At 40.4% G+C, this 71,859-nt stretch overlaps 4 protein-coding genes and 1 pseudogene across 7 annotated transcripts in view; all 5 read left to right on the forward strand.

The window, feature by feature from the left end:
- The first annotated feature begins 3,491 nt into the window (after positions 1-3,491).
- kif1ab (kinesin family member 1Ab) lies at positions 3,492-28,836 on the forward strand. 4 transcript variants are annotated; one of them, XM_068340052.1, is made up of 48 exons: positions 3,492-3,798; positions 5,175-5,352; positions 7,401-7,474; positions 7,654-7,833; positions 8,473-8,541; positions 8,851-9,029; positions 9,189-9,300; positions 9,443-9,520; positions 9,642-9,707; positions 9,809-9,826; positions 9,913-9,991; positions 10,086-10,164; positions 10,496-10,638; positions 14,837-15,036; positions 15,192-15,271; positions 15,386-15,461; positions 15,546-15,625; positions 15,710-15,816; positions 15,899-15,982; positions 16,076-16,256; positions 16,346-16,418; positions 16,501-16,591; positions 16,676-16,824; positions 17,413-17,591; positions 17,694-17,831; positions 17,946-18,064; positions 18,187-18,272; positions 18,400-18,535; positions 18,753-18,936; positions 19,205-19,295; positions 19,378-19,496; positions 19,583-19,638; positions 19,731-19,839; positions 19,931-19,997; positions 20,090-20,174; positions 20,264-20,369; positions 20,576-20,599; positions 20,735-20,849; positions 21,006-21,139; positions 21,261-21,322; positions 21,430-21,575; positions 22,093-22,269; positions 22,384-22,455; positions 23,063-23,172; positions 24,125-24,244; positions 24,555-24,747; positions 24,833-24,951; positions 25,195-28,836. In XM_068340052.1, exons 2-48 carry the CDS (start codon positions 5,247-5,249, stop codon positions 25,250-25,252), a joined length of 5,109 nt encoding a protein of 1,702 aa, XP_068196153.1. In that variant the 5' UTR covers positions 3,492-3,798; positions 5,175-5,246; the 3' UTR covers positions 25,253-28,836. The 4 variants fall into 4 exon arrangements, with proteins under 4 accessions (XP_068196153.1, XP_068196155.1, XP_068196154.1 ...); XM_068340054.1 differs by having other exon boundaries at positions 14,906-15,036; XM_068340053.1 differs by lacking the exon at positions 20,576-20,599.
- Positions 28,837-33,824: 4,988 nt separating this feature from the next.
- Positions 33,825-37,475, forward strand: LOC137612433 (espin-like protein; annotated as a pseudogene).
- An 816-nt stretch (positions 37,476-38,291) lies between these two features.
- Positions 38,292-44,476, forward strand: LOC137612340 (ras-related protein Rab-6B-like). Its single transcript, XM_068340822.1, has 8 exons — positions 38,292-38,442; positions 40,605-40,663; positions 41,182-41,235; positions 41,648-41,753; positions 41,843-41,954; positions 42,088-42,181; positions 42,788-42,854; positions 43,532-44,476. Exons 1-8 carry the CDS (start codon positions 38,373-38,375, stop codon positions 43,594-43,596), a joined length of 627 nt encoding a protein of 208 aa, XP_068196923.1. The 5' UTR covers positions 38,292-38,372; the 3' UTR covers positions 43,597-44,476.
- Positions 44,477-45,591: 1,115 nt separating this feature from the next.
- Positions 45,592-52,733, forward strand: aire (autoimmune regulator). Its single transcript, XM_068340967.1, has 14 exons — positions 45,592-45,651; positions 45,709-45,861; positions 46,060-46,234; positions 48,686-48,832; positions 48,919-48,984; positions 49,074-49,223; positions 49,318-49,436; positions 49,503-49,624; positions 49,716-49,785; positions 50,012-50,116; positions 50,258-50,379; positions 50,808-50,886; positions 51,016-51,114; positions 52,569-52,733. The coding sequence occupies exons 1-14, from the start codon at positions 45,592-45,594 to the stop codon at positions 52,650-52,652; spliced, it is 1,551 nt and encodes a 516-aa protein (XP_068197068.1). The 3' UTR covers positions 52,653-52,733.
- A 17,805-nt stretch (positions 52,734-70,538) lies between these two features.
- Positions 70,539-71,859, forward strand: part of LOC137612671 (angiomotin-like 2a) — a 7,336-nt gene continuing 6,015 nt past the window's right edge. The window contains exons 1-2 of the mRNA XM_068341313.1: positions 70,539-70,697; positions 71,187-71,859. The exon at positions 71,187-71,859 is cut by the window's right edge and continues 135 nt beyond it. Coding sequence (XP_068197414.1) covers positions 71,282-71,859 — 578 coding nt within the window. The 5' untranslated portion in view covers positions 70,539-70,697; positions 71,187-71,281. The remainder of the gene's footprint in view (positions 70,698-71,186) is intronic.

Consider the following 71,859-nt stretch of genomic DNA (forward strand, 5'->3'; position numbering starts at 1 on the left):
GTATGCCCACCAAATATCTTCGCTACCGTTGCAGATAGAAAGATGAAAAGAAAAGCACATTACATGAGCGGCAAAGGGGATGAAAATGTGATGATGACCTATTGATGATGACCTATATATTGAGAAAACTAAGTCAAGGTCAAATTTCAAATTTTGTACACTCAGGAACTGGATAAGTTACAAAGACGTGGGAGGAGGCCAGTGTGAGTAAGACCATAGATCAAAGCTAGTGCTCTGATCTACCTATGCACTAGCTTTGATCTATGGAGCATAGCCTGAAAGATCAGCTATGCACTTGTCAGGTACTACTTTCAGGATACCCTGACCTACCCTGAAAGTACCCATTTTATGTGGTACTTTCAGAGTGTCTAAAAGTAAATAGGTCAAAAGTGTGCTTTAACCAAAACTACATTTCCCACAGTGCAGTAAATAAGCCCATTTTAACTTTGACAAAAACGTTTTGAACAAAGTTAATGTCTTAACTTGTGTTTGATGTTATTTTTCTTTATTCACTTGTATAGTTTGATCCTTGATTAACGGAGTTATGTGGGTTTAAAAAACGGACACATTAAAAGGATTTATGTTATAACAGAGCAACAAGCAAACTTTTTTTTTTTTGTGCAACTGTAATGTTTGTAGCTTGAAAAAGTAATAAATTCAGAGGTTTTTAACATCAAGGAGTAGTTACATTTATGTTACATTACACTGAGTTACTGAGTTACATTTAGTTATATCTGGCTCTTTGAGGACAGCCATTATGCTGATGTGGCCCTCGGTGAAAATGAGATTGATACCCCTGGTGTAAATGATTTTCACGCAACTTTGACCATTTCCTAACCTTTAGATTACCTAAAATCAAAGTAATCTTTTATTTCTACAAACCTAGCTTAATAATGTTTGTGTTTATGGAAGATTTTTGTTCAGTAATCAACCTTAACTTTCAACATGTAACATTTAAAGGTTTCAGAACTTTAAAATACTTGTCATTTTAACCCAAAATTGACAGCTTAGGACCAGTTCAGGTTAGTTTGCAGGTGGTTTGTTTGTTTAGTCGTCTCCTCCAGTCACACAAGAGTACTGCTTTCGTAAAGGGGAGGCTTGTCTGAAAGGACCAATCTGCTCGCTCAAACAAGAGCGAGCAGCTCGCCTCATATCCACCTATAGCAGCACACACACACACACACACACACACACACACACACACACACACACACACACTCACACACACACACACACACACACACACACACACACACACACACACACACACACACACACACACACACACACACACACACACACACACACACACACACACACACACACACAGTGTGTGTTTTGGGAACCAGTTGAGACAGGTGGCACTTCTCCTAGTTAGTCATTTTTATCAGTGGACAGTGTTGTGCATACAAGGCTAATGAAATATAATATTTTTTTATTTTAAAATAAAGTGAAAGATTGGGCTGTTGACTAGATTTATTGGAAAACGGAAATAGAGTTTTTGTAGCGCCACTTCTCCAAACAGTTCTGCTAGAGTTGAGCATTGCTTTTGGTTGGTAGGTGTTACAAAAACAGCTATTTATGATGAAATAAACATTGACATGGCTTTCTGACCAGAAAATGAGAACATGATTATTTTTCTGATTGTTAATCTGTTCTATATTTGTACATGCCAGTCCCTCTCTGTCATCCTGATGCCTTTTGTCAGCATAGCATCTGAAATGAGGCTACAGTAAAACATGTCCTGAAAATATGTTAAACAACACATTTGAATTTTTGTACATCTATTTTTGTACATCTTTTTCCTCTGGGATTAATAAAGCATCTATCTATCTATCTATCTATCTATCTATCTATCTATCTATCTATCTATCTATCTATCTATCTATCTATCTATCTATCTATCTATCTATCTATCTATCTATCTATCTATCTATCTATCTATCTATCTATCTATCTATCTCAACTACTATTCTTTCTGAGGTCACATTGGTCTCTCACAGAGGGGGAAGAAGCCTCAGTCCATCCTCAAACTCCAATGTGGCTGCTTTGTGCATCAATATTGTGAAAACAGTGACAAATACAGCATGTTAGTCTACCTTATCTGGATCACATTAAATAAGTTGTCTTTGAACTTTTAACATGTTGTTATGTTATTTGTATTGTATTGGTAGCAATGATATTTTGTTTCACTAACTAGCTGAACATAACTTCTTCCATGAAAAAGTGAAGAAAATTTCTTTTTCTATCTATTTTTCTATCACCAGTAATTAGGCAGAAGTTCATATTGTTAACTAAATTCTGAAGTGTTTTTGTGTCCCTTAGGCAATTTAGGTAAATAATTAAACCTTTGGTAAATAAATAGGATTGCCCCTCACTGGCCTTTGCACCAGACTGAACACTCAAAATCTACCCAAACAGAGCAGGAGGAGGGGCCACAGCGGAATGCACAGAGGGATGAATCGGGATCAGAAGAGAGGTGTAGTCCATCCATAGGGTGTCACAGCAGCTTCTCCCAGTTGAGATGACATAGATGTCAAATTAAAAGATTTAAACGGAATTGATAATGGGACAAACCCAAAAAGCGTGTCTTTATAATATTTTATGACAGGTCAGATGTAGTTTGACCTGATTTCTGCTTCTTTAACTGTGTCTCTCATTTACACAGATTTTTATGGAACACAAAAGATCAAATATGAAGATTAAGTTAATAAAGTTAATATAGTTAATGTCTTCTTCTTCTCCTTCTTCTTGTTATTCTTCTTCTTCTTCTTCTCTTCTTTGTTTGTGTCATATAGATAAAAACTGTGTTATATTCACCTTTAATGGTGATCTTGATGTAATCGATAACAAAAGCCAGAGAGACAGAGCCTCTGAAACATACTAAAGTACCGTACACTCCTCAGGTTCACAATCAGTGATCAGTGTACACAGGTCCTGCTAGGTCCTCCTGTCACCGTAACATCACTGTAAGGTTTGGGTTAAAAGTCCACCATATCTCACAACACTTGCTGTTTTGACACGTCTACACTGATTATCAGTGTGAATCATCTCTGCAGGTTATGGTGGCTGGTTGAAACCAGTTTCTTAGGTGCAACAGGAGGATATGGTGATTCTGGAGTTGTCACACATGATTGGTCAGGGTGTGGGTGTTCTTTGTTGTTGCTCCATTGGCTACACACCTTTGGAACACGTGCGTAAATAGATGCTGGACAGAGGTGGACGCTACAAAATTACAGATATTTACCAGGAAATGTTCTGCTGTCAGTATCAGCCCCAAGAAATGTCGTACAGTTTCATCTTTGCACACTTGAATCCTACAGATATTTATCTAAAGCCTGTTTCTGTCCATCCATGGTCATTCCTCTCCCTCTCCCCTCCGCTCTGATGCATCTTTCGGCTACTGATGATGCTGATGCTGACATCACTGCCTCCCAGCATCCTTGGCACAGTAGCACCGCCATTTCCCCTCCGTTCAGACCAAACGACGGACAGACAATCGGTAGGCCTGTTTATCCATCTGGCCCTCGCCTCTCCCTCACCCCTGCCTCCCCCGCCGACTGACGCACCGCTGCGTTCAAGAATCCAGCCCATCCCTCACTCTGCCTCTCCCTTCTCCGCATTCTCCATGTATGGATGAGCCGAGAAAGGGATGCTGTAGGCTGCTTTTGAAGGAGGAGACCCAAAAGTCCAGGAGAACCAAGAAGGAGGGACCGGGAAGGGGAGGGGGGGGATCCTGGCGCTTGTGAATGGGTAGAGGATTCGTCCCTCCGCGGTCGTCGAGTCTGAATTGCTGAGGTAAGCTGCGGCTTTTTCAGGTACAGCATCGCTGCTCATGGGTGTCGCGCCTTAGAGAGGGCGGTGGACGTCTGACTGTGATCGGAGGGCCTTTAGGACACAGACGGACTCTGCGTCACGATGTTTGACGTGTGACGCCGCTGTCAACAATTGCGGCATATACAAGGAAACTGGAGTAAAATGACATCCCTAAATTATCCTGAGAAAACATTTGGGTTCATGGATGTGGAAAATGCAGAACTTGTCACTGACGCTGTGATGGATGATTTGGAGTCGGTGCCGTTTGTGTTTACGCGGCCTGTGAGGCGCGGCAGGCAGAGAAAGATTGGGGGGGGGGGTCCATATTTACATGGCTGATATTTACAGTTTCTATTAAATATGATTTAAAATTTAAAAAAAAACCCCACCACATTGTCTTGAGGTTCAGATAGGATCATATTTTCATCGGTTGAGACGCGATGTGCGTCGCGTTGTGCGAAGCAAATAAAAGGAACCCTAGAATATTATCATTAATATGAAACAGACACAAGCGCAGCAGCTATTTCCAGGCATGAATGAATGGATGTTGTGTCCGGTGGTGTGAGGCAGTGAGGAGTTACCGGCCTCCACAAAATGATGGATGAGACCAGGGGATGATGCCCCCCCCCCCCCCCAAAAAAAGAAAAACAAGCAGCCATTTTATTGTAGAGAAGTAGGAATGCGGATGATCTTCCTGCCAAATGACGCCATTTAGTCAGCACATCTCTGATAGAAGCTTAAAAAGTGATCCAGGGCAGGAAGCTAGATAATGTGTCGTGGGTGAACGATGGTGTGTTTTCTCAGCTGTGTGGTGAGAATGGTGCAACCCTGTCCTCAAGATTGAATCAGAATAGGAGACACAGCAGCTCATTCAGGAGTGACAGGTGAAGCAAGTGAAGATACTTGGTTTTTTCAGAATGTATTAGACTGTTAAGAAAGATTGTGAGGGATAGTTGTCCTGAGCAGCAGAATTATATAAATCATGGAGACCAGACAGCGGTGGTGACGGTGGTTGATGACTCTGCTTAGACTAATTGGTTCTTGTGGAGGTGGAGGGATTTTTATAACTGGAGGGTAGAAGAACTTGATGTACAGCATCATATTTGCAACACTCCCAGTAGCATTATAGGTGGACTATGATGGAGTTATCCTTCACAGACAACAACAGGACATTAATACTGTGAATGAGAGATGTGAATAAAAGGACAGCATGACACAAAGTCTAAGGATGCAAAGTGTGTCTAGAGCTTCATATGAACAATATAAACGATCAAACAACAATGTCAAGAAACAAATCATTTCTTTTGATGGATTCATCTGTGACAGATGTGGTTTTAAAGAACTCTTGTCATCTACAGGTAACGGGTGTGTGTCTGTGTAGCTACATACATCCCCAGCTTTTCTACTTAGTCGTGCACCCCACCTGCAACATGGCGGGAGCTTCAGTGAAGGTGGCGGTGAGGGTCCGACCCTTCAACTCCAGAGAGATTGGGAAGGAGAGCAAGTGCATAATTCAGATGTCAGGAAACACAACAAGTGAGTAGAAACTGAATGTATTTGTCCTGGAGTTGAACCAACTCCAGTGTGTGTGAGATAGATAGATACTGGAATAAGGGTTTCTGGAGGTGGACTTTGAACTGCTACTCCACATTATGTAAATACGGAATAGAAGAAATCCACATTAACCAGCATTCAGTCCCCCAGTTGCTTTCCACTCAATGCACTACGGTTGTGTCTTCACTTGGTTATGCTCTGTGTAATCCAGTTTGACCACGTGATTAAAGGGAAAGTATTCTTATGTAGTCACCTTTAATTTAATTTGAAATCGATTGCATTCTTATTTATACAACAACAACAACAACAACAACAACAACAACAACAACAACAAAAACAGTGTACAAAGTTGTGAAATAGCAACACTAATTTTACATTTTCTCTACATTACATGTTACAAATCCTCACATTTTATCTTGAACATTCAGTTATTTTACATTGCCCTTGAATATTAGTTAATGCCATATATAACTCCTTAGTTTATTTTCTGTAGTTAAACAATGTCAAACACAAAAAATGATTCAAAGCAGAGTTTCGTAGGCCACTAAGATAAAACTGAATAAGTGCTTATGATTTTTCTGGTTCATGAAGCGGCAGAAGATGAATGAATGAATGAATGAATGAATGAATGTTTACCAGTAAAGTCTCACATTCAAGCTTGAATAGCCTCCTATGTTTGGAAGTGAATTCATTTAATAACATCTGTCTTTTCATAATAACATGAAAAGACAGATCTTTCTTATATGTAATATCAATGCATTGCAGCTCTACCCAAAGTACAATCTGTAAGGAGCATGCCTTGTGATTCAGAACATCACAGCATACACATTCATGCACTAGAATCTGCACGTCATGTTCGCTGCTCTGCTGTGCACATTCAGCAAACCATGAGTCAGTATGACACACGAAGTAGGACTGACATGTAATAACAGCATTGTCTTTAACCCAAGTGCTGCACAAATACTGAACCTACTCAGCTCTGGCTTTGAGTTTTACATTACAATGATGCCAATTTTGCATTTACCAGGTTTTGTGTTATCTCTGTCTTTTAATATAAAATTAATAATCGCTGTGAAGGTTTACTAATACCATATCTGTTGAGGATAAAAACAGGTTGTATACTTTTAATGTCTGATATATAGTTAGACTTTGTTTGAAACTATTTAGTTAAATTCTGAAATGATTGCCTTAAATGTTATTATTATTATTATTATTATTATTATTATTATTATTATTATTATTATTATTATTATTATTATTATTATTATTATTATTATTATTATGTTCTTCTTAGAAAATTTTATATTATTATTATTAGTATTATTATTATTTATTATTATTATATTATTAATATGTGGGCAGCTTTGCCCTCCAGTGATGATGGGGGGTATGCTGCATCTTCTAGACACAGAAACAAAAGCTTCAGTCATACAGGAATCAAAAAGACTGGCTTGTTCTGGATGCAGGATCAGCAAATGAATGCAAGTGTGTGTGTGTGTGTTAATGTGGACAGTATGAGTGTTTGTGTGTGTGTGTGTGTGTGTGTGTGTTGGCCTGTTGTGCCTGTCAGTGATGCCATTAGGGCCAAGTTACATTGGTTGACTTATTAACGTGACCAATGTCATAACACTTCAGCGGTTCTCCCACATATTATTTTTCATCATCACAATCCCACTGCTAATAGTTGGAGATGTTGAGGCAGTGTTGTTCGGCCTGCCGTCCAGAAGCAGGGGTTCATGTTACGGCCCAAAGGAAATCTTCTCCTGCTGAGATCTTCTTTCATGATCCATGTTGTCCATTCTCTTCTTCTCTTTAAAGGAGAGTGGTGGAACGATGTATTTAAAAATATTTACTCGGTGATGAATGTGCAAACCCACACATGATGTTGTCTGGTAAAAAGTAGTTTACTAATCAGTATGAACTGATTGTCTTCAAAGCTTGCACAGTGAAGCTGAAGCTGACGTGAAACTGGAAGAATTAGCAGGTTTTTAGAGTGAATCTAATGCCTGATTTGTTTTCCTCTACTTTAGCAATCTTGAATCCCAAGCAGCCAAAGGAAAACAAGAGTTTCAACTTTGACTACTCTTACTGGTCACACACTACAGTAAGTTTTACTGCATTACTAGTTACATAGGACAATGCATTACTTGATCCTAAACAAAACAAAGGCAAAAAATCTATTGATTTAAAAAAAAAAAACTTCTTCATAGAACATATTAATAGTGTGAAAACACCACTTTGCTGTCCATCTAATAATTTTCCCTCTGTTCTGTCTGTCTGCAGCCTGAGGACATTAACTATGCATCTCAGATGCAGGTGTACAAGGACATTGGAGAAGAGATGCTGCTTCATGCCTTTGAAGGCTACAACGTGTGCATATTTGCATACGGGCAGACGGGAGCAGGCAAAAGTTACACCATGATGGGACGGCAGGAGAAGGACCAACAAGGAATTATTCCTCTGGTAACTGTCAGGGAAATTCTTCCTACTAAAATGACAGTGGGTTTGAAGAATTATGAATTATGAAACATGGTGCGATAAATCATTTCTCTTAATGCATACTAGTATGGGACGGCAAGGTGGCGCAGTGGGTAGTGCTGTTGCCGCACAGTAAGGCGGTTCTGGGTTCAAGTCCCGCTCTCTGCGTAGTTTGCATTTTCTCTGCTAGGGTTCTCTCTGGGTTCTCTGGCTTTGTCCCACCTTTTAAAACCACGTATGAAGATGAATGAATGCATACCGGTATGGAGAGCAGTACTTCAAGAGTGCTACTCTGACAATTGTAACAGCATTTTTTTTGTCTTTTATAGCTGTTCAAGCTCATTCCAACAACAGATTTACATTTTACAACTCTCAAATGTTTATCCTCTGGCTATCAAGCCTCCTGTAAATTACATTTTTTTGGGTCAGTGATTTAACCCTTACTGAATGAACAACCCTCCTGCTCAAACCATTGTAAATACCACGTCAACCCCCACAAGTCTATAATTCAAGCATTGTCTCCCAGTAACACTAAATATACTTTTGACCGAAAAAAAAATCAAACCAAATACAAAACTCTCTACTGACAAACCAAATTTCTTCTCTTCACTCATATGTTTTTAGCTGTGTGAAGATCTTTTCACCAAGATCAGCGAGGGCAACAATGACAACAGCATGTCTTATTCAGTGGAGGTGAGTGACATCACTTCCTGCATGCTACTTTTCCAGATTTTCCAGTTTCTCATAATTTGCCTCAGTCAAATAAATCTGAACACCTAACACTATCAAAGTCATTCATTGAGTTATTTTATAGTAGAAGAAAGGAAATATAACAAGAAGGAAGCTGGCATTACAACCGCATTATTCATTTGTATATATTATGGGCTATTTGGAAGATAGCTCACAATATTTATAATCCTATATTGCCCTTGGGCCAACTGCCTACTATTAATGATTGTTTAATAATTCACTGAAACATTACGGGCCCTTTGCTTTCTTCAGGTGAGCTACATGGAGATTTATTGTGAGCGTGTGCGAGATCTACTTAATCCCAAGAACAAAGGAAACCTACGTGTTAGAGAGCACCCTCTGATGGGACCCTATGTTGAAGATCTGTCTAAGCTAGCTGTCACTTCATACAACGACATTCAGGACTTGATGGACTCTGGAAACAAAGCTAGGTAACAGATCAGTGCTGCATGACTGAGATGAACTCCTTAGATCACTGAAAGCATGAGAGAATGGACTGAATCAATCAGTGAACAAGTGACTGGAACAAATAATGGATGCATGAAAAGACAGTGACATACACCTAACACAGCATTTATCACTTTCTACAGGACTGTAGCAGCGACCAACATGAACGAGACCAGCAGCCGTTCCCACGCCGTCTTCAACATCATCTTCACGCAGAAGAAATACGACATGGAGACGGACAACACTTCAGAAAAGGTTTTGACAACATGCTCGGCTCGCGGCAGCCTCAGACAAGACAACTTTAATGGAGAGGAGGCCATCTGTGATTCTGTGAACATTTGATGTATTAATTTTACCTTTTATAATTTCATTGGGGAAATATTTTGCTTGGTCACAGGTCAGCAAGATCAGTCTTGTGGACTTGGCTGGCAGCGAGAGGGCTGACTCAACCGGAGCTAAAGGAACCAGACTGAAGGTGAGAGGAATCTGTAGTGTCATTATAAACACATTCATTAAAGATTGTTTTAAAGCACTTCTTTAAATTTAAATTGGACTCATGCTTATTTGACAACCACTTTTCTTCTTTGCCTCTGCAGGAAGGAGCAAATATCAATAAATCTCTCACTACACTTGGAAAAGTAATTTCAGCTCTTGCTGAAGTGGTACGTTCATTTTTATACTTCTAAACATTGGCTACTGATTCATAATCTTGTTTGGTTTTGGTCAAAACAATAAATGGAGCAATTTCTATTCCAATTCTCAGGACTCAGCACCTAACAAGGTCAGTGCATCCAACTACACAATAAATTCAATTTTTTTTTCATTCTGTTGGAATTAGAAAATAAATTGTGTTAATTTTGTGCGCAGAATAAGAAAAAGAAGAAGGTGGAGAGTTTTATCCCCTACAGAGATTCAGTCTTGACTTGGCTGCTAAGGGAGAACTTGGGTATGAACACCTTATAATGAACCCTAGCATTTATCATAACAAAATCATTGTCTGTCTTGATTGTCATTCATTTTCTTGCTTTCTTGTCTCAAAGGAGGAAATTCTCGAACAGCCATGGTGGCTGCCCTCAGCCCTGCTGATATTAACTATGATGAGACCCTCAGCACTCTCCGGTGAGGAAAATATCATTAAAAATCATAATAAAATCAGACTTTCAAGAGATTTGGAAGATCTTTTTTTTTTAACATACAAGTTAGATTATAATTTTGAAAGGTACGTTTGAATATACTTCAGGAGAAGTGACTTCATGTGTCTCAGTTGCATTCCTCGTAGTTCAGTATTGCTTTGTGCCTTGACAAATGCATGCAGCATAATGTCCTCAGCTGACGTTCAGCTGCGTCCTTCTCATTGCCATGAGATGATCATTGCTATGCAGCGTGTGGAGGCTGATGAATCACTTTATGGCATAATGGCTCTTGACCTTGATTGCCTCCCTCCATCCAGGTATGCTGATCGTGCTAAACAGATCCGTTGCAACGCTGTGATCAATGAGGATCCCAACAACCGTCTGGTCCGTGAGCTGAAAGAGGAGGTGGCTCGCCTCAAAGACCTGCTTTATGCCCAGGGACTTGGCGACATTATAGAGAGTGAGTGTCGCAGAGAATATTCACATGAGCCTCTGTCTATATAACCCTAATCTAGACATTTTGTGCATTCATTTTCTGACGGTACCTTTAAGACAGAGAATGAAGGTTTAACTTGAAGTGTGAGTTTCTCTCACACTTGTTCTTCCCGCTGTACTTTCAGCGAAACTCTGATAGGACAGCTGGTTTGAAATTATGTATAACTCCAGCAAGCTTACACTTTGAAACTAATAGAAATTAATTCCACAGCGGCCTTCTTGCTCCATCACACCAGAGAGTAGAATAGAAACCCCCTAAATCTATTGAATCTACACGCAATCCTTTGTAGCGATCCAAAATAAATTGGAAACCTATTACTTTGTGAATGAGAAAGGCTTTTCTTAGGTTTCTGTAAAATGGCTTCCTTTTGTCTTTCCTCATCATCTGTTGTGGTTTCTATACAAAGACTATTTTTCTTGCTTGTTTAATCTTGAAAGCCCATTTTTTTGGCCATTTTTATGTTTTTATTCAATTTTTAATTTTAACAAACAACCTCTGCCAATAAGAGCCACTACAAGAACAACAATAAAAGAGGGAGAGACAAAAAACAAACAAACACAAAAACAACAACAACAACAACAACAAAAAACAGGGGGAGTTTCCCTTGGGGGTCTTCAGCAGTCCTTCATACACATACCTACAAATTGGAAGAGGTAGTTGATCAGGCCACAGTGTACAGGAACATTCAGGTGAAGTCAGATCTTACAGGTTTCGTATATTCTGTCCATTTGGACCAAACCTGATAAAACTGATCTTTTTGTACTTTGAGAGTAAATAACAATTTTCCCATAATGTTAATACCATATATAATGTCCAACCATTCAACAACAGTGGATGGTTCAACCCTTAACCATTTACATGTAACAGTTTTTTTTACTTTCTGCAAGCAGTATACTAAGCAACTTCTTATCATTATTAAAGGGGTTATAAGAGATACATTTCCCAAATATATATTTTCACACTTTAAAGAAGTGTTTGCACCAAATATATTATTTATGTGTTTATGGATCTTTTTCCAGTAAGGTTTTATAATGGTACACTTCCAGAAGATGTGAGAGTAATTAGCATCATTTATTCCACAAAGTCTCCAACAGGCGTCTCCACTGCCCTGATACCGTTTCTGAGTTGGCGTAACAAAAAATCTCATAACATTCTTCCAACAAAATTCACACCAAGTTTTGATCTTGTTGCGGTCTACTGCAAACTGCATATTTTGTCCCAAATCCCCTCAGAGATCTCTATAATTAATTCTTTTTCCCATTTCTTTTTTAAGTAGTCTGTACTCTCTGTTTTGGACTGTTGGATACCATTTTATAGCTTAGCAATTATTTTCTTACAAGTTTGGGGCTGAGTTAATGCTAAAAAATGTCTGTAGGAATCCTGTAACGAGTTTCCCCAGGTCTCTTCCAAATTTTGAATGAAATGGTGCTGAACTTGCAAATATCTTTAGAAATCATTTTTTCCCAACCCATTTTCTTCTTGTAAGACCTCAAATCTCTAGAACACCCCCTTGTGGAAAAATGAATAATAATAAGTTAAACCCTTAGAAATCCATTTTTTAAACCTGATATCATAATTTGAGTCAAATGCACACCACCTCATGATCTTAACTGATTCTCTTAATTTGCAAATTTTAATTAGTTCTTTCCAAAATTGTAATAAAATGTCCAAGAAAGAGACCTTCAGCTCATACTGCAGTGTCTTATCTGCTGTTAAAGCTGCAATAGGTATTCCTTTAATAACTGTATCTTCAATTCTCTTCCACCCTGCAGTGTATGTAGGGGAGCATAAACAGACTAATGGTCTCAGCTGAGCTGCTAAATAATATTCCTGCAGGCAGGGAAGGCCTACTCCACCCCGATCTGACTAATTCTGGCTGGTTTCCCTTGCCATATAAACCGGGATAGTAACCTGTCCCATTCTTTGAATTGTTTAGAGGGTATTCTGACTGGCAGGTACTGAAATAAATAAAGCATTCGAGAGAGAATATTAATCCTGATTTACTCCACCTGAGAGTTCAGAAAGGGGATAGTTGTCCATCTTTGAATGTCAGATTTTATTGTTGAATTTAAGGGACAATAACTGAGCTCAAACATTTCTTAGAAATCTTTAAGTATAAATTCACCTTGACTTTGCTTCTCATCCATCCATCCATCCATCCATCCATCCATCCATCCATCCATCCATCCATCCATCCATCCATCCATCAGGGCCAACTTAGCTTCCCCAGATGTTGTTGTTAACCCCGTAATGTTTGAACTCTCCCTAATCCACTGACTAAGAAGTTCTATGAATAACGCAAAAAGGAGCGGGGACACAGGGCACCCCTGTCTTGTTCCTCTGTCCAGAATGAATGAGTTGGTTTGATCTCTGTTAATTTTAATTTTGACAGTAGGTTTATCGTAAAGTGCAGCAATAGTATGAATTAGTTCACTATCTCTCCTCTGGACATGTCCAAACCATCTCAGTCTGGCCTCGGACTTTATCTCCAAGACCTCTAACATGTGCTGTCCCTCTGATGTACTCATCAGAATCCACATTCTGATAAAACTTTATACAGGAATGACCAAATGTACCGAACCAAAAGCTTTTTTTTAGCATCTAAGCTGTCTGGTCTTCATGTATTAGCTCTGGTAAAACCAGCTCTAATCTTCTGGATTAAATGGATGTGAACAATTTATAGTCAATATTCAAAACACTGATTGGACGATAATTCCCGCATTCTAATTTAGGCATCAATCTGATGTTCCTCTTTCAATTGTGGTTGTGAATACAGTTTTTTATAAATTCTCAAAGCAATCTTCTATCTATCCAGGCTAGTCTCCATTCCATTTGTTCTAGTTATTTTATTTTATGTATAGTTTTGCTTGTTGTTTTCTCAGCTCGTATGCTAGGAGTTTAGCTGCTTTCCCTCCCGTTTCATAGTATCGTTGCTTTGTAAAAAGAAGCTCATTTAAGATTTCATTAATTTTTATTTCATCAATTGCCTTTTTTATTACTGCCATTTTAGATTTTGTCCCCTCACTTTGTGTTGCTGAATGCTCTCTGAAGTTTTTTTTCATTTCGTCTTCCAAATTTTTAAGTTTTAGTTGCCTGGTTTTCTTTTCGGTTGAGGTTATTGCTGTTGTCTTATCTCTAATAACCGCCTCTAAGGTATCCCAGAGGACAGACGGCATCACCTCTCCATTGTCATTCTGTTCCAATCATAAAGTGATTTCAGTTTTAAGTATTCTTTAGTAGTTTTTGTATGACTTTTATCTTAATAACTCATGCTCAAATTGGCTGGGATATTCTACTACACTGAGAGGCTCAAGTCTGTGATGCTCTGGCAGTTCTTCAGGAAGAAGCAGAGTCACATTTGGCATAAAGCACACTGCTCTTATGAGACCCAGTGATGATGGAAGAAAGGGCTGACTGGGAGGAAGCCATTTTAGATCGCTGAGTAATATCCTTGTTCTCTGTGTGTGGAGCTTGTTGAAATGGCCTGCATTGCTATCAAATCTTGTAAATCAGTAGGAAATGAAGCACAAAGAGAAAGAAAGAAAAAATAGTAAGGCTTTGGCCTTGATGCACTGAAGTAATGTTTATGTTTTTATTTTTCATAACATTCTCATGCTTGCCGGCTTTTAGGATTTGTTTATGTTTGGTCCATATCAGGGGAAAATTTGGCAATTTATGCACAAGCATCACTTTGAGTTGCTTTTTCTCTCATTCTGCGATTGCTTTGGTGAGCAGATGATTTCCTTCTTTGATCTATTTTTTGAGCTTTCTCTTCTTTTTTTGTACTCCTCCCCATTTCCCCCCATTTTTTCTGTTTATGTCTCTTCGCGTAATCCTCTCAATCCCTGATGTCTTTCCTTAATTACCCGGTGTCTGCTCCTGCCTTCTGCCTTCGTCCTTCCCTCTTTCCTTCTTTCCTTCTTTCCTTCCTTCCTTCCTTCCTTCCTTCCTTCCTTCCTTCCTTCCTTCCTTCCTTCCTTCCTTCCTTCCTTCCTTCCTTCCTTCCTTCCTTCCTTCCTTCCTCCCTCCATCCCTCCCTCCCTCCCTCCCTTCCTTCCTTCCTTCCTTCCTTCCTTCCTTCCTTCCTTCCTTCCTTCCTTCCTTCCTTCCTTCCTTCCTTCCTGTCTTCCTTCCTTCCACACAACACCTCTCTCTCTGGCAGACCTGTGCGATTACAAGAACTTTGTGAATAATCGCCAGGCTGTCAATCAAAGGGGTGATTTCTCCACAGTGTCCAATGCCATGACAGGGATGAGTCCGTCTCCCTCGCTCTCCGCCCTGTCCAGTCGGGCCGGATCCATCAGCAACCTCCATGACCGCATTTTCAGCCCGGCTAGTGAAGAGGCCATTGAGAGGCTCAAGGTAGGAACATGGATAGTGAATCCGTTTTGTGTGTACATTTGTGATATGGGAGATTAGACATCGGCTTATGAAAAGAAATCGGGTGAGGTGGAATGTGAAAGCCAAAGAAAGGTGTGCAGAACTTTCTGTTATTTGTCATTATCATTTTCCAATAGGAAACCGAGAAAATCATCGCAGAGCTCAATGAGACATGGGAGGAGAAGCTGCGACGCACTGAGGCCATTCGTATGGACAGGTGCGTCACACATATCCATACAAACATGATTTTACATCTTTGACTTCTACGTTTCTTCGCGTAATTGGTAGTAAAACGATGTTTTCTGACCTTAACTGCTATATCCTTCTGCAGAGAGGCCCTGCTGGCCGAGATGGGTGTCGCTATGAGAGAAGATGGAGGCACTGTGGGCGTTTTCTCCCCCAAAAAGGTAAAAGTTTTGTCCCTGTATAATTTAACTACATCCAATTAAATCAGCATGATCATAAAACTTATTTGTCTCCCAATCTTTTAGACCCCCCATTTGGTAAACCTGAACGAAGACCCGCTCATGTCAGAGTGTCTGTTGTACTACATCAAAGATGGTACCACCAAGTAAGCACTGCAAGTTTAGATTTCAACCACATCCCATCTATTTCTTGGAATTTGTCTTGAATAGATTGTCTCATCTTTTCTCAGGGTTGGCCGTGAAAATGCCAAGACTCGCCAAGATATTGTTCTCAGTGGACATTTTATTAGAGATGAACATTGCACCTTCAGTAGCACCACAGGACCTCAGGGAGAAGGTAAGGACTGTCCTTATATCCATTGATTTTAAATTGTTATACCAAGTTCTCTATCTTATTATTATAACCTTGTCTTGAACAGGATGTGTCATTCTTGAGCCATGTGAGGAGGCAGAGACATATGTCAATGGGAAGAGAGTGACGTCTGCTATCGTTCTGCGCTCAGGTGTGTGCGTGCATTTGGATTTAGAATAGTAGACAACACCTGAAGCTGGAGCGTAAACACAGAAACATTCATGTTTCAACATGTACTTTTTAGGGAACCGCATCATCATGGGAAAGAGCCACGTCTTTCGCTTCAATGATCCGGAGCAGGCACGTCTAGAGCGGGAGAGGACACCGTGTGCTGAGACCCCCGTGGAGCCCGTGGACTGGGCCTTCGCTCAGAGGGAGTTGCTGGAGAAACAAGGCATTGACATGAAGCAGGAGATGGAGCAGAGGTAGAGAGAATGAGTAGCTTTGTTATTTGTTTATGCTTCATTGAAATAACTACATTTTGTTTAAAAGCCTAACTTTCCATCACCTTCAGGCTTCAGGAGCTTGAAGATCAGTACCGTAAAGAAAGGGAAGAAGCCAGTAACCTGCTGGAGCAGCAACGGCTGGTGAGTTCAAGCTCAATAAAACTTGATAAAGTAACAAATCAGTTCAAATATATTTCAACCCTGATCGAATGTCTCCTCACAGGACTATGAGAGCAAACTGGAAGCTCTTCAAAAACAGGTGGACTCTCGGTACTTGGAGTCACCCGAGGAAGAAGAGGAGCCTGAAGAGGAAGGTGAGTCCGTCACTTTAAGGCAATTGTATCTGAATCCAGATAGTGAATCACGAATCCGAATCTGAAACGTGTCTTTCCGTGCAGTGCCGTGGACGGCTCGTGACACCGAGTTGGCTCTGTGGGCTTTCAGAAAGTGGCGTTTCTACCAGTTCACATCTCTCAGGGATCTGCTCTGGGGCAACGCCATCTTCCTCAAGGAAGCCAACGCTATCAGTGTGGAGCTGAAGAAAAAGGTGTTTGTTTGTTGCTGTCACACACTCTTTTTATTTCTTCGTGCTAACTTTTTATGCAGCTTGCCAGTGTTAATGGTACATATTTAGCTTTAGGTAAGCGTAAAACATACGGTGACATACTTTAAAAGTACTGTGCGCCATAGCACGATTGTGCATCCATGATTGCGACTCCAACTCATCGCAGATTTTTGGTTGGCAGCCACGTGATACCGCACGCGCATTCTATTGGTTGATGGCATCTGGAAGTGCACTTGTTCCGTCAGTCTCGAACTTTCGTGAGACACAGAAGTGCTTTAAACAGTCTTATCAGAGCGTGGAAATAAAACATATAGAAGGTGGTTTAATATCAGTACGGGGAGGGTTCACAAACGTTTAAATTACCATAATAATAAGATAAATAGATTGCGATGTCAATCGCGGATTCCTCAATCGCGTATGGTTCCTGGAACGCATTAGACACAAAGACCGAGGGCGTACTGTACCTCCATGTTTAACACTGCAGCTTTTTAATTTCATTTGTTTTTTGAACAACTGCTGCAGATCCAAATCAGCTGGTCACTCATCTGTCCTTTCTTACATTGCACACAGGTCCAGTTCCAGTTTGTTTTGCTGACAGACACCCTGTACTCCCCCTTGCCCCCCGACCTGCTGCCCCCTAATGTGGCCAAAGAGAGGGAGAGACAACCATTCCCCCGCACGATTGTAGCCGTTGAAGTACAAGACCAAAAGAATGGCGCCACACATTACTGGACTCTGGGAAAGCTCAGGTGTGATCAGGAAACCCATAAATCATTGTCGTATTGATTCTTTAATTCTAGTAATGTCTGTCTTTTCCATATTAATTAGTATTAATCATTTGTCCCCTGCAGACAGAGGCTGGACCTGATGAGAGAAATGTACGATCGTGCTGCAGAGCTCCCCAGCAGTGCTGTGGAGGACTGTGACCACGCCCTGACCGGAGGGGACCCCTTCTACGACCGCTTTCCCTGGTTCCGTCTGGTCGGCAGGTTTGTCACACCAAAAAAACAGCCAAAGAATTGAATTACTCTCCTTCCGGAGGCAGTATTGATTTAACATTTGAACGCTGTCTCCTAAAATCATGTCCAACTCTTCCCCCTCAGGGCTTTTGTGTACCTGAGTAACCTGCTGTACCCGGTGCCCCTGGTTCATCGTGTGGCCATTGTCAGTGAGAAGGGAGAGGTGAAAGGCTTCCTCAGAGTGGCCGTGCAGGCTATTTCAGGTATGGAGTTTAATTTAAACCTTAACACAGTCGGATGCTGTTAGAAATGTCAAGAATTTGCTGTTTTGTGTTACTTTGTTGTTAGAAGTCATTGTGTTGCTACTCATTCTGTCTCACTTCAGCTGATGAGGAAGCCCCCGATTATGGTTCTGGTGTGAGGCAGTCGGGCACTGCCAAGATCTCCTTTGAAGACAAGCAGTTTGAGAAGGTACTCGTTTGTCTAGCCGTCCTTTGACATCAGTAAAAATCATGTTTTAATGAAAATTATTCATGAAAATCAGTATTATCTCAGCCCAAATGGGATCCAAGCTGCTTGTTTTTCTGTCTTCCTTCAGTTCCAGACTGAATCATGTCCTGCTGGTCTCCCCCACTCCAACACCTCGCAGGAGGAGCTGCGCATAGTGGAGGGAGAAGGACAGAACACTGAGATTGGAATCTCTGCTGATGAAGTTAACAACAACACCTGTTCAGGTCAGGTGACACTTGTGAATTGTGACACATTGGAAACTCAAACAATTACCCATTTAGCTGAAGGCAGCCAGAGCCCAGGACCTGTTTGTACTTGATTAAAAGATGGTGGCCCTGTCAAAACTCAACATTCATTTCAAAGTTGATCCAGTTGATGATGCTGGTATACTTCTGCTGGTATACAAAATGATTGACAATAGCATTGTGCTGTCTCATCTAGCCTCCACCGAGGCTCCCCTAAGCCCCGTGAAGAGTTCAGGTCTGGGTACGGATCTTTCTCTGGACATCACCCCAGAAAAAGCTCTGTCACACTTGAAGATTGGCAGCACCTTCACCTTCAGAGTCACCGTCCTGCAGGCCTCCAGCATCTCAGCCGAGTACGCCGACATCTTCTGCCAGTTCAAGTGAGTAAATGCAATTTCCTCCGGGATTAATAAAATATCTATCTATCTATCTATCTAAATGTATCAATCTAAACCTCCTAAAGGATGTACGAAGCTCATATAGAGATTATTTGTAAGCTGTTCACTTAATGAACAAATTCAATCAGTAAATTGTGCTTTGAGTTGCTGCAGCAGCCCTGAGATTGAAATGGAATAACTCAATTTCCTAATTTACAACAACTTTAAACGTTTGGAAGTTCTGTTTAAATAATAAGCTCGCTTCTTTCAGTTTCATCCACCGCCACGACGAAGCTTTCTCCACTGAGCCACTGAAGAACACAGGAAGAGGGCCTCCACTTGGCTTCTACCATGTTCAAAACGTATGATGACAAGGTCTCTACTTATATTTGAAGAGATATTTTGCTGCCTTTTTATTATTGTGTTTCCTCTCTTCTCTGTTAGATCACTGTAGAGGTGACCAAATCCTTTGTGGAGTACATCAAGATTCAGCCCATCGTGTTTGAGGTGTTTGGTCACTATCAGAAACAGCCCTTCCGTCCCCTTTGCAAGGACCTGATCAGGTGAGAAGTAACTCTGTCATTTAAATTTCACCAGTTCATGACAATTTTAAATGTTTTCTAAGATTTTTTTGTTCTTCATTTTTCAGTCCACTGAGGCCTTCGAGGAGGCAGTTTCCCAGGGTGATGCCCTTATCCAAACCAGGTTAGTAGCAACCTTCAGTTTGTCTGGCAGGATCACAGTTCCTTCTCCTTTTAGCACTCTCTCATGCATCAGTTCTTTTGTCATTCCTCTAGTGCCGGCCACAAAGCTCAGCACTTTGACGCGCTCCACTGCGGGACCTTGTCACGCAAAATACGACCTCATGGTTTTCTTTGAGATCTGTGAGCTGGAAGCTAACGGAGAGTGAGTAGGCTGATGAGTGAGATGTCTCTCCTTCTCAAATGAAACATTTCGGTGTTAATCTGTAATACACTGATTTCTTTCTTGTTTTTAGCTACATCCCAGCCGTTGTTGATCACAGAGGTGGGATGCCTTGCCATGGCACGTTCCTCTTACATCAGGTCTGGATATGTTACACCAAATTACCCCCTATAATTAGACTAGGTCCAATAACATCCCAGTTTACAATGAGTCTTCCCTCCTTTTCCCACAGGGTATTCAGAGGAGGGTCACCGTCACCATCGCTCATGAAACAGGAAATGATATTGAGTGGAAAGAGGTGAAGGAGCTGGTAATTGGTAAGCAGTTAATTTCTTTGAGCCATTTGGTTAGATTTTAGTGAGAAGGTGCAGTTTATTCATCCGTCATGACTGTTGTTGGACTTCAGGTCGCATTCGAAACACACCAGAGGCAGACGAGACCATCATAGACCCAAACATCCTCTCCCTCAACATCCTCTCTTTTGGATACTTCTGGCCAAAACGCAACGACAAGTATGACTTAATAGACATCTTCCTTTTTTATGTTTGTAACAAAAACCCCTATCATTTGCTTTTGCAGACATTTTTATGTGCCTTTCATAGTAGAATGTAAATTGCCTTCATTATACATTTCACTTTTCTGATTTCAAACTTTGAACAGCTGCAGTTACAAGTTTATAACTCATGTCCTGTCTCTCTATATCCTTTGTTAATGGCAGCGTTTCCTTGGGAGTTGATCATAGGTATACATTAAAAATTATAATTTGCTATATTTCTTTTTGAAAACAAAATCTCTGCTCCTGGGCTTTTCATGAAATTGAAACTTTTCTTCTGCAAAAATTCTGCAGATGAAGTAATTTTTTTTTGTCACACTGCAGAACTTTCTACCGATTTGAGGCAGCCTGGGACAGCTCCATGCACAACTCTCTGCTTCTGAACAGAGTCACTCCCTATGGAGAGAAGATCTACATCACCCTCTCTGCTTATCTAGAGGTACCGGCAACGAGATGTAATGCTAGCGGTTCTGTTCTACTGCATTTGCTGTTGAAAAGCTTCTGTTAGGACAATAACTACAAGCAAATAAGTCTGTATAAGATGTGTGATTATTGACTATTCATTTATGACTATTTATGACTATTTTGTAACTAGATGGAGAACTGCACTCAGCCGACAGTGATCACCAAAGATTTCTGCATGGTGTTTTATTCCCGTGATGCAAAATTGCCAGCCTCTCGCTCTATCAGAAATCTGTTCAGCACCGGCTGCCTCCGACCCTCTGAGAGGTACAAATATATGGGTTCATGCAGTCTGACTCTAGTTTAAGTTTCAGTCCAAGTAATGCTTGTTAATTAAATTCATTCTAACTTTCAGTCACTTTTGAAATGTCATCTCTATCCTTCTTAGCAACCGTGTCACTGGAGTCTATGAGGTCACCCTCTGCCATGTGGCAGATAACGGCAGTCCAGGTGAGGCTGGAATCTGATCTGATAGTATAATCAGATTAAGTAATGTAGACTACCTTTTCTATTTTACGTTTATCATACTTACAGAGCAATTTTATCTTCTTCTTCAGGCATGCAGCGTCGTCGCAGGCGTGTGCTGGACACCTCAGTCGCGTATGTCCGAGGAGAGGAGAACCTTGCTGGCTGGAGGCCTCGCAGCGACAGTCTCATCCTAGACCACCAGTGGGAGCTGGAGAAACTCAGCTTACTGCAGGAGGTTATTATTGTTATTATTATTATTATTATTATTATTATTATTATTATTATTATTATTATTATTATTATTATTATTATTGTTGTTGTTGTTGTTGTTGTTGTTGTTTTTGTTTTTGTTGTTGTTGTTGTTGTTGTTGTTTATTTATTTTCTACTACTACTAGCAGTACTGGTATGCACCTCACCCACCATGTGGGCCTTCAGTTTACAGTTTACTGAACATTCTGCATTTTTCTGCTTTCTGCTTGTTCTTGTACTTCTTATGCTTAGGTGCAAATTGCATGTCTGTTGTTATTTTGGCAACTGTTGCGTGTATTTATGTATTTAGTAAGGTTTAACGTGTGAATATATGTGAGCAGATGATATATGGAAATTCTCTCGGGATTAATGACGTGTCGAAGAACATGCAAACTCCACATAGAGCGGGACATGTTGTGTGGCGACAGCGCTCCCCACTGCGCCACCGTGCCGCCCGGACCACAATCACTGATGTTATAGTTGTACCTGCTTGTCTGTTTAGGTGGAGAAGACCAGACACTACTTGCTCTTGAGGGAGAAGCTGGAGGCGACTCTGCAGGCAGGACAGGATGCTCTCTATAAGAGCAGCGACAGCAGTGATTTTTCAAAGACTCCCGTACTCAACCAGAGTCCTGTCCCTGACAGCCCCAACCAGAGGCAGAGGGAGCTGGCTGCCAAGGTACCTTCTGGTCCCCAAGGCCTTCAGAATTCCTATCTCAGCATAGATATTAGTTTTTGATTGTTTTGATCAGATATACTGTCTTAATGACACTTTTCATTTTCTTCTTTCTAGTGTCTGCGCCTGCTGATGCACACATTCAACAGGGAGTACAGCCAGGTGAGCAGCAGTGCCAGTGAGAGCAAGGTGAGCCCCAGCCTAGGCCCTTTAAATCAACCATTAGCTTTTACCACCAAGTATGTAAGCCCTGCATTTCAGTCAATACATTCAAACATTTCCTATCGTTTTGATTATCGACTTTCCAACATTTCTTACTCCCTTATCCCAATCTGCCTTTTAACCTTTTAGTAGACCTGGGTTTAATATTTTCATGAAATTATTCTTTGGAATCTAACTGCCTCTAAGACAGATAAACTAGCATTATGTGTTCCAAAACTAATGTATTCATGTTTCCTACTTTAAAATGATCAAGCTGCGCCTTTTTTCTTTACTCATCCTCATTCCTTGTCTTTAGACCCCACAAGACTTCATCCAACCCAACTCCTGCATGTTCTCTTTAACCTTTAAATCAACGAGGGGCTCTTAGACAACAAGGATTTGCATTTCAATAGCAGAGAGATTTCTAGGGAAGGACAATTTGTCTAATTGAATTGTTCTCTGAATACATGTCTGTGTGGTATGTGCTTGATCGTTTGCTGGCATCCTCTGTCTGTATCTGTATTTCTCCATCTTGTTCTGTGTGTGTGCTTCTTTGTGCATATGTTGTGAATGTGTGCCGATGCTTGTGTTTCAGCTTTCTGAGATATCTGTGTCGCTGAGGAGGGATTCCACCTCATCTGGACTGAGCACGCTCACACCATCCTCTACCTGTCCCTCATTGATTGAGGGGCATTTTGACATTCGGTATGTAACAACTTGAGGCCATTCTTTGCAGTATAATTTTAATCAATCATCAATCATATTGATATGGTTGGACAAAAAAATCCAACCCATGCATACAAATTAGAATCAGAATCAGAATCCTTCATTAATCTCTAGAGGAAAATTGCTTTTTTTTTACCAGTTGCTCTGAACATAAGTTAAAAAGTAAGACCAAGAATAGATAATTTAGAATTGAGAAGAACCAGAGATAAATAAGCAAATAAATAGATCAAATAATATATAAACACATGTATACATTTACCGCGGTGCACTGGCGTTGTGCCCGGAGTGTCCCCTGCCTCACGCCTTATGCCGCCGATATAGGCTCCGGCTCCCCGTGACCCGCTGCGGCGGATATAGAGGTGGTGATCTGAAGATGACTGACTGACTGATGTATACATTTACTGCTGCTCCATTCCTCCTCATCACTAGACGTCAAAGTGAGGCATTATACAGCTTGATGGCCACAGGCAGGACAGATTTTCTATGTATATTTTGAAAGGGTCATCCTAACTGAACAAACTCCTTAGTTCTGTCTGTGTTCTGTACAGTGGGTGGTACTCATTGTCCAAGATGGCCCTTAGTTTGGACAGTGTCCTCTCCAATACTACTTTAAGTGAGTCTAACTTTGCTGCCACAATGTCACCAGCCATGTGGATCAGTCTATCCAGTCTCTTGGTGTCCGCCACCCTCAGACCACTGCCCCAGCACACCACAACATACATGTAGAGGAGCGCACTGGCCACCTTAGAACGTCTGCAGCATGGTGTTGCATATGATGAAAGAAAAACAAAAACAAATAACAGACAAATAACTTTTTCTGATTCTGAACTTGTGTTTTCCATCACTCTATCACTGGATCAATAAAAAGCATTGATTCTAAATTTAAACATAGAGCTTATCAAATATTGATCATGTTTTCTATCTTATATAGACATGCTGAACCCAGTTCAGGTGCTTCCTCACCTGATCTGGACCCATACAGCCCAATAGACAGGAAGAGAGCCCTCAGAGGATGCATGTTCGTTCCTGACATCCAGGAGATTCGTGTGAGGTCAGACCAGACATCATAATTACATATATGTACATATACATACATACAGTACATTCACACACACACACACACACACACACACACACACACACACACACACACACACACACACACACACACACACACACACACACACACACACACACACACACACACACACACACACACACACACAGACAAACATACTGTATAAACATGCTGACCTACATACTTCTTGCTTGATTTGTTTTTATGTAGGAAAGACATGAAGTTTAAGAAAGGTTGTATTCCTGCTTAGTAAATTTTTTCTTTTTTGTTTCACCTCATGCAGTCCCATTGTGTCAAAGAAAGGTTACCTTCATTTCCTGGAACCTCACACCAGTGGCTGGATGAAGCGTTATGTCGTGGTGCGCCGGCCCTATGTCTACTTGTATCGCAGTGAGAGGGACAGCGTGGAGAGAGCCATCATCAACCTGTCATCTGCAAAGGTGGAATACAGTGAAGACAAACAAACCTTACTGCGGGTATGGCAACCTTCAGCTTGATAGTAAAGCATTTTTAATGATTAATAAATGAGATTTTAATAAACTTATTATTTTTTGTCTCCAGACTCCCAACACTTTTGCTGTATGCACCGAGCATCGTGGGATACTTCTACAGGCTACTAATGACAAAGAGATGCATGACTGGCTGTACGCTTTTAATCCGCTGTTAGCTGGCACCATCAGGTAATCTGTAAAGGCACATTTCACTTAAAAATCTATCTATCGGTCTGTCTGTCTGTCTGTCGGTCTATGAATGAGCCCATTTGTTTTTAAAGGTTTTAAATATAATTCTGTTAGCACTTTCACTTATTGTAGTTTTCAGAAGTGTTCTCAGACAAACAGCAGTTCTAGAAAAATGAGTTCAAATACTGTGCTTTACCAATATTTTGAAGTTATACCACTTTTTCTCTCCTATCCTCTCCACAGGTCAAAACTCTCCCGGAGAAAGTCGGTCCAGTCAGCACCATCCGCTCAGAGGATGTGAGAGACAAACCTGCTGGGTGGAAAACAACTAACAAAAAATAAAATTTAAAAACTGCACTCACCAACAAGCTCAGTAACCTTACGTGTGAAGATGATCCCAGCCCCAAACATGTTATCCTCAAACCAAACAAAACCCTTCTCTCTCTGTTTATGCAGCTGGCTCCTCATCATAACCCTGCATGGTGTGTTCCCTCCTGACTTGTAGACACAAACTAGCTACCCAAACCCATTAGTTAACTCACCTGTGCTGGGCATCGGGATTAGTTTCGATTAGATTCCATGTAGAAATCTGTCATCTGTGAGGACAGAAATGAAAATGGTTGGTGTTTCTCTCTGTAAGTGACAGTTCATCCTTCATATACTGTCCATTACCTCAGTTTGTATCGGCTTGGTGATCCACGGCTAAGAGTGTACAGTCACAGCAGAGGCTTCAGATAGCAAACAGATCAATTGTAACTTTAAAGTAGGAGTAGGTTTGTCAGGAGAAAAGAGAAAGTGTTTGTTGCTATGTTTGTATTAAATGACAGTGTTGGTTGGACAAAGGCCAAGTAAGTCATAATAAGCAATTTTATTTATTTATTTATTTAATTTTATTTAATTTTATTTTTACCTGATCCTGTATACATAGAACCATGAAGATGTTAATTAATGTTTCTACCACACATTCTCGGCACTTTTATATTTTTGTGACAGGACCAGACAGGACAAGTGTCGAGTTTTTTTTGTCTGGCACTTTGAGTTATTGTGTCATATAATGCACTTATTTATTTATTTGTTTCTTAATTTACTTGTTTGTAATCACTTCCCACTTCTTGGGATGTTAAAGACACAGTTCAAACATTTTGGGAAACAGTAAGTGTTAGATAAACTCTTGCATTCTGCATAGTAAATATGAAGCGATGACAAGCAGCTGGTTAGCTTAACTTATCCAAAAAAAAAAAAAAATCTACCTATCATAATGTGTAAAGCTCAGTAATAAAGTTATATTGGAATTGTTTGATCCAACTGCAACATAATGTGACCTTCATGTCGATGTTCTGCTTTGTTCTGCTACACTAGCTAACATTACAATCATCATATTGATAGATTAACCTTCACATTAATATGGAACGAGAGTATATAAGCATCGTTCCTAGACGGTTACACGGATTCTTCAAACTGCTTAATCCTACATAAATTGAGTGAAGATGTTTCACATGATAAATTCAGTGGAAGGGCAACCATACCAGATGGATTGTTGTACTTCAATCAAATAAGCACTTATTCCATTTAGACACTTATTATGTCTAAATGGAAAGTTGTAATTGATCAAGGACCTGTAATCTGTTGAACACAATTATTTTCAGTGGGCAAGTTTCGTCCATGCACCGGATAGTGCCTCCCTGTCTTCAGCTCTTTTTCTTTTCTCCCTCCTTCACTGCCTAAACATCAATGCCGAAGGAAATTGTGCTCAAGATGAAGTTTTTATGTTATACAAAACTAAAAGTTGTAATTCCTTTTCATATTGACGATACTTGTTAAAGTTTTGGAGAATGAATTTCATCAATGTTGCAAATATGGTATGTTGGTATCGTCTGTAACAGTACAGTACAGCGTATATCTCATTATCACTAATCGTAAGTGTTGCGTTTAATAGTAGAAAGAAAGAAAACACACCTTTATTGTCCCTTTTTGGGGAAATTATCTTATCACTCTTTTGAACACGCATTTACAGTATACCTATGTCAGTACAGGCCCCAGAAACAAACAAAAACAAACACAAGGAGCCTGTAAGAATGCAGTTAATACACACAGTGGGAGGCAGAGCGATGGGCAGTGACTTCTTGGTGTGCCCCAAAACGAGTAGCTTGTAGGGGACACGGTACCTTGCTCAAGGGCGCCTCGGCAGTGCTCGAGAGGTGAGCTGACACCTCCCACTGTCAGCTCACACTCTGAAGATGGATGGTCGGGAGCGGGAATTGAACTGCCGACCTTGTGATTATTGGACGACCCGCTGTACCGACTGAGCTACCAGTAATAGTAATCCCCTATTTGAGATTTTTACTGTAGCTGCTCGATTTTTGGCAGCCTGATGCTTTTCTTAGAAACAATTTCAGTATAATTAGCTTGGTGTTTTTATGGCTTTTAATTCCAGAGATAGTTTCTGCTTGCTTTTACCTGCTCTGTGTCGAAAGTAGTCGAAAAAGCTGTAGCTGAAATGCAGTGCTTTTGAAAGAATAATGTAGTGGTTACTTTAAAAAATAGATATCTATTTCTGTTTTCCCATCAGAAAAATCCAATCTCCTCAAATAATTGGTCAACCAACCAATTTGCCCTTCCCAGTTTTTGTTCTCTTTAACTGGATTTGATTATCTTTTTCTCAAAGTCAGTCAATAGAATGTAGTCAGAACTCTGTATGCCATAGGTCAACCAACCTGTTGAGCAATGCAGCCTGAGATATTCTAAATATGTGTTCTGGCCATATTACGTAATGCTTTTCACATTTCAGTTGAGATTTGTTGCTACTTGTTGATCCTGTTGTAATGATGTCATCCCCTCCAGCAAATGACTGAAAGGAATGACATCATTTTGTTTTTAACACTTTTATCCATCTTTCTTTATAATAATCAACTTAATTAGAGCGAACAGATGCACAGGAAATTATAGGTTCTCTGTTGGAACAGAAAGGAAAATGGAGCATTTATTTATAAGTTTATTTGTGGAGAATATTTTATGTTCTTAAATTGTATTGCACGCATTCACAATATGTCTTTATTGCCCATATTTTTTTATGATGTTGTTACATAAACGGTTGGTGTTGGAGAAAAAAACTTTATTTTTTGCTTCAGAAGTCAAGCCACCAACAGCATTGCACCAAACAGCACTTATTATTTAAGTTTGAATCCGGATTGCGATGCTTCCAGCCCTAATATTATTTTTTTGAGCTCAAAGCTCTGGATCAAAGCATGCAGGTCCTCTAATCTTCTGCTCTGCTCTGTCCCTGTCCTCCTGCCTTACCGCTTGCAAATGGCAACAGCTTTCCCTCCCGTGACGTGCTGCTTGTATGGTTTTGTCATTCATCATCCTTGTAACGGCTCTCTAGAAACCTTCTTCTTGGGTCTGTCTTGTTTATAAATAGAGATTTTCTGTGTTGGGTCTCATCATACAGATTATATTAACCATGTCCTGTATATCATAATGAATAAGATTAAATGGATTGCTGCTGCTTCATCAAGTGTCACCAAAGAGCGAAAAATGCTGATCAGGGATCAGTTTTGTCTCAGCTCAGTCTGAGAGCGAGAGAGCGAGAGAGAGAGAGAGAGAGAGAGGGAGAGGTCATTATTGCTCTGAGCTACTTGACAGAAGCAAACCTGTTATGGAGTCTTAATCTAAGCGCTCACATTTATTTTTTAAGTGTTCTTTCTCATATCTGTGGACACATAATGTTTGTCAAAAAAATTAAGGCAAACAAATAAATGAGTGTTGAATCTAAAACAGCGTTAAAGAATATTGTGCTTTATTGTTGGCTTTAATTTTTGAATTTTTTTTATATACTTCAATGATCCCCTAGGGCACATGTGTCAAACTCAAGTCCCGGGGGCCAAATGTGGCCCGCCAGATCATTTTATGTGGCCCACGAGAACATAAAAGGTCAGAGTGTCTAAAAATAAATAGCTTAAAAGTGTGCTTCAAAACTACATTTTCCCACAATGCAGTAATTGAGCCCATTTTAACTTTGACAAAAAAGTTTTGAACAAAGTTAATGTCCTAACTTTTCTGTGATGTTATTTGTCTTTATTCACTTGTATAGTTTGATCCTTGATTGATGGAGTTTTGTGGGTTTCCTAACCTGACAAATTGAAAGGATTTATGTTATAACAGAGCAACAAGCAAACAATTATTTTTTTGTGTGCAAAATGTAATGTTTGTAACTTGAATAAGTAATACATTCAGAGTTATTTAACATTAAGGAGTAGTTATTTTTATTTTATATTTCATTTAGTTACATTTATTAGTTATATCTGGTCCTTTGAGGACAGCCATTATGCTGATGTGGCCCTCGGTGAAAATTAGTTTGACACCCCTGCTCTAGGGGAAATTAGTGGAATACTCTGGTGTTAGTAATTCACACATGCATATACAGTATATTAGTGTGTACAGACCCTGAACACAAAAACATACACAATGGGCCTGTAGGGGGAGGCAGAGTGGCGGGCAGCTCCTGCTTGGTGCACCCAAATGAGCAACTTGTAGGGGGGGATGGTGCTTTGCTCAAGGGCACCTTAGCAGTGCTCCAGAGGTGAGCTGACACCTCCTACTGTCAGCTCACACACCGGTTGTTTTTGTGCAGAAGCGGGAATATATAATGCAGAGATTTAATAAAGAGAGTGAGACTAATCTGAAGCGGAGATTGAGGTGCATGGATTGAAAATATGGCAGGTAGCTGAAAGATACAACAAAAACAAGCAGACAAACACAAGGAGGAATGTACCAGACGTACAGACATGGAACATCGTAGGGATGAAGAAAATGAAACAGCAAATGTCTTTTCTGTGGCAAATAAAGGATAGGAGACTGAGACCTACAACTTTCAAAGTAAAACAAGATACACTCATTTTTGAACTTTGAACTCTCTGGCTTCCTCCCAAAAATATATGCTTCATGTTAATTGGCCGGTCCCAGATTGACCGTAGGTATGAGTGTGTGCGTGCATGGTTGTCTGTGTTTCTGTGTGGCTCCACGATGCACTGGTGTCGCGCCTGAGTTTCCCCCGCACTTCTGAAGTTCATAAATTATATGTGACATCCTCTTTGTTCTATTTCAGATGTTTAGAGTGAAATTTAGAAAGCACAACTTGTGCTTTTGGTCAGAATGAACATGTGTGAGACTTTTCTTTTTTTTATTGATTAATTGTAATTGATAAGCTGTGACATGATCAGTCAAATAAATCTCCTGATCATAAAGGCAGAAGTGCTGGGTATGTGTTAAAATGGCCTGGAAAGTAAAAAGATAACTGAAAGCGTTTTCTAAAAAGAATAGAAAACTATAAAAAAGGAAACTAAAAAGTGAATTGCCTTAGGTTTAAAAAAATCTTTGGCCAAAAATGGAAACTTATGTTCTTAATAAATTCTGTTTTTCTAAATAATCTAAAACTAAGAATTGTTCTGTTAATTACAGAACAATAACATGACAAGACGATTTTTTAAAAATGTAAAAAGGGATATATCAAAATCCTTTCCCATGGAGTCTGCCTGTAGTCCTACATTACTACATTCTAGCCCTGAGGGGACAAGCCAACACAAGAGTTTTAAACATAGGGCCTTTGGTTTTATGTATTTTTTTGAGTCACCACAGAGAAAAATTAGATGAGATTATGTGTGTAACCACATGAGTTATTAATAAATGTGTGATGACAAATAATCTTTACAGCAAAAGAGGAAAATAGATTCCTAAATATACAGGCAAGGAAGTAAGCAGTAGGACACAGTACCTACTCTGGACATCCATCCATCCATCCATCCATCCATCCATTTTCTTATCCGCTGCAGCGGGTCACGGGGAGCTGGAGCCTATCCCAGCTGGCAGAGGGAGAGAGAAGGGGGACACTCTGGGCACGACGCCAGTGCACCGCGGAGCCACACACAAAGACAGGAAACCACGCACACACACACTCCTACGGGCAATTTGGGACCGGCCTATTAACCTGAAGCGCAGGCTTTTGGAGGTGGGAGGAAGCTGGAGAACCTGGAGAGAACCCGAGCAGACACGGGGAGAGCATGCAAACTCCACACAGAGCGGGACTTGAACCCGGACCCACTGTGTTGTGCGGCGACAGCGCTACCCACTGTGCCACCGTGCAGCCCCGTCCATCCATCCATCTTCTCTGGAGTCAGGTCGGGGGAGCAGCAGCTTCAACAGGGAGCTCCAAACTTCTGTTTCCCCAGCCACATTAGCCAGCTCTGACTGGGGGACCCCAAGACATTCCCAGGCCAGTCCTGAGATATAATCCCTCCACCTGGTCCTGGGTCTGCCTCGAGGTCTCCTCCCAGCTGGACATTCCAGGAACACCTCCCTAGGGAGGCACCCCGGAGGCATCTGCACCAGATGCCAAAACCACCTCAGCTGACTCCTTTTGACGCAAAGGAGCAATGGCTGTACTCTGAGCCCCTCGCGAATAGCACTATTTCTCACCCTGTCTCTAAGGGAGACACCAGCTATCTGCCTGAGAAAGCCCATTTCCATATATTTATTTATTATTAACAGACTTCACACCTTCATTACATTTACAACAACAACAACATCTGAAAAACAAAGGGCTGACGAGTAGAAGCCATTAGGCTTGTGAAATTCCTGTCATTTTACAAAACACACAAAGCTTGTTTTTAGTGGCACATCCAACGCTGACTGCAGCGTTAATTGGCAATCTATACCAAAAAGCAACGATGCAATCCTCAGCCCACCAAACTGTAACCCCTCCTCACCATGACTATGCCTCGATGTCCTGTCCATGAAAATCACGAACAAAGTGCAGGCCCGGCGAAGGCCAACAGCCACTTGGAACAAGTCTGACTTATTGCCGAGAACCCGAACGCAACTCTCACTTTGGGCGTTTGCCCTAAGTAGAGGCCCCCTCACCCCATATTCCCACAGTACCTCCCACAGTAAGTCCCCGGGTGCCCAGGGACTTACTGTGGGACTTACCTCCGACAGTAAGTCCCTGGGGACCCGATCGCATGCCTTCTCCAAGTCCACAAAACATATGTAGACTGGATGGGCATACTCCCAAGCCCCCTCTGGGATCCCTGCAAGAGTAAAGAGCTGGTCTGTTGTTCCACGACCAGGATGTAACCCACGTTGTTCCTCCTCAAGCTGACATTCCACAATCAGACAGGCCTCTCCTTTCCAGCACCTTGGAGAAAACTTTCCCAGGGAGGCTGAGGAGTGTGATACTCCGGTACTTCACACACACCGTCTGGTCCCCCTTTTTAAAAAGAGGAACCACCACCCCAGTCTGCCACTCTTTCGGCACTGTCCCAGACTTCCACGCAATGTTAAAGAGGTGTGTCATCCATGACAGCCCCTAAACACCCAAATCCTTTAGGATTTCCGTGCAAATCTCATCAACATTTGGGGCTTCATACAAATATGTGGAATCCGAAACTGTAAGAGTGAACAGCGAAATATCTACCTGAAACGAAAGGCAACAGTAATCATAAAAAGCAACGTATCACCAATACGTTCATGCCTTAGATCATACGTGGAGTTTAACTGATATCAAGAAATCAACATATCATTGAGAAACAAACATTTGAATGATTGAACAGATGTTGAAACATTACAACACAACACACACGCATGCACGCGCACGCACGCACACACACACACACACACACACACACACACACACACACACACACACACACACACACACACACACACACACACACACACACATTCACAGGCTGCACCAACCCTCAGTACGTTGTTTGGTACATACATTATACAGCTATTATTCTATAGTTCCATTTAGGTCACCCTATCCCACTTCTTGAATTATTTACACTAAGAAGGCCCCCTATCTGAGGTTTGGGTCCAGGTGCTGCTGGTCCCCAGTCTCATTGTGTATTAGACACCGCAGGGTAAAGAGATGACACCTCCTGGATTTTTGCCCTTTAGTTTTTGTATTTCATTGCTTTCATATTTTATTATTTAGAGTTTTTTTTGACCCTCTTAGCATTCATCCACTGTGTCATTGTAATTTCATAACTCTTGGACCATTGTAAGTACCGTGTGCCTTCTATATGTATTTAAACTATGATGATGGGATGAAATGAAATAAACTTTTCACATAGGACTGAATGAATATATCATGTGTGGAAACTTGAAAAAACTTTTATATTAGTCAAGAGAATCATGTGTACTATATTTCTTTAATATTTTATTAAGATTTCATTGCAAGTTAATCCTAAATTAAACCCCTACAGCCTGATGGAGATGCATTAAGATCTACTTTATAAGAGTGTGCCGGCTAAGATACTTAAATTATAAACAAACGACACAAATGATTAACACAATATTTTATTTGCATGATGGCATTTCCCCAGGAATATTAGATGTAATTGATAAATGCTAAGGAATGCATTAAGCTTTCCCCAGTCTCGGAGAGAATAAATGACGATGTTGATGAATGTATTTAACGTTAAATTTTTCAAGAAGACATACAGCCACTGTAATTGTGTAGAATTAAAGGTATTGTATGGAACAGAGTACAGTAAGATTAGCTGGAGCAAGTATATCATGTCTCTGCACAATCTAACACACACTACATGCACTCTGTGTGGCCCACGCTACTTTCACTGATCAGCTACTGTTTCAACAGTTGTTATTTTGATGCCCAGCACTGTAAGCTGTGCCCTCACACACACTGAATGTATTTTATATTGTGTGTGTGTGTATGTGTGTATGTGTGCGTGCGTGTGTGTGTGTGCGTGTGTGTGTGTGTGTGCCATCCTGGGGGTCTTATCTCTTAGGTTACACTGTTAAACTAACTTCTGTGTAATAATGCAGTGTGACATTTCTTTCCAGGTTGGGGTGTTTCTGTTTCTCTTTTGATAATTTTTGTCTGGTACAGCTGCTGTGACGATGTTTCTTTTGGTGGTTTCAGACAGAGGAGCACCTGTTTCTTCAAAACTCTGGACAGTGGAAAAGCAAAACCGAAATGGAGAGCAGCAAGGTGACCAGTTGTCATTGCTAGGGCTGGAATAACAGTATAAGACACTATCGATAAGCAATTGTTATATCATTGCGACCTAGGCATAATATACACGTTTTATGAAAACTCAGGATATGTGTTCAGTGCTTGTGAGGATGAAATGTATTCCTAATATAAAAGGGGAGCACAATTATTATTATTCGCTGAGTGAATTGCCTGATCAATAGGAAATTATTTTAAAAGAACTGAGCTGTGAGCTGACACCTCCCACTGTCAGCTCACACTCCAGGTGGCTAAGCAGGAGCGGGAATCTTACCGTCAACCTTGTGATCATTGGATAATCTGCCTACTGCTGAGCCACTTCCTAGGATAAAAAACACTGGAATTAATCACTGGATCTCTTTACAATGTAAACATTGTTATTGTAAGGTTCAGCATATAAGCATATAAGTGTTAAATGTGTGTTTGTGTGTGCGTGTGTGTGTGTGTGTGTGTGTGTGTGTGTGTGTGTGTGTGTGTGTGTGTGTGTGTTACCAGCAGCCAGTGAAGGAGTTGCTCCCCCTGCCTCGTCACCCATCTCCACCTCCTGTGACCTCTTCCTCCTCTCTGGATCCTGCTGCCACTTCAAAGAGACACTCTCCAGGCTCCATCCAGCATGTACAGGTGGCCTCCTCAGGTGACTGTGCACACACACACACACACACACACACACACACACACACACACACACACACACACACACACACACACACACACACACACACACACACACACACACTATGACATTAAGATATTATTTATGAAGGGAATTAGTATGTACTGCTGTATTTGTATTTATTTATTTACGAGTGATTCTTCATTTGTTTGCACACTTTATGATTGCATATACAGTGCGCTCTCACGCATTCGTGCTTTAAACAGTCGATAAGAATGTGGGAAAAGATAATACAGATAGAAGGTGGTTTAATATCAGTATGGGGAGGGTTCATAAACGTTTAAATTATCGTAAATAGTATGATAAATAGATCGTAATCTCGATCAATCGCGCGTGGCTACTAGAACGCGTTAACCGCAAAGACCGAGAGCGCACTGTATTGAAGGCTCATGAGAATCTATTCAAGAACATGAACAGTGTTAAAGAAAATAGAGTAGAGAGTAGAGTAGAACTTTATTGATCCCTTAAGGAGGTTCCATCAAGGAAATTAACTATAAAATGTATTATATGTATTCATACCTGTATATATGTGAGCTCTTATGTTTTGTTGTGGCTGTTTAAAGTGGTGTCATCATTCAGTCAGCTGAAGCCCCCAGAGAGAGATCTCACCTTGACGTCTTGCATGAAGTCCATTAAGTCTCTCAGGCACGCTGGCTTCACCGCCGTCTTCACAGGACAAACGGTCAGCCGGAGGCCCCTCTAAAATTTAGAGGGACCTTTAAATCAAATTAATTGATTTGATTTAATGTCTAAATCAAAAAGAAAGCACATGATGCACAAAAAAAATCATTAAAAATGTCCACTTTAAAGGCTCAATATATTCAATAAAGTATATGTCTTGTTAATTTGATAAATGTTAGACCAGCAAGATAGATAATAAACCTCTCTGAATGCCTTACATTGTTGAATGCTTACAGAAACTTGATAATGAAGTGTTGGTGGAAGAGGAACCCATCATCCATGTCACACAAACTGACATCGACTCCCTAGTGCCCACTCATGATGAAGCTGGCCGCCCCATTGCTGAATGGAAACGACAGGTGATGGTGCGGCAGCTGCAAGCCAGGCTGCCGAATGATGAGGAACAGTGGGATCAGGTACTTATCTCTATTGGGTTGCATACTGTATTTATATAAACTGTATGTTGTGTATATATATATATATATATATACATACATAGATAAAAATAGATAAAATATCATAGATATTTCTTAAAAAATTCTCTTGTCACTTTAACAGGACACGACTAATTGTTCCACAACGGTGGATGGCTGGAAGTACTGCCAAACTCATAATGCAGTCTTGGGGCCTTTTGGTGAACTTCTAACCGAGGAGGACTTGTTATACTTACAGCAGCAGATCGAGACTATTTCACTGCAGAGGCGTTGCCAAGCTTATGAGCTGGAGTTGACCCGATTGACGGAGGAGATAAGGGCGATCTTACCTGATCCAATTGTCAACATTTCCCTCAGGAGAGAGGTCCTACAACAAATGAACACTAAAGCAAAAATACAATCTACTTTGCCAGTGTGGTGCAGTCGTGTCTCAGAAATTGTTAAGAGTATGTCACTGCTGTTGTCTAACCTGACCAAAGAAGACGGTTCAAGAAGGACCGTGGAGGAGATGAAGGGCTTCAAGGGGGAAAGAAATTCCTCAGGTGTTGATTCAGACCAGGCTTTGGTGCGACAAGGCCGAGAGACAGTGTCAACACATGGTGAGACTTCTGGATGTAGGATTCCCCATCTAGGAATGTGTTCAGCTTTTGGACATCATCTGGAGATGAACAGCTACAGTAGAGCCCAAAGAAAGAGGGTAGAGAGGGAGATCCAGCAATCTGGCGTCTCAGTAAGAAACCTGAGATCCAACTTTGAAGGTCATATTGGCGGTGTTTACCCTTTTGCCAGAGTTGCAAAAGGAGGTCAGGTTGCTCCCGGAGCTTTAGAAGTGAACAAGAAGAATGTGAATACAAGTTTCATTTGTGAGGTGAGCCACTGCAATCCTCCAAGAAAACTTAAACCTGTGATTGAGACCACCAGCTTACGGAAAGAGCGTATAGTGGTGCTTTTCCTGAGCCACTGGAAGAAATCTGCTTATGCTATTTCAGTGAGAGCATCGAGGCAGAGACAGATTTATCAAGCAACTTCACAGGGAGGTTCAAACCCCCAGAAAATCACATCCATGTTTAAATTCTGCCGACAACGAGTTGTTGTGGACAGGATGCTCAACTCTTGGGTGAATAAACTACAACTAATAGGCAAGCAGAAGTCTCTTTTGTGTTTTTCTATCTCTCCCAAAAATCAACTACTTCAAAAAACTTACTCCCCTGAGCAATTCTTGCCAGATATGGATGGTGTTGTGATGAGCCATGACAACCTGACCCTTGACCTCTTCATGCTGGGGTACTTTCACCTCTTAGAACAGGAACTGTCGCCAGAGGAGAGGAAGATGAGGCATCTCCTTTGCTTTGAGATTTTTGACCACATTGGTTTCTTCCCATGGGAGATGGTAAGGGACTTCCACAAGGCTGTTCTCCAGGAAATCGATGCAGGAAGACGACAATGGAGCGATGGATTCAAAGACATCAAAGTTCGTTTTTTCGGCAACTCGAGACCGTGCCATTTCCCATCAGCATCTTCATTGTTGTTGTCTGATTCTAGTCTCCTACCAAAAGTTACAGTTCAGACTGCTGCTCCTGATGAGTCCGGAAGAGATGTTGACTTCTCATCCTTTAACAATGACAACATTTGTGAATGCATTGACCGTAGCTTTGCCTTCTGGAAAGAGAAGGAGGCTGAGTTGTTTGATTTTGAACATTAGTATGAAAGTTTTGTTTCCTTTGAATAAAATAATGCTGACAAGGAAATATGGATGTAATATCACTGCAAACTCATTGATAATTATAATTCTACTTCTTCTTCTCCTTTCGGCTTTTCCCTTCAGGGCTCGCCACAGCGAATCAATTGCCTCCATCTAACCCTGTCTTCTGCATCCTCATCTCTCACAGCAACCACCTTCATGTCCTCTTTGACTACATTCATAAGTGTAATTATCAAAATAATTAAATATTGTTTAGACTGCAATCATTCAGAAGTAGTCAAAACAGAATTCTTGTTATACAATATACATATTATTACATAATATTTTCATAATATTATGTAAAATTTTCTTAAACCTTTTTTTCCATCACTAAGTGATTTCTCTAATACAGATTAAAAAAATCTGTCTGGATAAATTTCTCATATGAAACAACATTATTAATTGTTATCACACAGTAATTGATTTTCCTTGATTTTCTTGGATGTAGTTCTGATTTCCATAAGTGGAAGGTCTTAATGGGGATGCATAGTTTCTGTGCAATCATTCGCTGAATAATGCATAAAGAAAAATACTCTTTAACAATTTCTAATCCCACAACGGTAAAGATTCCTTAATTTTTTTTCCATACAGATTGTCCTGATAAAAAAAAACCAATTTAAAAGCTAACATCACGGTTCATAACTCCTAAATGGCTGTAGTTTTATTCATGTCCAATAGCGATGGAATGATAGAGATGAGGTCGCGCATGCGCAGAATCTGGGAAAACTGACGGGAGGATGCTGACTCTTATTCCCATCATTCAGTGAGGAGAGGAGGACCCCTGCGCACCCACAGCGAAGGAAAAACCGAGTGATAAGAGAAATTAAATAATCCAAGCTGAGCTCTTTTTCTGCCACCATGTCAGCTGGAGGAGACTTGGGGAACCCTTTGAGGAAATTTAAACTCGTGTTTTTGGGAGAGCAGAGCGGTGAGTCAGTTTCAGGGGAGGTTTGTGTAACCCCCACTCAACATACACGCCACGACATGCGTGTATGTTGAAGGCCATGTATGTAATCTGTGCTGATTTTGAAAGTTTGAGCTGAATCTCGAGGATGTCGGAGCTGGTTTTGTGCTCGATCTGACGCCCCTGTGGCCTTTCCTCTTGGCACAACCATGGAAAATTTGATTAACCGAAGAAGAACAAAAAAAAAAACAAAAAAAACCCCGCATGCGTATACATTACAACCTTAGATAAATCATCACTGATCATGATCGATGAGAAATAAGGACCATGTACTAATTGTTTATGACTGTCGCATATTGTCTAAAGTCACATCGGATCAGCTGATCGGTTATGAATTCGGATGTTTTAGAGAGCTACGTAAGACTGACAAATATACGGAGTATATTTCACTTGCATTGGTCTCACAAACATCGTAAAATCCGTTATAAGAGAGTCTTATCACTAATTATTTCCCCACCACCCGTGTTTTTCGTAGAGAAGGTGATAAACAGTCCCCCATGTGTCAGGTCGGGACACACCCAAGGCTGGCGATGTCTAGTATCTCTTAAGGCTCGCAGTCTCCGGCGCGGTCCTCAAAATAATCACAATATGATCCTACATTTTCGGACATGACAGCGTCTTAATATGATGCTGTATGTATTTAATAATCCATGTATCCGGGGTTGGAATGACTGTATAGGATTTGTAGATACTGAGGAGGTGCTGATCGATAATGTTTCAGTTGCCTGAATACGTGTTCAGACATCAGACAAACAGCAGGGGAGGAGCGCGTATGTCATGAAATCAGTAACCCGTTCCACATCAGCGGGCCAGATATGACAGCTGCTTGACTTGTTTGTGTCTTTCATTGTGATGCTTCAGTGTGTGTGTGTGTGTGTGTGTGTGTGTGTGTGTGTGTGTGTGTGTGTGTGCGTGTGCGTGCGTGTGCGCGCTGCAATGTTGCTGTCCACGGTGCTGAATGGAGGCCTGGCGTGGCCACTGCCCAAAACTGTCTGCTGCTGTCTGCATGAAGGTCTTTGCGTGAAAGCCTGGGGCCTGCTGGGAAAGTCTTCATACAAGTCACAAGCAGAATGCAATTGTAAAATGGTGCTGAGATGGTGCTGGCTGAGATGTAAATAACATGGAGCTCACCACAGCTCATCTTCATCCTCTTAGAAGTCACAATGCAGTTTGTTAAATATCCGGTTTGTTGAATATGTAATGTGTTTTGCTTCTACCTGCTGAGGGATAGATTTTTTTTTTGTGATGATGGATCATCATACAACTTCTGTTTCATACTCAATGTTGTTCGATCTGAGCTACAGCATTATGTTGACTAATGGTCAGAAAATTAACCCAAGGTTATTTTTTCATTATTTTTCATTATATTGTTTAAATGTTTACATCAGGGATCATGCAGCAGTATTGCATTTGAATACCACACAATGCAACATTTAAGGCCTATAATGGGTTGCAGTAGGCGTCACAGTACCTTTACGCAAATACAACAGATTCAATAAGATTAGATAGATAAGTGCATATAAAGATATGATAAAATATAAAATAAATATATATAATGATGATGATAAAAACAATTCTGTAATCAAACAGTTTTTCAAGTCAGTCAATCAGGCAGATGAATCAAACTTTCCCTCCTGCTTCTCTGTTACTTTATTAAAATGAATTTATTTTGATTTCACAGTTGATCAGACAAATCATGACATCAGCTCAGACTTTCACGCTTTGCTTTTCTTTTAGATTTCCTGGACTAAATAATCAATAAGCTGATGAAATGTGTGATTTGACAGATTTGACGGTGAAATCATTTTAATTTTGTGTTTGGAATAGACTCAGTGTTGTGTGCTTCCTTGGTTAATTTCCTATGGCTGACAATATGGAGGCACATCTCCACTTGTGTTGCATATCTTTTCAATTCTTTGATATTTTTATAACAGTAAATGTAGAAATATAACATTGCTTATGTTACATTAAGAGGAATTTCAGTTTGATGTTGATGTCGTGGAGATGCTATACAGGATTGTGATTCACACAGGGAACAAAATGGCCACAGTGCCCATTATTTTGATTTTACTGAAGAAATTTGATTTCACCACTTAACAGAAATCCTTGTGTGTCTGTCCTTCCAGTGGGGAAAACATCTCTCATCACTAGATTCATGTATGACAGTTTTGACAACACATATCAGGTAAGATTATAAGACAAAAGGCTTCAGAGTAAAGAAAAGTCTTTAGGACTGAATGCTTGATAACTGTACATCCATGGGGGTGGATGGAGAGTTCTTCTTCTGTAAACTATATAATCACTTTTGTTTTGGTCAAAAGTTAAATGTTATAAATCTCAATTGCTGTAATCACTGTAAATCTAGTAGAAAGTTAGTTGTCTACAGCATAACAACACTAATACTGTAAATACTGTTTTTTTCTTTGTCATCACTTAGTCAAAATGTAGCCATCAGCATTAACTCTTAAAATTGTAGTATAAAAAAAGAAGATAAATGATAATAATCTATGAAGAAGTAGTTACATAACAAGCCAGATCAATTAGGTACACAGCAATTTTTTTTCTGCTTATTTGCTCTTTTTTGAACATATTTTTGTATTTTCCTCCATTGCACCAGTGCCACGAATAACAGATGGTGCAGGCAGACATTTATTCTTGAATAAACTGATGACTTTGTTCCCTCTTGTTCGTTTCCCACTATAGGCGACCATTGGAATTGACTTCCTATCAAAGACAATGTACCTGGAGGACCGAACAGTATGAAACCTTGATTTTAATTCAAATTCATATGCGGATGCACATTAAGTCATGTATTCTAATTTACTTACTTACATATAAGAATTGTTTTCACTAATACTTGATTTTATTTGCTTAATTGCTGACAGACTAACATGATTATCCTAAAGCTATTTCTGCTTGCTGTAGCTTTGGAGCTTTTCCAGCATAAAGAAGTCAGGGTGTTTCCATTGGCTAATCCACTTTAGCTAGTATTAATATTAATTCTCTGTCAGGATAATGTACCCTGTAAGCCTGAGCACAGGCTCATCTCTTTTGACGTGTGCTTACAAGGCCTTTATATATGCATAGTGTGGGTACTGAGTGATATTTTAATGTGGGAACAGCTGCTGAATGTGTCTGTGTTCTTCTGTGTGTGTGTCAATAAATGCAGGTAAGGCTGCAGCTGTGGGATACTGCTGGACAAGAGCGTTTCAGGAGCCTTATTCCCAGCTACATTCGAGATTCTACAGTTGCTGTGGTTGTATATGACATAACAAGTGAGCCCCAACCTGCAAACTGTAACTGTTTTAATGTGTGGAAAGATTTCTTTGTACACAGGACTTTAATGCATAAAATATCTGTACAGATGTTAACTCATTCCAGCAGACCTGCAAATGGATCGATGATGTCAGGACAGAGCGAGGAAGTGATGTCATCATCATGCTAGTAGGCAACAAAACAGACCTGGAAGAGAAGAGGTAAATAGCTCGGACAATAGATCACAATCGAATGTAACATGTCTTTGACATGGAGATAATGGAGAGCACATCATTTCTGACTTTATTAGCTTTCAGCTATGTGATCCTGAAATCTCCCCCGATATCCCCTTAGGCAAATCATGATTGAAGAAGGAGAGCAGAGAGCCAAAGAGCTGAACGTCATGTTCATCGAGACGAGTGCCAAGACAGGCTGCAATGTCAAACAGGTGATCCCTGCAGTTTCAGCAAGTTAGAGAAGCTTTTTCCTTGTAGGTCTTCTGCGTTTCCCATGTCCCACAAAAAATGATTAAAGATGAATAATATGTGGAATGTTTTGGAAACACACACACATGCACACACGCACACACACACACGCACGCACGCACGCACGCACGCACGCACACACACAAACAGAAATTTGTATTCCTTTACTCAAATACTATGCATAATTTGGAGTATACATGTAGTATAGTTAACAAAAATATTTTGATGCCATGTTAATTTATTCTTTTCAGGGAGAAATTGTACTTCTTGTACCATTTCACTTACCTGACAGCTAAATATATTGGCTATCTCATACACTAAGAGATACAGACAACTAATAGACTGTAGATTGTAGAAAATCTGTACTATAGTTTAAGTAAATTAATAAATAAGCTGAAACACAACAGTAACATATTGTGTTTTTATAAACAAATCAACAATAGTCTAACAAAATCACATATAATGTGACATAACTGGTGTTGGAGCTTCTGCTTTTAATGGAGTATTTCTGCGTTAATATTCAGTATCACACAGTAACAACACTGTCCTCTTCTTTTCTGTGCTCATAGCTGTTTCGTCGGGTTGCAGCAGCCCTACCTGGAATGGAAAGCTTGGATGATGCAAATCCTGAAGGCAGTATCCTTCAAATAATCTGTGACTCACTGTGCTGACAGCTAAACAGCCAATAAATAGGCATTTTATTTTTGATCTCTCAGTGGATTTTGGCTAGTACAAACAGATAACCCAGCCTAATGTCTACTCAGACCATAAAAATCTTTTCAACTGAATAGAGAAGAAACACGTAAAGCCAGAAAGGGGTGTGCACCCACAGGTACAGCATCATATAATATTTATCTGGTAAGTGATGCACACTGAGGCTGTGTGACCGGAAAATCTGTAATAGCAGTATTAGTACAAAGGGTATGGAATACAGTCATTCAGGGTTTGTGTCAACAGTGACAAGAACAAATTGATAGAGAGACCAACAAAATCAACCAAAACCCAACCTCTGTGGTTTAGCTAATAAGATTAATCTCCTGGTTAATTTCACCACTTTTGCTTGTTACATGAATGAATACATTAATGGATACATATTAAAAAATATTGTTATGAGATATCTCTGCATAAGGGGTACTTTATGTATTTTTCAATTCAAATACTTTATTATTTTATGAATAATCTTTATGCATGACTTATAATTATATGCCAATGTCTTTTTACACTGGTACTATAACTGTCATTTTACAGGGACATGACAGATCAAATTGCTTAACTTTTCCTTCCTGATTTTTCCTTAATGGAACAATTCCCAGTGATTGACATCAAGCTGGACAAACCGGCAGAGCCCAGTGTCCCTGAGGGCGGGTGCTCATGTTAATGCAGAGCTGACACTGGACAGCTTCCTTCACACCATAGGCTTGTTGTGTTGCTTAAAACTGGTTAGCTTCCAGTTGACTTCTCTAATTAGGTATAGGTTGCTGGCCTTTTATCTGATTGGACAAATCAAATGTTATCTTTCAGTCTTGTTCAGTTGTAAAATATTGTATACTTTGTCAATATATAAGTGACTGGAGGAGACATGGGAAAAAAAAGCAAAAACAAATGATAGATTGACATTGAACAAAGACAATTTTGGAAAAATGAAATAGGGAAAAAACAGGATGACCAACAGAATTCCTTTTGCTGTTATGTTTTGTATTTTTTATATATAAAAAGGGAAAGCACCAAAAATGATGCCTAAACATAGGAGGAGAAATAATCGGGAGTCGGCCATTTTTCTAGATGGCCGAATATGTCTGAATGTTTGCAGCACGCATGCACGCTGATCTGATCTTTGACCTTCCCTCCAGGGTCTCTGGAAGGAGGTTGACTATCTTAGAATGTTTTTTAGCATCTCTCTTTAGCATCTCATGACAAAGTGTATCTCATTTGATATTCACATAAGAGTCAACTTCTCGTAGGTTCACCTAACAGTAGCTGTGAAAATGTGGCACTCGCTATGGGTTTAACTTTTATAGAACAAACAGTACTGTGGTAAAAAAAAAAAGATGTAATAAAAAGACAACTTACTATCACAAATTCCTCCTTCCAGCCTCTCCTTTCCCCATATTTCCTCCAATCCACCATCCTTTCCTGCCCTGTTTTCCCCTCCCTCGATCCAGGTAATACACATATAATGATCCACTGTAATGCACTGCACTGTATATAATAATGTAATATGTATGTTGTGAACGTCCCTCTGTAGAAGTGGTCCTTGTTCACCGGTATGAATAATGTAATAATGATTAATGATTAATAAATTACAAATTAAAGGGCTTCACTCTCTGAACCATCAACATTCACCTGGAAGCATGATAGTCTGCTCTATTTATCACGAGTTTTGTTCATCTGTTCATCAATAACAAATGAAAATGTTACCTCTCACAGTTTTACATCCATTCACAGCTAACAAAGGGAAACAAAAAAGAGCCAGAATGTTTAGATTTTCAAAAATGCTTAAATCATTGAAATGCAGCTTTTTGAGCCACATTAACATTATGTTTATATTTGCTTTTTAATCAATATTTAATACTAAATTTTATAGTTTTGACTAATTGTGTATCTAACAGCATGTTAGCTGACATGTTGGTGTATAGTTCAGTTTATTTTTAATTTTAGGATAAACTCTGCAGTTAACTCATTGATGAGAGATTATGGTAGTACTGATGTGTCAACTTGCTGATGAGCATGTTAACTAGCCATAATTAGGCTTGAAATAATATTTAAATTAAAAAAGATTAAAAAAAAGTATTTAAGACAGATATAAGCTTTTTCAAATGAAATGAACTGAACTTACTGAACTCAACCATACATCTGTAATGAGAGGAGAGACTGATGTATTTCATTATTTTCATTTGTAAATGTATTTATATCAGGGATGACAGAATCTACACTCAAGGTTGAAAATGAGAGTTTTTGTACTTTATAGAGTAGTTCATTGAACAATGATAATTTTCTCCTGCCTTTAGCACTAAGCCTGAGTCAACATTTGAGAACCTGATAGTTAAGGGGAAGTTGAAGTGGAAAGAACCTTTTTAGAAACTCACAATAATGTGCTAGGTGTCTCATGCTCATACCTTCTGATGTAAGATGACAGGTATTTCCCTAGATGGACAGCCTGTCATTTGATCCCCGTGTGGGGTCTACAGGTGGACGGAGTCAGTGCTGCTAGTCGACAGATGAACCCCACAAATACATGTGATCAACGGTGAAATCTTTTTGCTGGAGTTTCCAAAAAATCTCAACTCTTACGGATGTGGGACATAGTGAAATATACAGTATACATATGAGCAACACAATTCAAAACGTATCACTCATTAGTTAACAGGAAGTGATGCACCAGAATAATATGTCAAACCCTGAGGACACACCCCTTCCATCCAGACTACCTGAGGTGTGATTTCAGGTTGTCTTCTATGTGAGTCATTTCAACTTTCATTTACTCACAAAGTGTATTGTGTCACAAATGGATGCTTGTAGGATGATGAACCTGTGCTCCCTCCTGAGGGAATTACGGACAGACATAGCAATGACAATACATGACTCTTTCCCTCTTCTCTATGGTCTGGCAGACAAAAACATCATCACTGACCAGATACTGAAGGTAAGTAAATCTGAAAAAAGGATGCATTTCCATTTTATTTGAATCTGTCAGTTTAGTTTCAATCACAAACATTTGGGTTGGTAAGCAGGATAGTTTTCATTGAAGTATTTCCTTCCAGTACAAAAAAAAGGGACTGCTTTTATAAAGACTTATCCTGTGTCACGATTATGTTGCTCTTCTCTATACCTCATGACATAGGACACTCTGGAAAAGGAGGGAAGAGAAGGGATCCACAAAGCAATGTACTCGCTCCTGTCCTGGGTCCTGGAGCAGAGTAGATCCACCATCCAGGCCTTCTGGAACAACTTGTTCAGAGACTACAACATGGACAGCTACCCCAAGCTGCATAAGCTGCTCTCTAACCTGCCGTCCAGTATGTCACACTAAAGTGGGACCTTTTTTATTTTAGTAATTTTATTTCTTTAAGTACTTTCGTAAGATATTATCCTTTAAGATATAATTTTTTTTATCTCAGTCCTTTCTTCTCTGAACCTGTACTTCAAGGACAGAGCGTTATGAATAATAATAGTGTATTAGATTTATATAGCGCTTTAAGGAGACTTGGTGGTGGAATGAGGAGGTACAGGAGTGTATACAGAGTAAGAGGTTAGCTAAGAAGAAGTGGGACACTGAGAGTACTGAGGAGAGTAGACAGGAGTACAGGGAGATGCAGCGTAAGGTGAAAGTAGAGGTAGCAAAGGCCAAACAAGGGGCTTATGATGACTTGTATGCTAGGTTGGACCGTAAGGAGGGAGAGAGTGATCTATACCGGTTGCCAAAACGGAGAGACAGAGATGGGACGTGCAGCAGGTTAGGGTGATTAAGGACAGGGATGGAAGTCTATTGACAGGTGCCAGTAGTGTGATGGGAAGATGGAAAGAGTACTTTGAAGAGTTGATGAACGTGGAAAATGAGAGAGAACAAAGACTAGAAGAGGTGACTGTTGTGGACCAGGAAGTAGCAAAGATTAGTCAGGATGAAGTGAGGAGGGCATTGCAGAGGATGAAGAGTGGAAAGGCCCTTGGTCCTGGTGATATACCTGTAGAGGTTTGGAAGTGTCTAGGAGAGGTGGCAGTAGAGTTTCTGACTGGGTTGTTCAACAGGATCTTAAATAGTAAGAAGATGCCTGAGGAATGGAGGAGAAGTGTGCTGGTGCCAATTTTTAAGAACAAGGGAGATGTGCAGAGTTGTGGCAAATACAGAGGAATAAAGCTGATGAGCCATACAATGAAGTTATGGGAAAGAGTAGTTGAAGCTAGACTAAGGGCAGAAGTGAGCATTTGTGAGCAGCAGTATGGTTTCATGCCAAAAAAGAGTACTACAGATGCAGTATTTGCTTTGAGGATGTTGATAGAGAAGTACAGAGAAGGCCAGATGGAGCTGCATTGTGTTTTTGTAGATCTGGAGAAAGCTTATGACAGGGTGCCCAGAGAGGAACTGTGGTATTGTATGAGGAAGTCTGGAGTGGCAGAGAAGTATGTTAGAGCGGTGCAGGACATGTATGAGGACTGTAAGACAGTGGTGAGGTGTGCTGTAGATGTGACAGAGGAGTTCAAGGTGGAGGTGGGACTGCATCAGGGATCAGCTCTGAGCTCCTTCTTGTTTGCTATGGTGATGGACAGGCTGACAGACGAGGTTAGACAGGAATCTCCATGGACTATGATGATTGCAGATGACATTGCGATCTGCAGTGGGAGCAGGGAACAGGTGGAGGAGAAGCTAGAGAGGTGGAGGTTTGTCCTGGAAAGCAGAGGAATGAAGGTTAGCCACAGTAAGACAGAGTACATGTGTGTGAATGAGAGGGACCCAAGTGGCAGAGTGAGGTTACAGGGAGAAGAGATCAAGAAGGTGGAGGATTTTAAGTACTTAACAAGTACAACAACAACTCAACATTCCAGAGCAATGGAGAGGTGGAAAAGAGAAAGAGAAAGAGGTGAAAAAGCGTGTACAGGCAGGATGGAACGGGTGGAGGAAAGTGTCAGGTGTGATGTGTGATAGAAGAATTTCAGCTAAAATGAAAGGAAAGGTGTACAAAACTGTGGTGAGACCAGCGATGTTTTTTGGTCTAGATACAGTGTCACTGAGGAAAAAACAGGAGACAGAGCTGGAGGTAGCAGAGATGAAGATACTGAGGTTCTCTTTGGGAGTCACCAGGAAGGATAGGATCAGGAATGAGTACATCAGAGTGACAGCACATGTTAGAGGTTTTGGAGATAAAGTCAGAGAGGCCAGACTGAGATGGTTTGGACATGTCCAGAGGAGAGATAGTGAATATATTGGTAGAAGGATGCTGAGTATGGAATTGCTAGGCAGGAGGCCTAGAGGAAGACCAAAGAGGAGGTCTATGGATGTAATGAAGGAGGACATGAAGGTAGTTGGTGTGAGAGAAGAGGATGCAGAAGACAGGGCTAGATGGATGCAACTGATTTGCTGTGGCGACCCCTGAAGGGAAAAGATGAAAGGAAAAGAACAAGATTTATAAAGCACTTTTCTAGACACTCAAAGTCTTTTTACAGTGGATCCATTATTCATTTACTCCCCATTCATACGTGGTGATGATAAACTACATGCGTAGTCACAGCTGTCCTGGAGCAGACAGGAAATGTGGCAGCTTATCCACTCCACCGGAACAATCACACACATCCACACGCCAGTGGGCCCCTCACTGGAGAGTGGGACTCGAACCGCCGATCTTATGATCATTGAATTAACCATTCTACCAACACAGCCACTGCCGCCAATAATGATGATCTAAGACAATTAAACCTGTATAGTTTTAATTTTAATCTGTGCTATTCCATTGATACTGGCATGTTATTGGCAGGAAAGGATGCGACAGGTTCTAGAGATGAGAAGAGATCCTCTGAAGATCGTGAAAAATCTCACATTAAGAAGAGGAGCCACAAGGACAGAGGAGCAAACTCACATGATCCTCAGTCACAGTATCTTGCAAAGACCAGCGACCAACCAGGTTTTACATGCCACTAAAAATGTCTTTACCTTTATTTCAACATTTATTTTCAGTAACAGAGTGATTAAAATCCTTTTTTTTTCCAGGTGGCAAAATGAAGCTGTTCAAAGTGATGAATAAAGCACCAGCCCCACAGCTACCATCTGCAAACAGTAATTCAAACTCTATTTAGAACAGGCACACAGTATGTGCAGACAATGATTTCATCCCCCAGGCACATTTTACCTTTGTTCTGTCACAGGTGTTCAGGTGTTCTCCTCTTCTTCAGTCCATATACCAGTCAGTCTATCTTCCTCCTCCTCTGCCTCCACAGCTAAGCCCCCAGTTGGCCGCGATCCCACAGAGAAGATCTGTAACAAACGGATACTTGGCTTTGACAACAAGTCATTGGGTGTGTGTCTGGCTGTTTTTTTTTCAAGCAGTCACAGATATTGATAAAACTATCCTACATCATGAGGTAAATGAAGATCTTCATTGTTTAATAGGAGCTGCCAGAACGTGCATGAAATTCGTTGGGGGATTTTACTCTCATGGTCAGGAGACAAATGGAGAATCCCGACCAAAGAACTCTTTTCACCACAAGGGGGAGACAACTGCAGACATGGTAGTGTATCAACACCTACGCACACTTTTCTGTCAACATGTTTCTTATGTGTCCCTCTGTGTGCAGGTGCATTTCAATGATGACGAGTGTGCAGTCTGTAAGGACGGAGGGGAGCTAATTTGTTGTGATGGCTGTCCTCAGGCTTTTCATTTAACCTGCCTGGACCCTCCACTCATATCTATCCCAATGTATAAAATGAAAAACTACTTTTGCTATAATATTTTACTAACTTTTGCCAGAATGACATATTTTTCATGCTTAATTATTTTCATCCTTCAGTGGGTCTTGGCAGTGTGAGAGGTGTCGTGGTAAAAGGGTGAAAAAAGAGGATGCTCAAATGCCTTTACAGGTAAGCATTTTTATAAGAATATCAGTGCAATCAATTGTAATATGTTTTAAGACTATGATGGATGTTTCAATATTAATTCTATGAATTAACTGAGCAACGTTGTAAATATTAGCAATAAACCTCACATTTCTGGTGATTTTCCAATAAATGTAAGTAATGTTCAATGAATCAAAGGTTTGACAAAACTTTTTTCAGCCTATGCTTGTCATAATATTTTATATTGTAGCCTTCAGTTGCCCAGACACAGACAGTCCCCAGCAACTCCAACTGCCTTGTCTCACTGTCTACTAGCGCCACGTCATCCATGAATGCTCCTGGAATCGGAAATCAAGTAAATGTACATGTATTTGACCTCTAATGATAGTTTGCCTTTTACTCCGTTTGCACAATCCATATCTTGTAGTTTAATATCAGTACTTAATGCTAGATTAACCTTACTTGTTAAAACATAGGCCTTAAAATATGTATCCAGTGCTCAGGCGAGGAGCTGGTCACTCTGAGGGAGGCGTGTGGTGTTTGTCATCTAACAGAAGGAGACCTGACTCTCTGCCTCCAGTGTTTGGGGTGTTTCCATTCACACTGCCACTTCTCCAAGTATGACACCCACCGTCTCACTTCCTCTTTCACTATATCATTTGGTACGGACTCATATTGGGGCAATGTGTTTGCTTCCCAGAAAGCCTCTATGCATCACAGTGTAGAAATGTTCTTGTGGAAAAGACGTTCTTATGAATTCCTCTTTCGATTTTCATTGATCAATATGCATTAAAATGTGTAACCATTATCCAGCTAATGGTAACTAATGGATCATCAGCAGAATATACAAATGAAACCCATATAATCTCATGTGATGATCCTACATACATTACTCATAATTTGGTGATGTTTTCATTTATTTAAATAATCTAAAATGCTTAGTTTCCCTTATGAAATTATAGAAGGAAGTCACATATTGATTGGGGGAAACATTAGATTCTGTAGAAAACAATGGAACTCACTCACAACATCCCTGTGTTTGGTAGTGGGAGATCCATCTGCCTGTCCTGCTCCAGGTCCTGGGGAAGCTCTGCAGTCAATGAGGCTGAATCCAGAGGATTACAGGTGTGTCAGCACAAGTGAAAAAAAAGAACAAGTTCAATTGTTTGTGCACAATGAGATACACAAAAATCTTGTGTGCTTGGGTTTATTTGTGTGTATTTGTTTCTTTGTTTGTTTTGTATGTGTGTCTAGGCTGCCACAGGGGCTCAAATTCCACTTGCTTATGATCCAAACACCTCTCTCGCCGAGCACAGACTCCTGAAAGATGAAATAAGCTCCATTCTGGGAGACGTGAGTTGCAAATCGACATCACATGACCATGATTACAACCATGTGCGTCGGATACAAGATAGCAGCATCTTGTGTCACATGCTTTTGTTTAGCCCAATTGGAATATATCAGAATACAAATCTGGGCACTGATATCACTGTCATTGTTTAATATTTTGGCCATTAATAACTAATTACTTTGCACACATTGTATGCACTCATTCTGTACTAAGATAAAGATTGCCCTGTAATTTAAAGCGATCAAAAGCTTGTGCAGAATCGGTATGAGGCAAAACATCAAGATTTGACATAATAAGCAATAGAAAGGCTATGAATTAAAGAAAAAGAAAAAAAACCCCTGCGCTCTAATTTTACATTGCTATGGGAAGTCAGATAAAATTGAAGTAAGAAAAAATGGACAATTTGCACTTTAATCCTACCAAAATCCTCCCTATCTAAAATCTCTGGAAGATCTGGTAACAAGTTCCATCTATTGAAGGGAAATGACTAAATAAAAACCAGACGGTGTTCTGTGTTTACAAATAAACACAGACATTTTGCAGAGTGACTAGCAGTTTAAAGATTAAGATGAAGAAAGCGAGAAACTGAAAGTGAGAAGATTCAGTTTTTGATAAATTTGTTAAGGAATAATACATTTATAGATTACAACATAAAAACAATGCAAGTATGAGTGGGAAGTTTCTAATACAGTCCTGTCTTTTTGCTTTGTGAGACCTGGGATTCACATTGGACACATGCTGTAATTGTGTCTGAAAACATTTGGAAATGTTTTAAGACACAAATATTTATATTTACGATTCTTATTTTCATGGCAACAACTACATATAACCCTATTCTTTAGAAAATAACAGTTTTTCTTGCCATAGCATGTTTTGTAAAATGTGTTTGCAAATACAGTCTACATGTACAACTGGAAAAAAAATGTATCTTCTGATTATTACAAATTCATTTTTGCCTTTTAATTAAAACAATTTGGTTTAAACTTGGGATCAAATAAATTAAACTTTGTTTCAAACTATACTAAAAACTGTTTGGAAACTATACAATGACATTTTATGTGGCATGTGGTTTTCATTCCCATCATGTGGTATTTATTTCTAAGAGAACTTGTATCACACAAATGCACTTTAATTTGATGGTGGCTCCACTGGCTCTTGTCTTTAAAGACTCCGTGTGTCTTTTACTTGTTTTTTTCTGAAAATAAAATTATCCTGATATCAAGACTACATTACTCATTAGGGCTTCATACTGGCCTCATTTTTAGTTTCATTTTCCACAGAGGAGACTTGAATGTGCTCAGAGTGACCTAAAGATGAAATAATCCCTTAGAACTAAAACATGACCTTATATAACTTGATAAGAGTAGTACTAAATATTGAGGATTGCTGCCGTGACAGCACTGTTTGGATTTACATCATAAACATCTAATTATTTCTTCTGCTCTGTGGTTCTCAGCCGCTGTCCATCGATGGCGTCTTGCACTGGACATTCCAAAACAACTCTAATTCTGTTCCAGACTCTCAGGGATGCTACCAGTGAACAATCCTCCTGACAGGTCAGCTTTTAGTCATACTGTTCAGTAGAAATGGTGAGGAGAAATCCCTGTGGATATTATGGATTCCCCCCCATTTGTAAAAAGTAAAACTATACATGAAAGTATAGATTTTTAAAGATTGCACCAAATGATTGTGGCTTAATGCAAACACAATGTCATGGTTCTGTGTGGTCTGTTGCTTTGTCATGTTTCTCTGCAGTGCTGGAGCATGGCAGAAGGTGGGGCTAATTAGCTTGAGGCCTTTTTTAGCCAGTTTCTCCCTTTGTTCTGTGCTGGAGGATTTCTTTGGTCATGTACTCTGCCTTTATTTCTTCATTCAAACGTATTTCCCAGAGTAAGATGATTTTGTGTTGTTACTTTATTAGATTTAGTTTTTCCTTGAGTCCGGTGATTTTCTGTTGGCACTTCTAGTGCGTAATAAACTCTGCTCTTAACCTCTGCATCCTGGGTCCTGGCCTTGCTTCTGCCTCATGGCATCGTAAACTGATGTTAAGGGTTGTTCACAGGACGGTAGAACCCACAGGCAGAAAGAAAAATGAAATCAGATTTATTAACAAAACAAAACAAAAGCCAATGCAGTCACCGACTGCAACATCTCGTGACATGGAAAAAACAGAAATTCTAAAGTCTATTCCCATGAATTCAAAATTTTACCCAACCTACTTGCATAGGTCAAAGATCAAAGCTAGTGCTCTGATCTACTGTCATGGATCAAAGCACTAGCTTTGATCTACGGTCTAACTCACACCGGCCTTCCCCCTCGTCTTTCTCTTATCCAGTTCCTGTTAGTACAAAAGTTGAAATTTGACCTTGACCTACTTTTCTCAAGGTCAAGATCATCATCTCATTTTCATCCCCTTTGCAGCCTGAGTAATTTGCCTTTTGTTTCATCTTTCTGTCTGCAACGGTTGCGCAGATATTTGGTAGACTACATAACTGACGGTTGAATGGACGAACACACAAATGGGGACAATTACAATACATCACCACTTTGAAGCGGGATGTAAAAAATAAACTTTCAAGTTAAATATGAAAACACACAAGATAACAACAGAGAAACCACCACAAGGGCAAAGTAACAAACATAAAACCACCTCTAAGCGGAATTCTCACAAAAGCATCAGCTGAAAGACCCAAGGGTTTAACTCTTAAGTGGAAAATAGAGAAAAAAACAACACTACTCAAGAAATCCCAAACTTGAGACAGGAGGATTCAAAGAGTAAGCAGTGGGCGACAAAACAAAAGTACGGTAATCATCTGGCAACAAGGAAGTTCATCGGCCACAGGTGTGTCGTATCCCTGCTGAGGAGGGAAAGAGACAGGATCAGGGAACCAGAAGGTCATGATAAGTGAATTCATTCACAGGCTTTTAAGCTCAAAAGGATCACCGTGTCACACAAAGCTGAAACAAATTTATTTGTTAATGCAAAATCATAAACAAATGCAAAATGTTTTTTGCTGGATGTAAACACTTCTGTTAATCCAAAATATCTTCTTCTTTTTTTTTTGCCACCACCCTGTTGGTACCTGTTTCAAACAGTTTGTAATACATGCATTTATTTTTTAGTTAGTTCTTTATCAACAAAGAACTTTGGGATTCATGCCCATAAACAACGCCTCAGTCTGTGTGCAGCATTGCTATGTGTCTAAACTCTTACTGTTTAGACACATATTCAACTTTTCATTACTCTATTTTTCTAATTTCACATATATAAAATATAGACTTGCTAGTAAAATACTGTATTTGTACAACATAGTAATAATAATGGATTTTACAGTGGATCCATCATTCATTCACTCCTCATCCATACATGGTAATGGTAAACTACATATGTAGCCACAGCTGCCCTGGGGAAACATGGCAGCCAATACGCGCCGTCAGCCTCTTCGACAATCACGCACATTCACGATCATTGGATGACCTGCTCTACCGCTGAGCCACTGCCACATGTACAGTATTTTACAATAGTATTTGAATCTATTTAAAACCACTAGCCTACCAACCTTTCAATAAGTGAATGATTGCATACTATAGACAGACAAGGTAAGGGTTTAATATTCCCCCTTTTAGCAAGGTTATACTAATCAGCATCTCCTATTATTTAGTGAAGTTTTCTTTGTCAAGCACAAGCAGTGCCGGACATCAAATGCCAGGCATGTTGTTTCACCTCTGTCTAATTTTTCAATTTTAGTTTCCAAATTTTTATTTTTTGCAGTTTGCATGAACTTTAATGTATGTTTTAGTCCATGATGGATTACTGGCACTCATGGATCAGAGGCCGAACACTGACTTGCAGGGACACAGCAATTCAGCAGTGTAATAATTTGGCTTAATCCCGAATGCAGGGAGCCATGGTAATCTAAACAAGATGATATAAAACTTCGAGTAAAGAATTCACTATCACAGGCTGCACCAGATGGTTCCAATACACTGAGGTATGTGTGGTGAGATGTGCATGTGTTTAGAAAGAAGACAATCACCTAATTAATGTAATATTATTTTTGTCACAGGATTCAGGAGTTTAAGCATTATTGCTACATGGATGAAGCTCAACAGGACACACGCAAACTTTCCTGCCCTCACAATTTGGTTGGCTCTCATAGGCCCAGAATACAGGATGACAATTTAAATCTTGCTCAGAATTGGAGGAAGGAACCTGAGACAATGTTTCACGCTACTAGAGCTACACGGAAACAGAGATGAATTTGCCTTATGAGTAAAAATCAGTAAATTCATGGAACTATATTCAGTCCACTCAAACAAAAATTGATTTACTTTACTATGATTATAAGTTGCGACACTTCTACTGTGTCTCATAAGTCTTGTCTGGCAGTAGCTGCAGACTACATGATAGACCACTGTGAAAACTTCTACATAAAGTGTCCTCTCTTTTCTGAAAGAAACACATGCTTTCTCACCACTAGGTGTCATCCATCTAAAATGGATAAACACTGACCTGAGGCATGCCTATCAGATGAGCATCACATCGTGACAACAGAAAGCACATATTTTTATAAAACAATATTTGAATAAATGTAAAGAAATATGAAGAATTTGTTTCAAATATGAAGAAGCTGTTTCAAACACAGATCGTATGGCACTATATACATAGATACTGGGATGGTAGTACCTCAGTCCCCCATGTCTTGGACTGGGGACTGGAAGTTGCTGGTTCAAGACCATTGTGGGCCAAAACATCTGTGAATGTGAGCCACCCCCACAAGCTGCTCGTTTGGGGCGCACCATGATGGAGTTGCCCACCACTCTGCCTCCCATTCTATATACTTTTCATACCTACAGGCCCTGTGTGTGTTTGTTTCAGGAGCCTGTACACACATACTGTATATACAGTATATCCATCCATTCATTTTCTGCCACTGTATCCGCTGTAGCGGATCACAGGGAGCTGGAGTCTATCCCAGCTGGCGTAGGGCGTGAGGCAGGGGACACTCCGAGCATGACGCCAGTGCGCCGCGGAGCCACACACAAAGACAGACAACCACGCACATACGCACACACACACACACACACACACACACACACACACACACACACACACACACACACACACACACACACACACACACACACACACACACACACACACACACACACACACTGCTACGGGCAATTTGGGATCTGCCAATAAACCAGATACATATATCAAAATGTACTAATCATGAGGGGAAAAAAAAATGTCCCCAAGGGGATTATTAAAGTGTATGTAATGTACAGTATGTCGTGCATTAAAGTGTGTAAGCGTGTGTGTGTATGTGTGTATACTATATAAATAAATAAATAAATATACTATACACACACACACACACACACACACATACACATATACAGTATATATATATCAGATCTACAAACATCATAGTCCATGGAGATTCCTGTCTAACCTCGTCTGTCAGCCTGTCCATCACCATAGCGAACAAGAAGGGGCTCAGAGCTGATCCCTGATGTATTCCCACCTCCACCTTGAACTCCTCTGTCACACCTACAGCACACCTCACCACTGTCTTACAGTCCTCATACATGTCCTGCACCGCTCTAACATACTTCTCTGCCACTCCAGACTTCCTCATACAATACCACAGTTCCTCTCTGGGCACCCTGTCATAAGCTTTCTCAAGATCTACAAGAACACATTGCAGCTCCCCCTGGCCTTCTCTGTACTTCTCTATCAACATCCTCAAAGCAAATACTGCATCTGTAGTACTCTTTTTTGGCATGAAACCATAATGCTGCTCACAAATGTTCACTTCTGCCCTTAGTCTAGCTTCAACTACTCTTTCTCATAACCTCATTGTATGACTCATCAGCTTTGTTCCTGGATTTAAAAAAAAATAGGTCAACTGTTCGATATGTCAATTTTGTATTAGTCATATGTGTGAGAAAAGATTGGTCAAGTTGTATGTGTTTTAGATTGTGGTCCATTTTGAATCAGGGTTGTGTTTGAATGTAAATGAACACCATTTCAGTCGGGTAGAAAATAATTCTCTGAAATTATTCATTTCTAATTTAGATACTGAGCATTTTACTCCTAATCACTTCTATTTGAAGCCATGAGAACGATATTCACATTTGACACCTCTGACAAAATATTCCTGGTGTTTGAATACTCTCGTCAAATTATAGAAAACTACAATTTGGGTATAATTAATAGAATGGGCAATTTGTCCTTTAATCTGATTATATACAAAGATAGTTATCTGGAATCTGGAATTTTTATGTGCTCAAAGCCATATCTTTGCACATGTTTAATCACAAGTATATTACACAATCTTACACTGACCTTGTTGATTCACGTCCTTTCTCTGATTTCCAGCTGCACAGCATTCCTACATGATGTCTAATGATGAGGCAGAGAATTCATAAAGATTGCAAGGGTGTGAATAATGTGTTGTCGTCATATACAGTCCATTGACTGTTGTTACAGTTAAAAAAAGATTATTGTGGGAAATAGAGGCTTGATAGCCTTCCTCATTCACATGCGTGACCAATACATGCACTATTTAGCTTAGCTTAGCATAAAATTGGAACATAGGAGATGAAGGAGCGCAACAGTTCCCTCACCACAGAAGAAGACATATCAAAAATCCAAGAGCTGAAAACGGAACGTGCCCACTGTAGACCACAACTGAAGAAGCTAAATTCAGCCACTGAGGGGGAGTCTGAAAAGAAAGGTATTTGTATGTCAAAGAGAGGAAAAAAGAGGAAGAGACAGATAAAGGAGTGAAGGATGACACAGTCCTTTAATCTGGTAGGTAAAATTCCCACGCTTTGGGCATCCTCTCTCTTTAAGTGTGTACAGATTTACAGCATGTGTTCCTGCTGGGTCACAGATGATTGAAGACTTTGTAGAGAAGTAAAGCATTCACCACATCCGGTCTGGACTCTTCACACCGCTCTTGCTATTGTGCAGTCAGGAAATGGCGTGTCCTTCTGTTATCTTGGCGTATGGCTTCAGAATAGAAAGTCTGCATTCTTTGTACAGCTGAAAACACTGATTTGAAAACTGTTTCCAGTCCAACTAAAAGCTGTTCATGATTACTTTCAATATTATAAATTATTAATTCCCACACAACTCTTGTCATGTTAATAGGCCTTCTGTGTTATTATCACTACATATTGTATTAACATTCATTTTGATGAATGTATGAATGTATGTTTTTGTCCCGCATGATATGATAAAAGACCAAAGTAATAGTAAAAGTAAAAGTAATAAAGTAATTAATCAAGCAATGGGGTGTGGAATTCATTTCTGGAACTTTGGAGTTTGGACAATATTTGATTTTGATGCATTTCTTTTCACATTAAAAGGAGAATCCACACAGGGTTTGTTTTGCACCTAAAAAAGTGATAGGAGATGAAGTGATAAGTAAAGTGATTGGCACTGCTAATGAGGGCTGGATATGTGATCACCCATGTTTACTTATATGTTTGTTTGCTTGTCTGTATTTCTGAGAAGAAACACCAAACCATATCTGAGATTACAAACTGTGTCCTTCCTAACGTTTTGGTGTGGCGAGACGTATCGGTTCCAACATTCTTGAGTTACATAAGAGTGACTGAAGTTAGTAAGATCTGAGTTCTAGCGTACACACACACACACACACACACACACACACACACACACACACACACACACACACACACACACACACACACACACACACACACACACACACACCACCACCACAGTGGTATCACATGATTTTCCATCCTGACAAACATTTACTTGCTTCCCTCTCCTGACATGAAGTTTCCAATTTTAGTCCAAATATCAAGGTCAGCTTTCCTTCCTGGGTTTGAAATTATGTTTGATCTGCAACTTAACACAGATCAAAAACAATCAAGTCAAAAATAATCGCTTTGCTCCCTTGCACAGTGGATGGATGCCTTTTCTTCACCACCATGTAGCCAAGAATTATCACACCATGTCGCCACAACGCAACATGATTAATCTGACCTTTCCAAGGAAGGCCTTTAGCTGTTATTTGAAGAGATAGGGGTTTAAACATCTAAACCTCTGGTTACAAAACTCTGTTCACTCTCTCTGTTTCTATGTGTCCCATCAGGACACCAGATAATGATACACTGGCAGGACAGATTGCAGGGTTGCAACTGTAAACATAGTGGAGATGGCTTGTCAGGACATTCCAGCAAGGTCCTCGACTCTGAAATTCTTGGAAAAGCCTGTTGTGTGTTTGCATTCTTTCTCTGGGACAGCAGCGTTAACAGAGTCTCCTATGATCACTGGACTGTCCCAATTGAGACTAATATGAAGAGGAATGAAGGCCAGGAAATGTTAAACATTCCTGTGAAAATGAAGAACTGGGCTGTGGTGACACCGGTACTGCACATCTTTTCCTCACAGCAAATGTTTGTTCTGTGGTTTATGCAAGCAAAGTGTTCTTGAGAATGGAATTTAAGTTTAAAAATAACTATTAAGCCAATGTTTAGCATTGAGATAGCATGATAAGCTATCATAGCAGTAACACAAGTTGAGAAGAGTCATTAAGTTTGTAAATTAAATGAGAAGTGTTACATTGTAATATATATTAAAAGTTAGCTTATTTAATAATACTTTTGTTTTATTCTGCTTATCATTTTGATATCTAAGACAACAAGTGAACAGCGTATACTACAAGGAAATGCCCTTAAGAACAAAGGTGGGGCCAATTCATACAACCCTGCAGTTCCCCTCAGCTCTTCAAAATGTCTTAGTGTTGCTTATCATACGTTTGGTTCTATTAGCCTGCAAGGACCAGCCCGTCAAACATTCAGCGGTCAAAATGAGATGGTGGAGGATAAAAGTGAGTGAAAATAGGACTAATAATAAACATCTACCATTGTGCTTGATAACAGATTCCCCATATCATTTTAATGAGGCGATATTTGAGGGAAATTGATTTTAAAAAATTGTTAATGTCTACCTTACAGGGAAAGAACAATTTACAACTCCACATCTGGACGGTCCAAACTCCAGAGCCACCCCTGCAACTCTTTTTTGTGGAGTTGATATGAGGTCATCTTTGCACAAAGATGATAGTGTAATAAATGGTGTTTGGCAACTGTATGGTAAAGATAACACATGAAGACAAACATTACAGAAGTTGTGTCACTATGCTGGTATTTTTAAAAGCAGAGTCGATAATTCCTGTTCAAATGTTCAGTCACTCAGCATTTAAAAACCAGCTGTTTTTAATTCTTGTAAAGGATTGTAGCTTTAGTTTTAACATGAGGGAATGTGCTTCTTTATCTCAAGAAGGCTTAAAGAGATCGTGACATTTTCTTCGCATCAGAATGGTAAATTTAAGATTAAAAATATGTTTTCAGCGGCACAATTAGTGACACATACAAGCAGATAACAGACAGATGCGAGACAACAGCAAAAACATGCTTCTACGCAGCTATCCAACGTGTCATCTGTCTGGGTCAATACACTATGAGTTTCATGAACTTCATAGTGATTCTAATAATTTATTTCCAGTTGTTATTTGCCATTTGAATTAATGGCAGACCATTTTGGTCTAAAAAATAGATTGTCTAAGTAAAACGCAACAAGGAGCTTCTTTGACCAGACACAGTTAAGTCTTTGTGTGTCAGCAGACACAGCTAGGCCTTGAGTTGCAACCATTAACATATCTTACAGCTGAATCATCACCAGTTACTGGTAGGAACAACAAAGCTGGAAGTTATCTGTATAATAATGGATTTATTCTGATCTACGTGCCAAGAAATTGTTTGATTATAGGCTTACAATGAATTGACAGAGGGTGCTAATATTTGGAATGGAATTTAGGTGTTACAGGAGGGGCTGGTGATGAAAGGTGTCATTTAAGGACAACAATCATGTTCAAGATAAGGTGACACCCCAATGGTAAAATGACAAATTCTACTATAGTATTTATGGGTGTGTTATTTCAACACATAAAAACAAACAAAAGTCTACTTTAACTACATTCGGCAAATTAAATAAGAAACAGAAATGTTGAGACGGATGGAATTAATAATGTGTAAAGAAAGATTAGATCAACAATGGCAATGATGCAAGAAGAGGAGGTCTGAAAGAAGAGACTGACTAACACTGGATCCTCTGGTTCGATTCCAGTGTTGATATTTCTGAGACAAATACAAATCAAGAATGACAAATCATTTGTTATTATTTTGGTCGTAAATGCTTTCAGTACGTCAGGCCATTGTTTTCTTTTGTTTGTTGAACTGAACCAAGGTAAATACCCTTGTAACATAAAAGTACCATTATGCAAACATATTACTGAAGAATAAATTCAAATACAAGAAATCTTTTAACCGTTAATGGAGTTGATTCCTTCAATGAGTTTTCGATCACTCAATGCTGTTATTGGTGATCAGTTATAATGTGACTGACTGATTGGTTGACCTGTAATAAACACATTTCTACAGTTTATTCTAGTGTGTTGTAAAGTATTGCGATAAAACTGCTTTCTCTTTATTGAAAATCAAGCAACTCATTTCAAGTGTTTTGAAGTGAACCCAGCGCCTGTTTTGTTTAATATTTCAGAATAAAACCATGGAATGGTGCTTAGTGTCATTAGATATGCATAATGGTTGCCCAATAGCAACATGGGTGCTGTGGGAGTAATATAGCCACAGAGTGAGTAAAAAGAAGACACAGAAGTCATGAAGTTTGGAATTTCATCCCTCCCGACTATGTCCTGCAGTTGGAAGTTCATCTATCTCATACCAGGCATAGTATTACTACAAGTAAACTGGTTTGATGCTATGAAAGGAATCACATTATCTGCTTTTCTGGGAGAGTTTAAAGCTAAAATCAACTTAGCCAACATGTTTTCATCCTTCCAGAACTCACGTACTTGCTTATCATCACTTTTCACCTTTAATCCCCCCCCCCCCACACACACACAACAAGCATGCACGCATGCACACACACACACACACACACACACACACACACACACACACACACACACACACACACACACACACACACACACACACATTTTCCTCATTGCTTTCGGACCATGGAAAGCCCCTGGTACTCGAGCAGAGCTGCAGAGCACCATATACAGACACAGATCTCTCTCTCTCTCTCTCTCTCTCTCTCTCTCTCTCTCTCTCTCTCTCTCTCTCTCTCTCTCTCTCCTCTCCTTCTCCCTCTCTCTCCCTCTCCCTCTCCCTCTCCCTCTCTCTCTCTCTCCCTCTCCCTCTCCCTCTCTCTCTCTCTCTCTCTCTCTCCCTCTCCCTCTCTCTCTCTCTCTCTCTCTCTCACTCTCTCTCTCTCTCTCTCTCTCTCTCTCTCTCTCTCTCTCTCTCTCTCTCTCTCTCTCTCCCTCTCTCTCTCTCTCCAGTCCGCCAGAGGCTAAAGCCGGCCATCAGATCACATGCTATGTGCAGCCTCAGCAGCAGAGGAGCATAACTATTTGCTGGGGGCACATATGTTGGGACCCCACTGAATGACTGGCATTCTGAAGACCTCCCAGGATGGCAGGCGAACACTGGGCTGGAGGGCTGTTTTAGGACAGGGCTTCATGGCTTGTTGCTGTGTCATTCGTCTGCGGTGGGCTTAAGGCATGTTGTTTCTGAGCCTGAAGGCTGAAAAATGTTGACACATAAAGGCCAGATATGGCTGGTATTTATAAAGAGCCCCAGAGCTATGCTTCTCCGTGGTGCAGTTAGTTTCTGCTCTAAAGATGAATAGAGCTTTAAGAGGAGTTCTTTTATGATTCAGGGGCAGATTTTCTATTCTGGGACTGATAAATATGGGCTATTAGTTATGGTTAAGTCTCGGCCTCTCCTCAGATTATGTGAGCCCAGAATAAAGACAAGTTTGCTTGTTGTCTGGCAGCTAGCCACAGGGACATTCACTTTCTTATGCAACATTATGACCTGTTTTCCATATTGACATTTGACCTATCAAGATTTCTGTTACATACCAGCAACACAGTTAACTTAGGCATGTGTGTGCATTCTGTGTTAACTCAAGGAGAAGCAAAAAAAAAAAAAAGAAGAAGGGCAAAATAGGGAAGAAAATTGGAAAGGGACACTGTTTGCCTAAAGTATTGTGTGAGTAATACATTTGGGAGCAAAAGTTGCTATGGTGATGTCAACATGTAGATCTCATGAGCTAAAGATGCAACTCATAAGTATTCTTTTCCATAACTGTGCACAAATTTACATAAAATTAATAATAATTGGGATTGATTCACTTTTTTGTTTTGTTTTTGTTTTTTTTCATATATCTACTCTTCTCTGCTGTACAGTTCACTTCTAGTTAATATTCCCAAACTACAGAACATAGGTAAAATTTGAACCTATTTGCAGCATGCTAACAGAGCTCAATAACTTCATCATAAGAACAGCATCCTGTGAATTCTTGCAGTCAAATGGGCCAAATCTTTTTTTAGCCCTGGCTTGACTTTTTCAAATGCTTGTAACACTGACTACTATGGAGCAACACACAAAACAGAGGGAGACTTCTCAGATATCAAGACAGAAGAGAAAAATGTGGATTAACCAGTTGTGCAGACAGGCAAGGTTTGGTATGTGCAGTCTTTTATAAAAACCTGAACATCACAATCAACTGAAGTGATTCAGATTTAAAAACTGTATTGATAATAGTTTTCTAACATCATGTACTAATACTGTAAAAGCTTAAAGGAACAGTTACACAATATATTACTTATTGTATTTGTAAACTCATTTCACTCACATAGATGTTGAAATATGCAGCTACACCTACACATTAGTCTAGCATTAAGACTGGAGATGGGAAAGTAGCTAGCCACCAGATATAAGCAGCAGATAAACTTGATTAGCACATTTTGTTTTGGAATTAATAATAAAAACTGATCTGTTGAAGTAACATGTTGTTGTCTGAAATGGGTCATATGTATTGTTTTGTCTTACTTCGCATTGTAAAGCTAAGATGACATGAGAGTAACGTTCAACTTCAAGCTTGAAGCAGGAAAGCAAACATCAACATTGGATTTTTGAAAGAATGCAGAACTTTTCCTGAAGCTCATACATGACATCTTGAGTTGATAATGTGAGTGATTCCGATTTAATTTCATTCCCTTTCAATCAGCTGTGGAAATCAATACAGCTAAACCTGACTGGGTTATGACTACTCCATGCATCTGTTTTCTCATCTTTGCACGTAATTGATTCATTTCTCGTGACTCATGTTTGAAGTCTATTGCTGTAAACGTTTGGAAATTCCCTTAGATGCAAAATGACTTGCTGCAACATGTAGTGATTTCTCCACAAGTCACGTTAAATAAATCTCCAATTGGCCAGTAATTATCTTTCCTTGAGCTCTTCTGGTGTAAAAGAGGAATTAGCTTAGATCTTGAACATGCCTGCTCTCTTCGAAAAATTTTTGTCTGGCTTTGTAATGTGTTGTGAAATACAAATACATGGGAAGCTCGGCGGCAGCGGTTTCCTAAGAATAGGATATCACTTGAATGCAGCACACCTTGTCCTTGTCCATTGTAAACTGTGTGAATGAGGAAGTTGTCCATGGATGTGAGAGCCAAAGACAGGAATCTATCCCTCTTCTTTCAATGCTATCAGTTACATTCCTCACCAATCCTGCTATATCAGATGACCTTGTCTGCTATTCTGTGTCACTCTTTCCCACACAGTCTGACACGGTAACATAAATCTGGTTCTATCCAGTCATTTTAACTTTGTCTCAGGCCAAATACAGACATCATAGTCCCTGATCATCCACAAGTCCACAGTGATTTAATGTCTCTGAGGTAAAACGAGCGATATGATGCAGTTGTTTTGATTTTTGAACAAAACAATCTTATTACCCATGTGAAAGTATGACAAGTGAACAAGTGAAACAGCCTTCACTTTAATTATCTGTACTGATATGATAACTTCATACCTTACATTTTGTTTGTCTTCCCCACCATTAGAGGTTAATTTGTTTTCAATGAACAACTGCTGCTTTCAGTAATGGGGGGGGGGCTGTTTGCAACAGTATCACATGTACTGTATCTAGGAATGTGAAGACTAAACTGCAGTTTGAAAGAAAGAGAGGTAGGGATTAGGGTCGTACTATTGTTATTCTTACTTGCTGTTGTCAACATGACTTCAACTTTGACTACAGCACAGACGTTAGTTATTTTTTTCACTTCCTTATTTATTCATGGACATGCATATCTAAAACCGCAAATATCATCTTTTTGTCTTGTACGTGTCACGAAACTGCAATCACCAAATGATTTGCATTTATGACACATTAATCCTGATCATCTCTTAATCTCATAAAAACAACTTCTGACTCTTCATTAAACAGGTTAAATTCACATCAGTTTGTGATATTTGCCTATGCTTTGTTCCATAGTCCATATTTGATGTATAACTGGGATTGGCTAGCTGTTAACTACACTTGAAGACCTCATTTGTAATATTTAAGTCTGAAATCCATATTTAAATCAGTATATTACAGTGGCTCTCTCTCCATATGCCAGACACTGTTCTGCTCTGCTGTTGTGATTTGTGTCGTGACTTTTTTGACAAAAATGAAATAACAGTTTGTACCCTCTAGGTACTGTCTTCCTTCCTTTAACAAAGGTATTTTCATCCTGACCTTAACACACAGCTCAGATGGATAAATATAGAGTCAGACTGTTTCCAAATGTGAAACTGGTAGTTTAACTACTCTCACTGTTTGTGCTTTTGCTTCCAACAAAACCCCAAGAGCAACATGATTTTACTGTTGAAGAGCAACATGACTGCATTTTATTTTATTTTGCGTGCACAAACCACAGATAACTTATAAAAGTCAAGGTTTTATCTGTTTTGGGTCCGCAGAAAATTAGAATGTTTGTGGCATGCCATTTTAAATGTTCATCTCCTGCGATGACTTTTTAAATGTGTCCATAATTTTGTAAAGGGTCGGTACCACATTCCTTTGGAAGTTCACAGGAAGTGTAGGACAATGGAAGACAAAATGGCCAGAGGCGTAGTCCACCAGCAGAGACACACACAAACATAAGTGTAGGAAGTCGTGAGATGGTGTTAAATGACATGACCAGACTCTTAAAAAGGTGGAGACCGAGTTGCTTAGCGGTGTAAATGTGAAAAACAATGTTCCACTGAGCAGTGAAGAGCCGCCCACAGAGACAAAGTGTCTGCATGGTTTTTAAAAGGGGCAGTTTTAAGAAGAAGCAGCATCTGAGAAATGATGAGAATGCCTGCGTTTCAGGATGTGTGTGTGTGTGTGTGTGTGTGTGTGTGAGAGAGAGAGAGAGAGAGAGAGAGAGAGAGAGAGAGAGAGAGAGAGAGAGAGAGAGAGAGAGAGAGAGAGAGAGAGAGAGAGAGAGAGAGAGAGAGAGAGAGAGAGAGAGAGAGAGAGAGAGAGAGAGGAGTATGTCTGTGTGTTTAATTAAGGAAGGTGAAACACCCAGAGAGGTAATTATGAACACATTTCATCAGTAGTTTTATACAAACTCAGTGGGCTTTTTACATTTGATGAGATGATCAGCTTGAGGCCAGAGTTACCATACTGGACAATGAGGCCTGTTGTGCTTTGATCACAAACAAAACACAACTGGCCTCAGCAATTGATTTCTATACCGTTTCTTTTTTCTGATGTATTTCATGACAGGGATTAAAACATCTGTAACTCTTCCTGTACCCATCTTTCTGTCCTTGCATCATCCAAACACAAGAAGGGTTTGTTTATTGCAGTTATAACTAGCGGAAACCCGTGGAAATTCCACAATAAAACAATAATATCAGTCTTTGTTTTCTTTTTTTTATTCACGGTCACAAGAAAACAAACCGCTTTATATATCTAAAGATATAAGATCCTGTATAAGAAGCAGGAGCAACAACAACAGGGCCCAGACTTGACGTCCATCTCCTATGCTTCGATCTGATGCTGGACACACACATAAACACATACACACACGCATGCACGCACGCACGCACGCACGCACGCACGCACGCACGCACACACACACACACACACACACACATTCAAACTGTAGCTACACTTGAAGTAAGTGTATCTCAAAGTCAGTTTCTGTATTTGTTGTTTCTTGCCATTTAAACTGCAGCAGACATGTTTTAGGATGACTCAAGAACTAATCTGCAGATTTTGACAGTATAATTAGAATTTTTTAGAATTTTTTGTGGAAAGGTCAAGTATGAGTCCTAGAAAAATTCAATAGATTTTACTGGTGATCTGGACCACCATCTTGATCCAGACTTATTTATTGGAATCTTTATCATTACAGGACACCAGGATTCTTCCTTAATACCACTTATAATGCTAATAATTATTGCAAAAAATGTCATTACTGGTGTTACATCACTGTGTGATTGCAAATAATAACGGTAGATGCTTGACTACAGATTAAATTATAGCTGAAACTGTTCATTCAGTTTGAAAAAAAATTGGCACATGTTCAAATGTCAATAAGGAAACCATCATTAATTAAACATTTTATTTAATAACTATCAAAGTCAACTAGTAGGAGTTCAAATTCTTCGGGATAAGTTCTAATGGTCAAAGAACCAGGCCAAAGTGGACCAGATGTGTATTAACCTTTTAAAATTTTCTTTCTCTTTCCGACCAGATGTTTTAGTTTTTCTGGATGGTGTGGACAGCAGATGTCACATGGAATATGATCTTTTCCATTCTGATTAGGGACACTTTGAAGTGCTGTCCTAATGTGACATATGTTTTCCCCCCACTGAGCATGCCCACACCAAAGTTTAAATTAAATACAGAGGGTAGACCGGATGTTGTAAATTTAATAGCTAAACGGTTCAATACAATCCTGTTTTGCTTTCTTTGCTAAGAAAATTTGAGAAAACCGTCGCCTTACTGCTGTGAATGAATTAAAGATTAAGATTAAAGATCCCTTCATTAGTCCCCCATTAGGGAAATTATTTTTCCACTCTTGTTAGTAATCATTGCACACACACACACAAGTTCACATCAAGTGCGACATATACCAAGGGGATGCACTATCACCACTGCTGTTCTACAAAGGCCTGAACCCCCTTAGTCACATCCAGGAATGATGTCCAGGACTCACTGATCCACACCACCAGGATCTACAGCGATGACATAGGGATGTCATTCGGATTTAAAGAATGTGGCCGGATGATATCAAGAGGCAAGATGATCAGAACTGAAGGGGTTGACCTACTAGGGGGCAGGATAGAAGACATCAAGGACAGCTACAAATACCTTGGAATCCCACAGGCTAATGGCAACCATGAGGAGGCCGCAAGGAAGTCATCCACAGCCAAATACCTCCAGAGAGTAAGGCAAGTCCTGAGAAGTCAGCTGAATGGCAAGAACAAGGTCCGAGCCATCAACATGTATGCACTGCCTGTCATCAGATACCCCGCTGGGATCATAAGCTGGCCAAAGGAGGAGATAGAAGCCACAGATATCAAGACGAGAAAGCTCCTCACCATGCATGGAGGGTTTCACCCCAAGTCCAGCACCCTGAGGCTGTACACTAAGCGGAAAGAAGGAGGCCGAGGACTAGTGAGCATCAGGGCCACTGTCCAGGATGAGACATCAAAAATACAAGAGTACATCAGCAAGATGGCCCCAACAGATGAACTGCTCAGTTAATGCCTTAGACAGCAGAAACCTGAGGAGGAAGAGGAGGAGGAGGAGACAACATGGAGGGACAAGCCCCTACACGGCATGTACCACCGTCAGATAGAGGAAGTGGCTGATATCAAGAAGACCTACCAATGGCTGAATAAGGCTGGACTGACAGACAGCACAGAGGCACTGATCATGGCAGCACAAGAACAGGCCCTAAGTACAAGAGCAATAGAGGCCAATATCTACCACAGTAGATCTGACCCAAGGTGCAGGCTATGTAAAGAAGCCCCAGAGTCAGTCCAGCATGTGGTAGCAGGGTGTAAGATGCTCGCCAGCTCAGCATACATGGAGAGGCACAACCAAGTAGCTGTGACGGTGTACAGGAACATCTGTACCCAGTATGAACTAGAAGTACCCAAATCCCAATGGGACATACCACCGAAGGTGATTGAGAACAACAAGGCTAAGATCCTGTGGGACTTCAGCTTCCAGACCAACAAACAGCTGCTGGCTAACAAACCGGACATAGTGGTGATGGACAAAGAGCAGAAGAGAGCAGTGGTGATAGATGTGGCGATTCCAGCAGACGCCAACATCAGGAAGAAGGAACACGAAAAGATTGAGAAGTATCAAGGGTTGAAAGTACAGCTGGAACAGATGTGGAAGGTCAAGGTTAATGTGGTCCCTGTGGTAGTAGGAGCACTTGGGGCAGTGACCCCCAAACTGGAAGAGTGGCTCCAGCAGATTCCTGGAACAACATCTGAAGCCTCAGTTCAGAAGAGCGCAGTCCTAGGAACAGCTAAGATACTGCGCAGAACCCTCAGACTCCCAGGCCTCTGGTAGGGGACCCGAGCTTGAGGATGACACACAGATACCACCCTGAAAGGGTGAGAGGGACTATTAATTATGGTACAGGCCTGAACGCACACACATACACAAGAGGCTGTAGGGTATGCAAATGATGGTGAGAGGTACAGTGGCAGAAAGCTCCCTTGTGGGGCACCCAATGAGCAACTTATAAAGGGGTGCCTTGCTCAAGGGCACCTCAGCAGTGCTTGTGAGGTGAACTGGAACCTCTCAACTACCAGTTCACACTACGAAATTTTTCACCCTATGTGGGTCTTGAACCGGCCACCCTCCAGTCCCCCGGCCAACACGTAGCGGACTGAGCCACTGCCACCCCAATTGACATACTACTTTCTTTTGCTTATCACCGTTTTTGTTGAAAATGAGGGGTCTATGATCTGTTCTATCAGTCTACTCATAATTTCTTTTAAATAATTAGTTTGAATGTATTAATTCAATTTGATCCACTTTAACTGGCAAAACATGCAAACGCGATGTAATGGACATATCATCATTTTTTCGTATGTACGTTTTATACATCTAGTGTACAGCGTTCAGACCAGTTCTAAATTGAACTTGAAGTATTTTTATTTGTACTATTTTAATCAGTATTTTTTTTAAAACGATCTGACGACTTCTTTCTCCTCTGACTGTCCTAATCTAACATATGTGAAAGCGTCTCTGAAAACCTCAGATTTTGTGGCCTTTTGGTGAGCATGAATTAAAAACCTTAGCGCTCAAGTGTCGCCTGTAGGATTTGAAGGCTCCTCATTGGTTGGAGGCGCGCTGTGCCCCGCCCCCCCCTCCTCTTCCTCCCGTGTGGTTTTACGCTTTTGATCCCAGAGGCATCTCGCGTTTTACATTCCTGTCATTCCGACCTCAGTCCCTCCTCGGTTACTTATTAGCGCCGCCTCCTCTCGCCACAATCATTTCACAGCAAGAGAAGACTGCGGTAGTTCGTCAGGGGGGAGGAAGATGAGGCGCGTTTGAGTCGGAGAAACTCGTGGAAATCGTGGAGTTATTGTGAATTTTACAGAGTCGAGAGCGACGCTTTCGGTGCGATGAGCGAGTGAGCTGGTAAGAGGAGCGTCTTTTTGTGTCTTCAGCGCCACAGGGAAATTAAAGTTAAAGTAGCTACAGTGAAAATTGTGATAGTATAATGTTGTGCTGTTAAATAAACGCTGTTTTCTGTGTTTTCAACAAGTCAAATATGGTAAAAGGTCAAGGATCAGGATATTTCGCTGTGTGGTTCTTGTGCGCTTTTGCTCCCCCCGCGAGATTGGAATTTTTGGCGCATATGCTTTTTGCTGTGGAAAATGTCTCCGCATCACTGTTGTCCCTGTTGCTGATGAACATTCAAGTCAGGGACTACTTTCCAACCAGAATTGAACAATAATCACTTAATTCTGCTCATTTTTGAAAAGAAAAGTGTTTAAAGACCAGAAGCCAACGGCGGGTCTCCCCTGTGTGTGGCTGGTGTGTTCCCACATTGAACTATTGGTTGTCCCCTGGTGAATGTTCAACATGGAAGTGATTGTACCCTCCTCTCCTTCTGCTCTATTTCAGGTTTACAGCGACTTCATATGAACAGTATTCTTTAAAAAGAAAGAAAAAGAAAGAGCTCAACTGGTTTTCAAAGATATAAACGTACACACTTTGGTATGACGTCCCCAGAGGAGCCGTCTGGCACTGTTCTGCACCGGCTCATCCAGGAGCAGCTCCGTTATGGAAACCCAACAGATACTCGCACCTTATTAGCCATCCAGCAGCAGGCCCTGCGTGGAGGCAGCAACAGTGGTCCCAGCAGTGGAGGTGAAATGGGCAAGAGCCCGCAATCCTCAATGGAGAGCCTCACTCAGGAGGAGCTTTCATTCCCTCAGCTCTCTGCTAGGCAGGAGCCCCAAGGCCAGGAGCACCAGGGTGACTACCAGCACTCGGAGAGTGGCTACCAGCTGTACCAGCTGCATGGAGAGGAGCTACCAACTTATGAGCAGGCCAAGGCAAACTCACAGTACTTGGCCTCCCACTGGGCCCCGAATGCAGTCATCAGGCAACTCCAAGAGGGGACGATGCATGATGGGGCCTTCCATGAAGAGACAGATCAGATGGAAATGAAATGCACCCATGTGCGCTCACTCAGTGACCGTTGCATGCAGATATCGCTTGATAGAAATGATGGATCAGCCAAAGAGGAGGCCATCAACAGTTCTTCTCACAGCTACCCAGAGCTTCCTTACTA

This window comes from Antennarius striatus, chromosome 18, assembly GCF_040054535.1.
Source record: "Antennarius striatus isolate MH-2024 chromosome 18, ASM4005453v1, whole genome shotgun sequence".
Lineage (NCBI taxonomy): Eukaryota > Metazoa > Chordata > Actinopteri > Lophiiformes > Antennariidae > Antennarius > Antennarius striatus.

Excerpts from the sequence above, each read along its gene's own strand:
- kif1ab (XM_068340052.1), top strand. The coding sequence starts at position 5,247 with ATGGCGGGAGCTTCAGTGAAGGTGGCGGTGAGGGTCCGACCCTTCAAC. Across the intron at positions 15,462-15,545 it reads GCGTTTTCTCCCCCAAAAAG|ACCCCCCATTTGGTAAACCT; the intron begins GTAAAAGTTTTG and ends CCAATCTTTTAG. Across the intron at positions 18,536-18,752 it reads TAACAACAACACCTGTTCAG|CCTCCACCGAGGCTCCCCTA; the intron begins GTCAGGTGACAC and ends TGTCTCATCTAG.
- LOC137612340 (XM_068340822.1), top strand. The coding sequence starts at position 38,373 with ATGTCAGCTGGAGGAGACTTGGGGAACCCTTTGAGGAAATTTAAACTC. Across the intron at positions 41,236-41,647 it reads TGTACCTGGAGGACCGAACA|GTAAGGCTGCAGCTGTGGGA; the intron begins GTATGAAACCTT and ends CAATAAATGCAG. Across the intron at positions 42,182-42,787 it reads CAGGCTGCAATGTCAAACAG|CTGTTTCGTCGGGTTGCAGC; the intron begins GTGATCCCTGCA and ends CTGTGCTCATAG.
- aire (XM_068340967.1), top strand. The coding sequence starts at position 45,592 with ATGCACCAGAATAATATGTCAAACCCTGAGGACACACCCCTTCCATCC. Across the intron at positions 49,625-49,715 it reads CCACTCATATCTATCCCAAT|TGGGTCTTGGCAGTGTGAGA; the intron begins GTATAAAATGAA and ends TTCATCCTTCAG. Across the intron at positions 51,115-52,568 it reads TAAGCTCCATTCTGGGAGAC|CCGCTGTCCATCGATGGCGT; the intron begins GTGAGTTGCAAA and ends TGTGGTTCTCAG.